Source organism: Amblyraja radiata, chromosome 9 (assembly GCF_010909765.2).
Source record: "Amblyraja radiata isolate CabotCenter1 chromosome 9, sAmbRad1.1.pri, whole genome shotgun sequence".
In the NCBI taxonomy this organism is placed as follows: domain Eukaryota; kingdom Metazoa; phylum Chordata; class Chondrichthyes; order Rajiformes; family Rajidae; genus Amblyraja; species Amblyraja radiata.
The window spans coordinates 58,265,533-58,336,623 of NC_045964.1; the positions used below are offsets into that span (position 1 = coordinate 58,265,533).

Genomic DNA, 71,091 nt, shown 5'->3' on the forward strand with positions numbered 1-71,091 from the left:
CATCTATGGAGCGAAGGAAATAGGCAACGTTTCTCTTAAAAATAGCGGAGTCAGGGGATATGGGGAGAAAGCAGGAACGGGGTACTGATTGGGGATGATCAGCCATGGGGGGTGCTGGCTCGAAGGGCCGAATGGCCTACTCCAGCACCTATTGTCTATTGTCTATTGTTTCGGGCCGAAACCCTGAGTCTGAAGAAGGGTTTTGGCCCGAAACGTTGCCTATTTCCTTCGCTCCATAGATGTTGCCGCACCCGCTGAGTTTCTCCAGCATTTTTGTCTACCCTCGATTTTCCAGCATCTGCAGTTCCTTCTTGAACAACTTCTAATCTTGTGTGTGGACTCGGCAAGAAGAAGAAGGTGCGGGCAGAGAAGAATAGTTTCATTTGGCATCGCGGACATGTTGGCCGAAAGGGCTACGCTTAGTTTTGAGATACAAGGTGGAAACAGGCGCGTCGGCCCACCGAGCCCAGGCCGACCAAATGGTCACCCCACACACTAGCAAGTTACACAAGCCAACTCACCTACAAAGCTGCACGTCTTTGGAGCGCGGGAAGAAAACCCAAGCAGGTCGTGGGGAGAACGTACAAACTCCGCACAGACAGCACCCGGCGTGAGGATCGAACCGTGTCTCCTAGAGCAAGTCTCTTCTGAAGAGAAAACCTGCTGGATCACGAGGTTGCTTCAAAGGATCTTCATCATCACAGGTACAGACATAAAGTGACATTTATTTTTGCATACAGTCCAGTAAAGTATTGCCATTCCCAGGCACAATCACCGATTAGTACAAAGAGCATAGACATAGTGCAGTGAGACAGATACAACATGCTGGAGTAACTCAGCGGGGCAGGCAGCATCTCTGGAGAGAAGGAATGGGCGACGTTTCGGGTCGAGACCGTTCTTCAGACAGGCGTCGAAACGTCACCCATTCCTTCTCTCCAGTGATGCTGCCTCATCCGCTGAGTTACTCCAGCATTTTGTGTCTACCAGGTGGGACTAGTGTAACTGGGGCATGTTGGTCGGTATGGGCAAGTTGGGCTGAAGGGCCTGTTTCTGTGCCATATTATTCTATGACATAGCTTTATTGTGAGGGTGCAAAGTTTAAAGGAGATGTGCGAGGCAAGTTTTTTTTACACAGAGGACGGTGGGTGCCTGGAACGCGCTGCCAGGGGTGGTGGTGGTGGAGGCAGATACGATCGTGGTGTTTAAGAAGCTTTTTAACTAGGCGCAGGGAATAGAGGGATATGGATCATATGCAGGCAGAGATGAGTTTATCTTGTCATCATGTTAGGCGCGGACATTGTGGGCCAAGGGGCCTGATCCTGTGCAGAACTGCTCTCTGTTCTAAACTATTCACCTGGAACAAACAAGTATTTAGCCAGCTCCCCCACAGAGCTCCTCACTAATCTTGAACATTAATCATCTTTCCAAAATCTGGAGCTAACCTCCATTAAAGAGCAACGGAAGCAGGCAGCACGGTGGCGCAGCGGTAGAGTCGCTGCCGCACAGCACCGCAGACCCTGGTTCGATCCTGACCATGGAGTTTGTACGTTCTCCCCGTGACCTGCGTGGGTTTTCTCCGAGATCTTCTGTATCCTCCCACACTCCAAAGACGTGCAGGATTGTAGGTTAATTGGCATAAATATAAATGTGCGTAGGATAGAGTTAATGTGCGGGGATCGCTGGTCGGCGCAGCCTCGGTGGGTCGCAGGGCCTGTTTCCGCGCTGCATCTCTAAACAAAACTAAACTAAGAAGTGGAACAGGAACAACTTCCAAAGATGGTGTGCAGGTATACGTGAATAGGGATTAAAATTCCTGGGGTGTGGATAAAGAACGAAGGGGTGATCGAGCAACTGGGATCTGGGATTCATTGGCCCAGCACGGTTAAGATGGGCTGAATGGCCCCACTCCCAATGTAGTATTGCAGTGCCCCACAGCGCCAGAGACCCGGGTTCGATCCTGACTACGGGTGCTGTCTGTGTGGAGTTTGCACGTGCTCCCTGTGGCCACGTGGATTTCCTCGAGGTGCTCCGGTTTCCTCCCACGTCCAAGATGACGTTTGCATTTGCAGGTTAATTGCAGGTTAATTGCAGGTCTCTGTATTTGCCTCGGGTGTGTAGGGAGTGGATGCAAAAGTGGGATCATCTAGGTTTCAGTTTAGTTTATTGCCACGTGTACCGAGCTACACTGAAGAGTTTATTTGTCACCTGCTAACCAGTCGGCAGCAAGACAATGCATGATTACAATTGAGCCATTTACAGTGTACAAATACAGGATCAAGTCAAGTCAAGTCAAGTTTATTTGTCACATACACATACGAGATGTGCAGTGAAATGAAAGTGGCAATGCTCGCGGACTTTTGTACAAAAGACAAACAACCAAACAACCAAACAACTATAAACACAATCATAACACACATATTCTTTTACATAATAAATAATGGAAGGAAAAACGTTCAGTAGAGTTAGTCCCTGGTGAGATAGGCGTTTACAGTCCGAATGGCCTCTGGGAAGAAACTCCTTCTCAACCTCTCCGTTCTCACCGCATGGCAACGGAGGCGTTTGCCTGACCGTAGCAGCTGGAACAGTTCGTTGCAGGGGTGGAAGGGGCCTCTCATGATATTGTTGGCTCTGGAGTTGCACCTCCTGATGTATAGTTCCTGCAGGGGGGCAAGTGACGTTCCCATAGTGCGTTCGGCCGAACGCACTACTCTCAGCAGAGCCTTCTTGTCCTTGGCAGAGCAATTCCCAAACCAGATGGTAATGTTCCCGGACAAGATGCTTTCCACCGCCGCTGCGTAGAAGCACTGGAGGATCCTCGGAGACACTCTGAATTTCCTCAATTGCCTGAGGTGGTAAAGGCGCTGCCTTGCCTTACTCACGAGTGCTGAGGCGTGTGATGCCCATGTCATATCCTCGGAGCTCGTTCCATACACCCACCACCCTTCGTGTGAAAAAGTTACCCCTCAGGTTCTTATTAAATCTTTTCCCCTTCACCTTGAACCTATGTCCTCTGGTCCTCGATTCCCCGACTCTGGGCAAGAGACTCTTTGCATCTGCCCAATCTATTCCTCTCATGCGCTCCAGGGAATAGAGTCCTAGCCTGCTCAACCTCTCCCTGTAGCTCAGATACTCCTGGCAACATCCTCGTAAGTGCTTATTTCCCGTGTTTATAATGACAGCTATCCTGGTTTTACCCGGGGAAATTCCTTTGGATTTTCCGGCAGTTCTTAAAGTGAAGCCAGAAGATTTCTGAGTTGGAGTTCATGTCTGTATTGAGCAGTTTAGGCTTCACTGGCATCGACGACACAGAAGGCCGTGGAGGCCAAGTCAGTGGATATTTTAAAGGCAGAGATAGATAGATAGATTCTTGATTAGTACGGGTGTCGGGGGTTATGGGGAGAAGGCAGGAGAATGGGGTTAAGAGTGAGAGATAGATCAGCCATGATTGAATGGCGGAGTAGACTTGATGGGCCGAATAGCCTAATTCTGCTCCTATCACTTATGACCTTATGATCGACGGCAATACTAAACCGGCACTGGAGGCCATTCGAGCGGGGGGGGTCGAGCAGGAATTTGTTAGCCAAAGTGTGGTGAATCTGTGGAATTCATTGCCACAGACGGCAGTGGAGGCCAAGTCAATGGGTATTTTTACAGCAGAGATTGTTAGGTTCTTGATTAGTATGGGCATCAAAGGATTCGGGGAGCAGGCAGGAGAATGGGGTCGAAAGGGGAAAATAGATCAGCCATGATTGAAACATAGAAACATGGAAAAATAGGTGCAGGAGGAGGCCATTTGGCCCTTTGAGCCAGCACCTCCATTCATTGTGATCATGGCTGATCATCCACAATCAGTAACCCGTTCCTGCCTTCTCCCCATATCCCTTGATCCCGCTAGCTCCAAGAGGTCTAACTAACTCTCTTTTAAATCCATCCAGTGAATTGGCCTCCACACTGACTACGGGTGCTGTCTGTGTGGAGTTTGCACGTGCTCCCTGTGGCCACGTGGATTTCCTCGAGGTGCTCCGGTTTCCTCCCACGTCCAAGATGACGTTTGCATTTGCAGGTTAATTGCAGGTTAATTGCAGGTCTCTGTATTTGCCTCGGGTGTGTAGGGAGTGGATGCAAAAGTGGGATCATCTAGGTTTCAGTTTAGTTTATTGCCACGTGTACCGAGCTACACTGAAGAGTTTATTTGTCACCTGCTAACCAGTCGGCAGCAAGACAATGCATGATTACAATTGAGCCATTTACAGTGTACAAATACAGGATCAAGTCAAGTCAAGTCAAGTTTATTTGTCACATACACATACGAGATGCGCAGTGAAATGAAAGTGGCAATGCTCGCGGACTTTTGTGTAAAAGACAAACAACCAAACAACCAAACAACTATAAACACAATCATAACACACATATTCTTTTACATAATAAATAATGGAAGGAAAAACGTTCAGTAGAGTTAGTCCCTGGTTTACAGTCCGAATGGCCTCTGGGAAGAAACTCCTTCTCAACCTCTCCGTTCTCACCGCATGGCAACGGAGGCGTTTGCCTGACCGTAGCAGCTGGAACAGTTCGTTGCAGGGGTGGAATGGGTCTCTCATGATATTGTTGGCTCTGGAGTTGCACCTCCTGATGTATAGTTCCTGCAGGGGGGCAAGTGACGTTCCCATAGTGCGTTCGGCTGAACGCACTACTCTCAGCAGAGCCTTCTTGTCCTTGGCAGAGCAATTCCCAAACCAGATGGTAATGTTCCCGGACAAGATGCTTTCCACCGCCGCTGCGTAGAAGCACTAGAGGATCCTCGGAGACACTCTGAATTCCCTCAATTGCCTGAGGTGGTAAAGGCGCTGCCTTGCCTTACTCACGAGTGCTGAGGCGTGTGATGCCCATGTCATATCCTCGGAGATGTAGACTCCCAGATATTTAAAACACTTCACCCTATCCACAGGATCCCCATTTATCCTCAATGGAGTATACGTCCTCGGATGATGTGCCCTCCTAAAGTCCATGATCAGCTCCTTCGTTTAGGGAATCGATAAAGGGAATCACATTTCGTGCAAGGAAAGCAGAGAGCAATGCTGAACTACTATCTACCTCTTTGGTGACCCTCGGACTATCCTTGATCGGATGTTGCTGGCTTTACCTTGCACTAAACATTATTCCCTTATCATGTATCTATACACTGTAAATGGGTCGATTTTAATCAATAGACAATAGGTGCAGGAGTAGGCCATTCGGCCCTTCGAGCCAGCACCGCCATTCAATGTGATCATGGCTGATCATCCCCAATCAGTACCATGTTCCTGCCTTCTCCCCATATCCCCTGACTCCGCTATCTTTCATGTATCATGTGTTGTCTTTCTGCCACAAAAGCTTTTCACTGCACCTCGATACACGTGACAATAAACTAAACTGAACCGAACTGAAGGTAACGTCCAGTAAAGTCCGATTAAAGTCAGTCCGAGGGTCTCCAATGAGGTAGGTGGGAGTTCAGGACCGTACGCGCGTTCGGTCGTGGTGGGATGGTTCACCAGCCAGTGTGAGCGGGGGATGGGTGGTCAGTACGGACTCGGTGGGCCGAAGGGCCTGTCGCCATGCCGTGCCTGACAATGATTTATTGACGAGCTACGCACTCAGTATCTTGCCTTGCAACAGAGCCGTCGGATAAATATCCGGGCTCAATGAACTCAAGGTTAGGTTTGAAGTTGCAAAGTTTCACTTCTGTAGAGAGCGGCGAATGATTCTGTCTGCGGGATCTGTCTGACTGCCAGGTCTTGAAGGACGATCGTCTTACAGCAAGGATTTCGATCTGTCCTGCGCTCTCTCATTCATTCCGAGCGTGTGGGTTCAGTTTAGTTCAATTGTCACGCGTGCCGAGGTACAGTGAAAAGCTTTTGGTCGCTTGCCATCCAGTCAGCGGAAAGACAACACGTGATTACAAGCATGAACCTTTCACAGTGTACAGATACATGACAAGGGAATAATGTTTAGTGCAAGGTAAAGCCAGCAAAGTCCCATCAAGGTTGACAAAAATGCTGGAGAAACTCAGCGGGTGAGGCAGCATCTATGGAGCGAAGAAATAGGTGACGTTCCGGGTCGAGACCCTTCTTCAGACTTTACTTTTTCCCTCCTACCCCTCCCCCTTCCCAGCCTACTGTCTCCGCCTCTTCCTTTCTTTTTCCCGCCCTCCCCCACCCCCCCCCCCCCCCGACATCAGTCTGAAGAAGGGTCTCGACCCGAAACGTCACCTATTCCTTCGCTCCATAGATGCTGCCTCACCCGCTGAGTTTCTCCAGCACTTTTGTCTACCTTCGATTTTTTTCAGCATCTGCGGTTGTTTCTTAAAGGATAGTCCGAGGGTCACCAACGAGGTAGATCGTAGTTCAGCACTGCCCACCACAGTTGTAAACAGGAGCAAGGAATCAGCCATCAAGCATGAAAACAGGCCCTTCGGCCCACCTTGTCCATGCCTGCCAACTAGGCATTCTTCAGCTAATCCCATTTGCCTGCATTTGGCCCCAAACCCAAAGATAGGCACAAAATGCTGGAGTAACTTAGCGGGTCAGGCAGCATCTCTGGTGATAAAGGATAGGCGATGTTTCAGGTCGAGACCCTTCTTCAAAGGCCAAGCCCTCCAAACCCTACCTATCCACATATCCGTCCAATTGTCTTTTGAAGGACTTAACCATATCTCCCTCCTACAGCTTCCTCCGGCAGCTCACTCCAGACACGGACTTCCCTCTGAGTGAAACAGTTGCCCTTCTTAAATCTCCCCCCTCTCACCCTAACCCTGTGCCCTCTAGTTTTAGAACCCTCTACCCTGGGAAAAAGACGGTGAGCATTCACTTCATCCATGCCGCTCATGATCCAGTACACCCCAGTAAGGTCACCCCTGCACTCTCATACACCCCGAAGAAAATCAGTCCCAGCCTGTCCAAACCCTCCCTGTAACACAAGCACACATGCCCAGGTAGCATCCTGACGAACTGGATATCAGAGACACCTGATAGACAATAGACAATAGGTGCGGGAGTAGGCCATTCAGCCCTTTGAGCCAGCACCGCCATTCAATGTGATCATGGCTGATCATCCCCAATCAGTACCCCGTTCCTGCCTTCTCCCCATATCCCCTGACTCCGCTATCTTTAAGTGCCCTATCTAGCTCTCTCTTGAAAGCATCCAGAGAACCTGCCTCCACTCTCTGTTCTAAATGGCTTACTCCTTATTCTTTAACTGTGGTCCCTGGTTCTGGACTCCCCCAACATCGGGAACATGTTTCTTGCCTCTAGTGTGCCCAAACTCTTAATAATCATATATGTTTCAATAAGATATCCTCTCATCCTTCTTAATTCCAGAGTATTCAAGCCCAGTGCTCCATTCTCTCAACATATGACAGTCTCGCCATCCCGGGAATTAACCTTGGGAACTTACGCTGCACTCCCTCAATGTCCTTCCTCAAATTAGGGGACCAAAACTGCACACAATACTCCAGGTGTGGTCTCACTAGGGCCCTGTACAACTGCAAAAGGACCTCTTTGCTTCTATACTCTTGTTATGAAGGCCAACATGCCATTCGCTTTCTTCACTGCCTGCTTACTTTCATTGACTGATGAACAGGGACCCCACAGATCCCGTTGTACTTCCCATTTTCCCAACTTGACACCATTCAGATAATAATCTGCCTTCCAGTTTTTACCACCAGAGTGGATAACCTCACATTTATCCACATTAAACTGCAACTGCCATGCATCTGCCCGCTCACCCAATAGAAGTGCGGTATATAGAATTATGAGCGGTATAAGGAGGTTAGTCAGTCAGAATCTTTCTCCCAGGATGGGAATATCAAATACCAGAGGGTGTAGCTTTAAGGTGAGAGGGGCAAGGTTTAAAGGAGATGTGCGGGGCAGGTTTTTTTACACTGAGGGTGGTGGAAGCAGATATGATAGTGGAGTTTAAGAGACTTTGGGATAGGCGCATGGATATGCAGGGAATGGAGGGATATGGATCACTTGCAGGCAGATAAGGATCGGTTTAGTTTAGTTTAGAGATACAGCGCAGAAACAGGCCCTTCGGCCCACCGACTCCGTTCCGACCAGTGATCCCCACATTCCAACACTCTCCTACACACACTAGGGACAATTTACACATACACCAAGCCAATTAACCTACAAACTTGGACGTCTATGGAGTGTGGAAGGAAATCCCGGAGAAAACCCACGCAGGTCACGGGGAGAAGGTACAAACTCCGTACAGACAGCGCCCGTAGTCAGTATCGAACCCGTGTCTCTGGCGCTGTGAGGCAGCAACTCGACCGCTGCGGCACGAGTTGGGCCTGGCATCATGCTCGGCACGGAAGCTGTGGGCCGAAGGGCCTATTGCCGTGCTGTGTTCCGTGTTCTGGCAGCCCCCACAGAGTGACACAGTGTGAAAACAGGCCCTTCGGCCCAACTTGCCCAACATGTCCCATCTACCCAGGTCAAGTGTTCTGGTTCACTAGACAATCCATTCTGGAACATTCCAGGCCATTCCCAAGGACTCAATGTTGTCACATCCTGCACACACACACGGGGTGCAAAGGATCAGCGGCATCACCTTTAAAACAGTTTGATTTTTTTAAATTCGCCATGGCAACAGTCTGCGATTTCAGCAAATTAAAAACAGCGCATTATTCTTGCAGCTCGACATTCAATTACATTATGCCAATCAGATTAAGCTATTGACCTGATGTTTGTGTTTATAGCTTTAGGTTTAAGTCGGTGAAGGTTAAAAACAAAACAAAGAAATTCAATCCCCATTTGAAAATAATACTCTGATACAGAAATTTGCCGCCAGGCCAAACCCATGCTGGTCCTTCAGTTTGTGAAAATACGTGCAATATTTACACATCAATTACACATAAACGCAGGCGGCACGGTGGCGCAGCGGTAGAGTTGCCGCCTCACAGCGCCAGAGACCCGGGTTCCATCCTGTCTGTACGGAGTTTGTACGCTCTCCCCGTGACCTGCGTGGGTTTTCTCCGAGATCTTCGGTTTCCTCCCACACTCCAAAAGACGTACAGGTTTTTAGGTTTGAGAAGGAACTGCAGATGCTGGAAAAATCGAAGGTGGACAAAAATGCTGGAGAAACTCAGTGGGTGAGGCAGCATCTATGGAAACGAAGGAATAGGTGACTGAAGAAGGGTCTCGAACCGAAAAGTCACCTATTTCCTTCGCTCCATAGATGCTGCCTCACCCACTGAGTTTCTCCAGCATTTTTGTCTACCTTCAGGTTTGTAGGTTAATTGGCTAGGTATAAAAATGTAAACTGTCCCTAGTGTGTGTAGGGCAGTGTTACTGTGCGGGGATCGCTGGCCGGTACAGACTCGGTGGGCTGAAGGGCCTGTTTCCGCGCTGTATCTCTAAAACAAGGAACTAAAACCAAATATGTTCTCCTAACCCCCCCCCCCTCTCCCCCTCTCTCCCTCTCTCCCCCCTCTCTCCCTCTCAATTCATCATGGAGCCTGCGAGAGACACAGCACAGAAACGGGCCCTTCGGCCCATCATGGTCCTGCCTTAAAGTGCTGAGGTCAGCAACATTGGGGTGCCACCGAATGTCCCCTTCCACAGCCCAACCAGGCTTTGGATATATAGAAACCTGAATCCAATTCCCTCGACAAAGGCCAAGTGCATTAGTTAAATAAGATCGCATGCAAAACAGATTAAACATTTAGAGCAGTGCCCAGGGCTTCTGGCAAAGAGATGGAGAGGGTTCATGATTTAATTAGCAAAGATGATGGAATCCCTTGTCCTTCTGCAGTAAGATTAGACTGAGCTCCAGATGGCTATCGACCATCTCCTCACTCCTAGCCTTGCTCTGAATTATTTAGCCCCAGATAAAACCCGGCCTCTTTGTTTAGAGCTGGCTTCTTGTACCTGACCTCTGCCTGTCTGCGTGTTATGCAATCCCTTCCGAGTTCTAGAAAGTTCTTTCTCTCTCCCCCAACCTCTCACCGGGTGCCTGCTTTGGTAACGCAACTCCCCGGCCATCTTAAGCTTCTTTCCGTCAGAGGTGAACCAATAATATCTTCACTCTAGACACAAGGAACTGCAGGTGCTGGTCAGCAAAAAAAGAGAAACAAATTGTGTTGGGAGGGACTGCAGATACTGGTTTACGCCAAAGATAGGCACAAAAAAGCTGGAGTGACTCAGCGGGACAGGCAGCATCTCTGGAGAGAAGGAATAGGTGATGTTTCGGGTTGAGACCCTTCTTCAGTCTGAAGAAGGGTCTCGATCCGTAACGTTACCTGTTCCTTTTCTCCTGAGATGCTGCTTGACCCGCTGAGTTACTCCAGCTTTTTGTCTCTATCTTAAGAGGCACAAAGTTGCGGGTCAGGCAGCATCTCTGGAGACCATGGAACGGTGACGTTTCGGGTTGAGATCTCTAATCCAAGCAGATTTCTGGTAGGTCAGCACCTCTGGAGAAGGGGACCCTTCTTCTGAACGACCCCTATCCAGGTTCTCCAGAGATGGAGTCAGAGTCACAGAGTGATACAGCGTGGAAACAGGCTCTTCGGCCCAACTTTCCCACACTGGCCAACAATGTCCCAGCTACACTAGTCCCACCTGTCTGCGCTTGGTCCATATCCCTCCAAACCTGCCCTATCCATGTACCTGTCCAACTGTTTCTTAAATATTAGGATAGTCCCAGCCTCAACTACCTCCTCTGGCAACTCGTTCCATACACCCACCACCCTTTGTGTGAAAAAGCTACCACTCAGATTCCTATTAAATCTTTTCCCCTTCACCTTAAACCTATGTCCTCTGGTCCTCGATTCCCCTACTCTGGGCAAGAGACTCTGTGCATCTACCTGATCTAACCTCTCATGACTTTATACACGCTGCCTTATGCAGCAGCTTATACAGATGCTGCCTGACTTGCTGAGTTACTCCAGCACTTGGTGTCATTACTGCATGGTACTATCGCAAGCTCATTTCCCTCCTTCCTTGGGACATTCAATGCTGAGTTGGCGGCTTCAAGTCGACACTCCGTCAATGTATCCTGGGTAGGGGAATCGAGAACCAGAGGACACAGGTTTAAGGTGAGTGGGGCACGATTTAGTAGGAACATGTGGGGTCACTTTTTCACACAGAGGGAGGTGGGTATATGGAATGAGCTGCCCGAGGAGGTAGTTGAGGCAGATACCATAACAACATTTGAAAGACACTTGGACAGGTAGACAATAGACAATAGACACCAGGTGCAGGAGTAGGCCATTCGGCCCTTCGATCACATTCAATGTGATCATGGCTGATCATCCCCAATCAGTACCCCGTTCCTGCCTTCTCCCCATATCCCCTGACTCCGCTATCTTTAAGAGCCCTATCTAGCTCTCTCTTGAAAGTATCCAGAGAACCCGCCTCCACCGCCCTCCGAGGCAGAGAATTCCACAGACTCACAACTCTCTGCGAGAAAAGGTGTTTCCTCATCTCCGTTCTAAATGGCTCACCCCTTATTCTTAAAATGTGGCCCCTGGTTCTGGACTCCCCCAATATCGGAAACATGTTTCCTGCCTCTAGCGTGTCCAAACCCTTAACAATCTTATATGTTTCAATGAGATATCCTCTCATCCTTCTGAACTCCAGAGTGTACAAGCCCAGCTGCTCCATTCTCTCAGCATATTGAAGTCCCGCCATCCCGGGAATTAACCTGGTGAACCTACGCTGCACTCCCTCAATAGCAAGAATGTCCTTCCTCAAATTAGGGGACCAAAACTGCACACAATACTCCAGATGTGGTCTCACTAGGTACATGGAGGGATATGGGCCAAACGCTGTCAAGTGGGACTAGCTTAAATGGGGCATCTTGTCCAGCATGGACGGGTTGGGCCGAAGGGCCTGTTTCTGTGCAGCATGACTCTGTGAGATGGACATTAAGGGACGATTTACAAGGGAATTCCAGAGGTTGGGACCAGGCATCTGAGGACAGATTATGGCGGCACGGTGAAGCAGCGGTAGAGTTTGATGCATCATAGCGCCAGAGACCCGAGTTTGATCCTGGCCAGGGGGCGCTGTCTGTACGGAGTTTGTATCTTCTCCCTGTGATCGCGTGGGTTTTCTCCGGGTGCTCCGGTTTCCTCCCGCACTCCAAAGACGTGCAGGAATGTAGGTTAATTGGCTTCGGTAAAATTGTCAATTGTCCCTTGTGTGTTAACGTGCGGCGATCGCTGGTCGGTGCGGACCAGGTGGGTCGAGGGGCCTGCTTCCGCGCTGAGTCTCCAAACTCAACTAAGCCAGGATTCCCAGTGGAGAGGAAGGAGTATGGAGCGAACGAAAGCCCTAGATTGGGCTCTTAAAGATCGTGGAGTCAGGGGGATATGGAGAGAAGGCAGGAACGGGGTACTGATTGGGGATGATGAGCCATGATCACATTGAATGGCAGTGCTGGCTCGAAGGGCCGAATGGCCTTACTCTTGTACCTATTGTCTATTGTCTATTGAAAGGCTAAAACTAGAGTAGTGCAGAGCTCAGAGTTCCGTGACAAGTTTGAAGCGGTTTTCTAAGTGGTACATGTGTAAAATATAGTTTCCATGAGGTTAATTATGTTGGGCACTTTCAATGGCAGCCCAACATTACACGGGAACAGTGATATCAGGTTTGCTTTCCTGATTTTGGGTGTCAAGCCCGTAATGAAAGGTTTAGTTGCAGTGAAGACTTTTGTGTGGGTTGTAATTAGCTGAGAGAGCAGAGGGATTGTACGCGTGCACTGAGAACCTTTTCAAAGCACACTGATGACGCCAGACTCTGGAAGAGTTTGTGGACAACAGGCGGTTGAGGGGATATTACGGGATGGAATCTCTCCCTGTTGACTGAGCACGTTGACAGTTGGAACTGGATGTGGTCAAGAAGGCTTTTGCTACCTCATCTACTGTCTCCGCTGTTCCAGGTGTGGAGACTCCCGATGTGCCGGCGAGACCAAGCGCAGGCTCGGCGATCGTTTTCGCTGATCACCTCCGCTCCCGTCCACCTCAACCTACCTGATCTCCCGGTTGCTCAGCACTTCAACTCCCTCTCCCATTCCCAATCTGACCTTTCTGTCCTGGGCCTCCTCCATGGTCAGAGTGAGGACCAGCGCAAATTGGAGGAACAGCATCTCATATTTTGCTTGGGCACCTTACACCCCAGCGGTATGAACATTGACTTCCCTAACTTCATGTAACCCTTGCTTTCCCTCTCTCTCCATCCTTCCCCATTCCCAGTTCTCCGAGCGGGCTTACTGCCTCTGACTACATTTTATCTCTGTTTGCTTTGTTGTCACCTTCTCCCAACTAACAACGATCTATTCCACATTTTCCTTGTTCAACATCCCCTTTGCCCTGTTTTCACACCTTACTCTTCCTTATCTATGTATCTCCCTCCCCCCTGACATCAGTCTCAAGGCTTTTAGTCCCTTGGCCTTCATCTGTCAGCGAACCGCAGACAAAATGTGCAGTAAAGAACTGCAGACGCTGGTTTAAACCAAAGACAGACACAAAATGCTGGAGGAACTCAGCGGGTCAGGCAGCATCTCTGGAGAGAAGGAATGGGTGACGTTTCGGGTTAAGACCCTTCTTCACCCAGAAGTCACCCGTTCCTTCTCTCCAGAGATGCTGCCTGACCCACTGATTTACTCCAGCTTTTCCTGTCTATCTTTAGTTTAAACCAGTTCGTTAGTGCACTGTAGATTTAACTGCTGGAGTTAGTGCAGGAATGATGGTTTGGGGATAAAATATTTCAAGGTTCAATGCAGAATTGCTCCGGATTCCACTTCAGCCCACCGAGTCCACACCGACCTACAAACCCGCATGTCTTTGGGAATTGGAAGGATACCGGAGCAGCCGGAGGAAACCCATGCGGCCACAGGGAGGACGTGCAAACTCCACACAGACAGTACCCGAGGACAGGATCGAACCCGGGTCTCTGGCGCCGTGGGGCAGCAGCTCTACCCGCTGCACCAAAGAGTGAGTTGCAAAGAGTCAATCACACTTGAGTCGGACTTTGTCCCACTCCCTCCGTTGACATTCGTCCGAAACGTCGCCAATTCCTTCTCTCCATAGACGCTGCCTTCACCCGCTGAGTTTCACCAGCATTTTGCGTCTACTCCCCATATTGTCTCTCTTGAGATCACACCAGCACGTGTCCCCAGTCTGAGGTCTGAACTAGGGACACTGGAGTTTAGAAGGATGAGAGGGTATCTCATTGGAACATATAAGATTGTTAAGGGTTTGGACACACTAGAGGCAGGAAACATGTTCCCGATGTTGGGGGAGTCTAGAACCAGGGGCCACAGTTTAAGAATAAGGAGTAAGCCATTTAGAACGGAGACGAGGAAACACTTTTTCTCACAGAGAGTGGCGAGTCTATGGAATTCTCTGCCTTAGAGGGCGGTGGAGGCAGGTTCTCTGGATGCTTTCAAGAGAGAGCTAGATAGGGCTCTTAAAGATAGCGGAGTCAGGGGATAAGGGGAGAAGGCAGGAGCGGGGTACTGATTGGGGATGATCAGCCATGATCATATTGAATGGCGGTGCTGGCTCGAAGGGCCGAATGGCCTGCTCCTGCACCTATTGTCTATTGTCTATTGACTCAACCGGCAACGTCACCCGTTCCTTCTCTCCAGAGATGCTGCCTGATCTGCTGAGCTACTCCTGCATTTTTGTGTCTGTCGCCAGTCATGGTTTGCTGCAGTTGAACGAGGGGAGACAGAGACTCCCGTGTGTTGTGAAATGGTTCTCACTCGACGCCTTCCTTCCCCCTCCTTCCCACGACAATTACAACCCACACAAGTGTCTAAGTTATAACGAAACCCTTCATTTGCGTGAGGGTTCACCCGTAAAACTCAAAGAATCCCATCGCTGTTACCCGATAATATCGGGCTGACATTTAAAATGGCCCAACATAGATGAGTCTCACAGGAACTAGACATTAAACGCAGTGCGTGACGCCTTCAGAACCATCTCCTCAGTTCAGGAGATCTCCTACAAGGTTTAAGAAGGCATATTTGTATATTGGGGCAGTGGGCAGGTGCTATAGACCTGCACGGGAAGATAGACGCTCCCACCCCCACGAGTCTCGGGCAGATGGGGCTCGTCAGTCTGGGCTTGTACACTCTGGAGTTTAGAAGGATGAGAGGATATCTCATTGAAACATATAAAATTGTTAAGGGCTTGGACACGCTAGAGGCAGGAAATGTTCCCGATGTTGGGGGAGTTCAGAACCAGGGGCCACAGTTTAAGAATAAGGGGTAAGCCATTTAGAACGGAGACGAGGAAACACTTTTTCTCACAGAGAGTGGTGAGTCTGTGGAATTCTCTGCCTCAGAGGGCGGTGGAGGCAGGTTCTCTGGATACTTTCAAGAGAGAGCTAGATAGGGCTCTTAAAAATAGCGGAGTCAGGGGATATGGGGAGAAGGCAGGAACGGGGTACTGATTGGGGATGATCAGCCATGATCACATTGAATGGCGATGCTGGCTCGAAGGGCCAAATGGCCTACTCCTGCACCTATTGTCTATTGTCTATTGGCAGCCCATCTAGGAGAGGGAAAACTCTGATTTAAAACCTCCACTGCCTTGTGGCCATATCCAGTCATGGAAAAGGCTCCAGGAGTAAACCTCAAGAAAATCCGGAGTCGGAGCCCGTAAGGCAGTTCGCCGTTGTCTACAACCTCGCTCTGGCAGCTCCTGCGACGGCGCTGGTGCCAAACTGTAACGGCCCTGCTGTTCCTTTGGATCGATCAGCGATGTGGAGAGGGGGGGACGTGCTGCATGGGCAACAGCCTGTCCTCCATATAATAATAATAATAATAATACATTTTATTTGTATAGCGCTTTTCAAGGACTCAAAGTCGCTTTACATGGTGAGTCAAGAACAAAACAAAATAGAGCAGTAAGACAGAGATGCAAAGGGGAGGGGGACATGGGACTAAGGGTATGCAGAGGTGAAGAGATGGGTCTTGAGGCGGGACTGGAAGATGGTGAGGGACTCAGAAGTTCGGATCAATTGTGGGAGGGAGTTCCAGAGCCTGGGAGCTGCCCTGGAGAAGGCTCTGTCTCCAAAAGTGCAGAGGTTGGATTTCAGAATGGAGAGGAGACCGGCTGAAATGGATCTGAGGGACCGTGAGGGTTGGTAAGGGGAGAGGAGTTTAGTGAGATAAGGGGGGGGGCCAAGTGGTTGAGGGCTTTGTAGGTGAGGACCAGGATTTTGTAGATGATCCGGTGGGAAATGGGAAGCCAGTGAAGTTCTTTGAGGACTGGGGTGATGTGGTGCCAGGATTTGGTGTGGGTAATGAGTCGGGCGGCTGCATTCTGGACCAGTTGGAGTCGGTTGATGTTGCTGGAATTGATGCCAAAGAGAAGAGAGTTACAGTAGTCCAGTCGGGAGGAGATGAAGGCATGGATGAGTCTTTCAGCAGCGGGGGTGTGAGAGAGGGTCTGATTTTGGCAATGTTGCGGAGGTGAAAAAATGATGTTTTGACAACATGACATATGACATCGCCCAGGCTTGCATCCGACCAGAATGCATCACCCATGGTCAGTCATGACCGAGAGGAGCCTACTATACTTGTACATTTCTGTCGTACATATTCCATGCATTTTCTGGTCACCCCGTTGCATGAAGGAAGTGGAGGGGTTTATAGAAGCTTAGCTAAATAATAGACAACAAATGCCGGAGTAACTCAGCGTTTCAGGCAGCATCTCTGATGGAAAAGATTAGGTGACATTTCGGGTCGGAACCCCTCTTCAGACTTTAGCAGAATGATGTCTGGACTGGGGCATGTCAGCCACCAGGAGAGGTCGGACAGACTGGGATTGTTTTCTCTGGAACGCCAGTGTCCAGTGGGAGAGTCTAGGACTGGAGGCCACAGCCTCAGGAGAAAAGGACGTACCTTTATAAAGGAGATGAGGAGGAATTTCTTTAGCCAGAGGGTGGTGAATTTGTGGAATTCATTGCCACAGAAGGCTGTGGTGGAGTAGACTTGATGGGCCGAATGGCCTAATTCTCCTCCTATGAATTATGAGCATATGAAAGGGCAGCTCCCCAATCCCCCCTCCCCCACCACACAGGACAGCTCCCCCAGCTGTCCCTGGCAGGGTAGACTGGATGGGCCGAATGGCCTAATTCTGCTCCTCTGATTTGCGAGCAGTTTGTCCCCAGTCAGGCGAGGAGCAGGTACAGCAGGGCAGTGACCAGCTCCCACCTTGTTAGTTAACAAGATCAAGTACTTTATCAATTGCTGTCAAGTTAAATAGAGTCCACTTTCTAATGAGGATCGGATTAGGGATCACCGTTTCTATGCTGGGCTGTGGGTCTGTAGTCTGTGGGTCTGTGGATCTGTGGGTCTGTGTGGGTCTGTAGTCTGTGGGTCGGACTATGGTTTGGCCTGGTGTAAAAGGGAAGCAAGGCTCTCTAATACCTCACAAGAGCAGCATCAGAAAGCCTTGAGGAGTGTTTTGAAACTGAATGTATTAAAGAAATTAACTCTGCCGAAGATAGACACAAAATGCTGGAGTAACTCAGCGGGTCAGGCACCATCTCTGGAGAGAAGGAATGGGTGACATTTTGGGCCAGATCGCTATTCTGCCAATCTGCTCTGAATGTTTGAATATCTTAAGAATAAGGAGTAAGCCATTTAGAACAGAGGCGAGGAAACACTTTTTCTCACAGCGAGTGGTGAGTCTGTGGAATTCTCTGCCTCAGAGGGCGGTGGAGGCCGGTTCTCTGGATGCTTTCAAGAGAGAGCTGGAAAGGGCTCTTAAAAATAGCGGAGTCAGGGGATATGGGGAGAAGGCAGGAACGGGGTACTGATTGGGGATGATTAGCCATGATCATATTGAATGGCGGTGCTGGCTCGAAGGGCCGAATGGCCTACTCCTGCACCTATTGTCTGTTGTTTATTGTCAAAGATGTGCAGTTTTGTAGGTTTATTGGTCTGTAAATTGATCCCCTAGTGCGTAGGGAGTGGATGAGAAAGTGGGATAACATAGAACTGGTGTGACTCAAAATGCTGGGGTTTCGGGTTGGGACCTATCTTCAGATTGATGGCATTAAACAGCATCTGCAGTTCCTTACCCCTGTCCCACTTAGGAAACCTGAACGGAAACCTCTGGAGACTTTGCGCCCCACCCAAGGTTTCCGTGCGGTTCCCGGAGGTTGCAGGTGGTTGCAGGTGGTTGCAGGTGGTTGCCGGAGGTTGCAGGTAGTGGAAGCAGGTAGGGAGACTGACAAAAACCTCCGGGAACCGCACGGAAACCTTGGGTGGGGCGCAAAGTCTCCAGAGGTTTCCGTTCAGGTTTCCTAAGTGGGACAGGGGCATAATGATCACACAACACTAACATGAATGGGTGATCGATGGTCGGCATAGACTCGGTGGGCCGAAGGGCCTGTTTGCATGCTGCATCTCTAAACTAAACCAAAGCACCCGACTTCCCAAAAATCTATACATCGGCCAGACCAAGCGCAGGCTCGGCGATCGTTTCGCTGAACACCTCCGCTCAGTTCGCCTTAACTGACCTGATCTCCCGGTGGCTCAGCATTTCAACTCCCCCTCCCATTCCCAATCCGACCTTTCTGTCCTGGGCCTCCTCCACTGTCAGAATGAGGCCCAGCGCACGTTGAAGGAGCAGCACCTCATATTTCACTTGGGCAGCTCACACCCCAGCGGTATGAACATTGACTTCAAGTAACCCTTGCTTTCCCTCTCTCTCCGTCCCCTCCCCCCCCCACCCTAGTTCTCCGACTAGTTTGGCTGTCCTCCTTTGATTAAATGTTACTGATTGTACGCCCTCAGGTAACAATGAACCGTTTTCCTTCGTTCCCTTTGATCCTCTCCAGAGATGCCGCCCGTCCCGCTGAGAGACTCCAGCATTTTGTGTCCGCTGCCAGGATTGTCCATTGGGGACAACATGCTGATCTTTAACACTGTAGACCAACGACCAGTGATGGGATGAGTGAGACAGAGACATACTGCAGGAGAACGATCAAATGCAAAAGAAAAACATGGGGAAAAAAACCCAATATATTTTTAAATTAGTCATCTGATCTCTGAGAAAAAAAACCCATTGCCTGAATTGGGAAATGGCAGGCATGACAAATGTGATTTCCTTTTCCTGAATAAATTACATGTTAATAATAACAGTACGGGGACATTTTTCACAGCATCTGTGAGAGTTTTATCTGTTAGCTTCAGTGTGAATGCGAGCAGAGCTTTGAATACATTACATGCTGTGTGTGCTGCCAGCATTGCATGTTGCCTGCCTTAGACTCCAGAGACACAGCACGGAAACAGGCCCTTCGGCCCACCGAGTCCGCACCGACCAGCGATCCCCCCCCCTGTACACTAACGCTATCCTGCACACACTGGGGGGGGGGGACAGTTTACAATTAAACCAAAGTCAATTAGCCTACAAACCTGTACGTCTTTGGAGTGTGGGAGGAAAGCGGAGCACCCGGAGAAAACCCACGGGAAGAATGTACAAACTCTGTACAGATACAGCACCCGTAGTCAGGATTGAACCTGGGTCTCTGGCGCTGTGAGGCAGCAACTCTGCCACTGCGCCACCAAACTGTGTCGCCACTTTACTGGGCCTGAAGGAGCTTCCTCTGAACACACATTGTCATAGAACATAGAACAGCACCGGAACAGGCCCTTCGGCCCACAATGTCAGTGCTGGATATGATGCCAAGACCAACTCTTATCTGCTGCACATAATGAATATGGTTTATGTAATCACTAAGTTATTTTTCCTGCAGGATTTTCAAAATGACAGGTCTTTTTAATAGTTCAGTTTAGTTTATTGCCACGTGTACCGAGCTTTTTCACCGTGGAAACTGATAAGTGTATTTTAGTTACTGCAAGCTGAAGCCCCTGTCCCACGATACGAGTTTACCCAAGAGCTCTCACGAGTTTAAAAAAAAAATCAAACTCGTGGTAAGTACGTAGAATGTACGTAGCGGGTACGTCGGAGCTCGTGGATATCTCGTAGCGGCTCGTAATGCTAACGGTAGGTACTCGGGAAACGCGGAAACTCTTGAAGTTTTTTCAACAGTGAAAAATTTCCAAGAGTTAAAAAATACTTGTGATGAAGCACCACGAGTTTGATTTTTGTTTTTTAACTAGGGAGAGCACTTAGGTGAACTCGCATCCTGGGACAGGGGCTTAACAATACTATAGGTTGTATGTTCCCTTGTTCAATAAAGTATTGTTGCACTATTGCCAATAGAAGTGATTGCTTAGCAATTTCAATGGTCACTTGCAGTATAACTGACCGACTTTCTGAAGAAACAATGGAGACTTATTACTGCAGGGAGGTTACATGGAAAGAGTTTCCCCCCCAGACTGTTTATTTCCAAGACAGCTTTTTTTCTACTTGTCAATTTCCAAATTAACTTTTAAGTAGTTTTGTAGTTCCCAATCAAAATCACAAATTCAGCCCGCGTGGGAGGATGAGGGGAGATCTTATAGAGGTGTACAAAATCATGAGAGGAATAGATTGGGTAGATGCACAGTGTCTTTTGCCCAGAGTAGGGGAATCGAGGACCAGAGGGCATAGGTTCAAGATGATGGGGAAAAGATTTAATAGGAATCCGAGGGGTAACTTTTCACACAGAGGGTGGTGGGTGTATGGAACAAGCTGCCAGAGGTTGGGACTATCCCATCGTTTAAGAAACAGTTGGACAGGAACATGGATAGGACAGGTTTGGAGGGTTATGGACCAATCGCAGGCAAGTGGGACTAGAGTAGATGGGACATGTTGGCCGGTGTGGGCGAGTTGGGCCGAAGGGCCTGTTTCCACGCTGTATCACTCCATGACTCTATCATGTCTCGTTCTCACACCTTAGAGAATTCCACAGATTCACAACTCTCTGGGTGAAAAAGTTTTTCTTCATCTCGGCCCTAAATGGCCTAACCCTTATTCTTAAACTGTGTGACCCCTGGTTCTGGACTCCCCCCAACATCGGGAACATTTTTCCTGCATCCAGCCTGTCCAATCCCTTAAGAATGTTATATGTTTCTATAAGATCACCCTCATCCTTCTTAATACCAATAAAAACAAGCCCGGCCGACCCATTCTTTCGTAAAATATTCTCTTCATAAAAAATGGATCACCAATTACTGAGGAAGCATCTGGTGTTCAGTAAAGTTCTTCAATCGTTCAGTAACTTGGCTGAATAGTGTCTGTAATGCATGAGATGTGGTGGGTGGATGGATTATGAGAGAATGATATACTAATGAATCTTTAATGTGGAATGTATAAAGAGAATGGAACCGTGACACTAAGTGCCGCACACAGGGACCGCTTTGATTGTGTGCGGAGTTCCCGTCAGGGTCCAAGTGCAGTGGTTAACATGACCTGCCCGGTCACCGTACCGCCATTGCCTACACGCACGGCTGAACATGTACGGTATCCCCCAACACGCATGAACACGCCGGTCCACACGCAAACAGATAGACACGCGCATCAGCTGGAGACACAGACACACACACATATAACTTCTCCAATTTCAGGTAGTCCTTGCTTTCTCCCTCTTTCCCCTCCCCTTCTCAGCTCTCCCACAGCCCACTGTCTCCGCCTCTTCCTTTCTTCTTCCCGCCCCCACCCCACATCAGTCTGAAGAAGGGTCTCGACCCGAAACGTCACCCATTCCTTCGCTCCATAGATGCTGCCTCACCCGCTGAGTTTCTCCAGCATTTTTGTCTGCCTTCGATTTTTCCAGCATCTGCAGTTCCTTCTTAAACATGTAAATATAATGCATAATCATGTGTCGGAAGGAACTGCAGACGCTGGTTTAAACCGAATATAGACACAAAATGCTGGGGTAGCTCGGCGGGACTGGCAGCATCTCTGGAGAGAACGAATGGGTGACGTGTATTGTCTTCCCGCTGACTGGTTAGCATGCTACAAAAGCTTTTCACTGTACCTCGGTACACGTGACAATAAACTGAACTGAATAAAGACACAAAGGGCAGGAGTAACTCAGCGGGTCAGGCATCATCCCTGTAAAACATGTTTCCTGCCTTTAGCATGTCCAATCCCGTAATAATTTGATATGAAGAGTGCTGGCTATGTGTTTGACAAGAAACAACTTACAGGACCCTCATGACTTCAGTGACCTTCGTCTCGCGCCATCGACAAGGGTCTGTGAACACGTCGCCTCCCCAAGATGCTCCGGTTTCATCCCAACTCACAAAGACAGGGCAGGCAGGGTGGCGCAGCGGTAGAGTTGCTGCCTTGCAGCGAACACACAGCCGGAGATCCAGGTTCATAGACACATAGAAAATAGGTGCAGGAGTAGGCCATTCGGCCCTTCGAGCCTGCATTCAATATGATCATGGCTGATCATCCAACTCAGTATCCTGTACCTGCCTTCTCTCCATACCCCCTGATCCCTTTAGCCACAAGGGCCACATCTAACTCCCTCATAAATATAGCCAATGAACTGGCCTCAACTACCTTCTGAGGCAGAGAATTCCACAGATTCACCACAAATGTTTTTCTCATCTCGGTCCTAAAACACTTCCCCCTTATCCTTAAACTGTGACCCCTTGTTCTGGACTTCCCCAACATCTGGAACAATCTTCCTGCATCTAGCCTGTCCAACCCCTTATCGATCCCGATTGCGGGCGCTGACTGTCCGGAGATTTACGTTCCCCCCTTGACCTGCATGGGTTTTCTCCGAGATCTTCGGTTTCCTCCCACACTCCAAAGGCCTCCAGGCATGTAGGTTAATTGGCTTGGTAAATGTAAAAAATTGTCCCTAGTGTGTGTAGGATGGTGTTAATGTGCGGGGATCGCTGGTCGGCGCGGACCTGGTGGGCCGAAGGGCCAGTTTCCGTGCAGTATCTCTAAACTTAACTAAACATGCCATTTATAGTCAATAGACTGTTGTGAATCTCTCCTGCCATGATGGCCCAGAGTGCCGGAGTAACTCAGCCGGTCAGGCAGCATCTCCGAAGAACGGATATAGGTGACGTTTCGAGTTTCATGCAGGCAACATTCTGAGTTCCATGGATTCCCCTGCTCCTTTAGCAAAAATGTGAGATCCTGATACAATCTGGAAAGACTAGTTATCGCTTTGTTCAATGTTAAGCCCCCAGGCTCCGGTTGTACACAGAAGAAAGAGATCTCGTTCTTTAACCTGACGTTTCGCTTCTTGGAACTGAATAGGAGATCAACAACTCCATTTAGCCCCACCTACATTCCTCAAAACATACTAGCAGTGATGGCCAACCCATGTGTCTCTGCACTTCTTTGGGAGAAGGAGAACAGCACAAATGTAGAAACAAGGAACTGCATGACAAAATGGGTAGGAAGGAACTGCAGATGCTGGTTTACACCGAGCTTAGACACAAAGTGCTGGAGTAACTCAGCGGCTCAGGCAGCATCTCCGGAGAAAAGGAATAGGTGACATGTGGGTACCTTCGCATGCCTCCAGTATCCCCATCCCCATCCCCGACTCAGTCTGATGAAGGGTCTCGACCAAAAACGTCACCTATTCCTTTCCTCCAGAGACGCTGCCTGTCCCGCTGACTTACTCCAGCTTTTTGTGTCTATCTTTGGTTTAAACCAGCATCTGTAGTTCCTTCCTACATTCCCAGTACCCCGGGATCAGTTTCCCACATATTGCCCTTAGATTAACCAGAACTGGTGAGATCTTGTTCAGCCCCTTTGAGGTCAGTCGCTAGTTTCTCATTCACCAGTGGCCACCACCACACACAAACAGTGTGCACCTCACAGCACCAGTTACCGGGTTCGATCCTGACATTGGGTGCTTGTCCGTGTGGAGTTTGTACGTTCTCCCCGTGACCTGCGTGGGGTTTTCTCCGAGATCTTCGGTTTTCCCACGCATTCCAAAGACGTACAGATTTGTAGGTTAATTGGCTTGGTATAAATGTCTAGTGCGTGTAGGATAGTATTAGCACGCGGGGGATTGCTGGGCCGAAGAGCCTGTTTATGCACTGTATCACTGAACTAAACTAAAAATAAATAGACAATACTAGTCCCAAACCAGGAGTTTTCTCCAGAACCTGAAGTAAGAATAAGGGGTAGGCCATTTAGGACTGAGATGAGGGACAAACTTTTCCACTCAGAGAGTTATGAATCTGCGGAATTCTTTGCCACAGAAGGCAGTGGAGGCCAATTCACTGGATGAGAGAGTTAGATATAACTCTTAGGGCTAAAGGAATCAAGGGATATGGGGGAGAAAGCAGGAACGGGGTACTGATTTTGGATGATCAGCCATGATCATATTGAATGGCAGTGCTGGCTCGAAGGGCCAAATGGCCTACTGCTGCACCTCTTTTCTATGCTTCTAAAAGACAAAAATAATGTCCCCAAGTCTATGTGTGCCGAAGGGCCTGTTTCCACGCTATATCTCTAAACTAAACAAACCCGTGTGCGATATTCACCCTGTGCATTTGTCAGTCCTACTTCGCTCGAAGTGACCTCTGAGCCACCAATCCCATATTATCAGGGCTTTATCACTTCAATTAATCTCTCCCCCTCTGCCAGTGTTCATGCGCTCAGTGTGATTAGATTTTGGGCAAGAGGATTAGGCAATCAAATCGATTAAATCTGCTCCTGAAATTGTAGCTCTCTTTAAATAAGCAAAAAAATGCCAGAGCTGAGAGCCACAACCTGCTCGTTACAGAGTCGAGAGTGTTTTATTGTCATATGTCCCGAAAGGGAACAATGACATTCTTATTTGCTAGCAGCACAACAGGTAACTAATCATAGTACTCTGTAAAACCCATAACAAAACAATAAAAATTAAAAAACTGTACCGTATACAGAGCCCTCCATAATGTTTGGGACAAAGACCCATCATTTATTTATTTGCCTCTGTACTCCACAATTTGAGATTTGGAATAGAAAAAATCACATGTGGTTAAAGTGTTTTAAAGGTCAATTTTATACATTTTGTTTTTTCCATGTAGAAATCACAGCTGTGTTTATACATAGTCCCCCCATTTCAATAGACAATAGGTGCAGGAGTAGGCCATTCGGCCCTTCGAGCCAGCACCGCCATTTAATGTGATCATGGCTGATCATCCCTAATCAGTACCCCGTTCCCCATATCCCCTGACCCCGCTATTCAGGGCACCATAATGTTTGAGACACATGGCTTCACAGGCGTTTGTAATTGCTCAGGTGTGTTTAAATGCCGCCTTAATGCAGGTAGAGAGCTCTCAGCACCTAGTCTTTCCTCCAGTCTTTCCATCACCTTTGGAAGCTTTTATTGCTGTTTATCAACATGGGGACCAAAGTTGTGCCAATGAAAGTCAAAGAAGCCATTATGAGACTGAGAAACATGAATAAAACTGTTCGAGACATCAACCAAACCTTAGGCTTAGCAAAATCGACTGTTTGGAACATCATTAAGAAAGGGAGCACTGGTGAGCTTACTAATCACAAAGGGACTGACAGACCAAGGAAGACCTCCACAGCTGATGACAGAAGAATTATCTCTATAATAAAGAAAAATCCCCAAACACCTGTCCGTCAGATCAGAAACACTCTTCAGGAGCCAGGTGTGGATTTGTCAATGACCACTGTCCGCAGAAGACTTCATGAACAGAAATACAAAGGCTGCACTGCAAGATGCAAACCGCTGGTTAGCCTCAAAAATAGGATGGCCAGGTTACAGTTTGCCAAGAAGTACTTAAAAGAGCAACCACAGTTCTGGACAGATGAGACGAAGATTAACTTTTATCAGAGTATGGAGGAGAGAAGGAACTGCCCAAGATCCAAAGCAGACCACCTCATCTGTGAAACACGGTGGTGGGGGTGTTATGGCCTGGGCATGAATGGCTGCTGAAGGTACTGGCTGACTTATCTTCATTGATGATACAACTGCTGAATTCTGAAGTGTATAGACACATCCTACATGCTCAAGTTCAAACAAATGCCTCAAAACAAGCGTAAGCTAAAGATGGCTGAAATACAGGCCTGGCAGAGCATCACCAGAGAAGACACCCAGCAACTGGTGATGTCCATGAATCGCAGACGTCAAGCAGTCATATATGCAACAAAATACTGAACATGACTACTTTCATTTACATGACATTGCTGTGTCCCAAAACATTATGGTGCTCTGAAATATGGGGACTATGCATAAACACTGCTGTAATTTCTACATGGTGAAACCAAAATGTATAAAAATGGCCTTTAATAAAATCTGACAATGTGCACTTTAACCACATGTGATTTTGTTCTATTACAAATCACAAATTGTGGAGTAGAGGCAAATAAATAAATGATGGGTCTTTGTCCCAAACATTATGGAGGGTAGAGATGCTGCCTTACAGCACCAGGGACCCAGGTTAGATCCTGTCTGTGTGGAGTTTGTACGTTCTCCCCTTGACCGAGGTAGCGTGAAGCGTAGAGGTCCAAACAGGTGTGCTGCAAGCATCGACAAGCTGTGTTGTCAAGCTGGAAAGGGTACAGAGAGGATTTACGAGGATGTTGCCAGGACGCGAGGATGTGAGCTATAGGGAGAGGTTGAGAAGGCTGCAACACTATGCCCTGGAGCACAGGAGGATGAGGTGAGATCTTATCAAGGTGTATAAGATGATGAGAATAGATCGGGTAGATGCAGTCTCTTGCCCAGAGTAGGTGAGTCGAGGACCAGACATAGGTTCAAGATGAAGGGGAAAAGATTTAATAGGAATCTGAGGGGTAACTTTTTCCACACAAATGGTGGTGGGTGCATGGAACAAGCTGCCAGAGGTAGTTGAGGCTGGGACTATCCCAATGTTATGCAGGTACATGGATAGGACAGATTTCGAAGGATATGGAGCAAATGCAGGCAGGAGGAACTAGTGTAGCTGGGACATGTTGGCCAGTAAGGGCGAGATGGGCCAAAGAGCCTGTTTCCACACTATGATGCTACTAGCAACCTGGGCCTTTTCTCTCTGGATGTGAGAATGATCACAATGACCCTTGCGGAAGTCTCGAGATTTGACAAAGCAAACACAGGGATGTAGAAACAAGGAACTGCAGATGTTGCTTTTAGTGCTGAGGTAACTCAGCAGGTCAGCACCTCTGAAATGCAGGGATGTTTCCTATCTGCACTCAGGCTTCTCACTGGTATCGCTGGGCAGGAGATACAGAAGCCTGAGGTCACACACCAGCAGCTCCAGGGATAGCTACTTTCCTGCAACCATCAGCTTCATGGAATGACCTAACCAACTTTGTTTTAGAGTGGAGATTGATAAGATTCTTGATTAGCACGTCTGTCAGGGGTTATGGGGAGAAGGCAGGAAAATGGGACTGAGATCAGCCATGGCAGAATAGACTTGATGGGCCGAATGCTCTAATTCTGCTTCTATCACCTATAAGCTGATGAACAAATCTCATCCTACCTCAGCTGATGATCTCTTGCACTACCATGGACTTGGTGTTTTTCTCCAGTTGTGATTTGCACTAATATCTTGGGGTTTTTTTTTTTGCAGTTTGTTTTCCTTTCTACTCTCTTGGGGAATTAACATGCAATTCATGTCTAATTTATGCTTTTTGTGTCGTCCGAGTCTAGGTGCCTGCGCTACTCCAAAGTTTGTAGGTTAAATGGCATGGTATAAATGGAAAATTGTCCCAAGTGTGTAGGATAGTGTTAGTGTGCAGGGAATGCTAATGGGAACAGACTCAGTGGGCTGAAGGGCCTGTTTCTGCACTGTATCTCTAAACTGAGGGATATTGAGTATATGCAAACAGATGTGGTGGTTTTGGCATCTTGTTCAGCAGACATTGTGGGCTTTAACACAGTCCCTATGCTGGTAGATAAAAATGCTGGAGAAACTCAGTGGGTGAGGCAGCATCTATGGAGCGAAGGAATAGGTGAAGTTGTGGGTCCTTCTGCACTTTTTTGTTCTCTGGCTTGGTGTTTTATATAAATCTCTTTCTGACACCTTAGGACAGTCTACTATGTGTACAAGCTGTTTTATCAATGTGCAAAGTCAACACTGCAGGTGGAATGTGAAATTAAGAGGGTAAATAGTACACAAGAGGATTTGAATGGAAGCCTTCCTGGGGTGGGAAATTGCAACCTTCACGTGGCCCGCCCTGTTTCGACGAATGCAATCAACCTGGCTTGCACAATCAAGTAAAATCAAATAGAACAAGTTGTCCTACAACTTTAGGCTGTGCACGCCCTACGCAAGAAGAAGCCTTCCTAACTATACTGTGTTCCTCTATCGCCACAACAGATCAACAGCAGATGCTATCTCACTGCTTCTGTTCTGGACCATCTGCATTACAGGAAAACATAGGACTTAATGGGGAAAAAAGTTGAAATTAATGGGCAGCTCAAAAATCTGAAATTTTAGCCTAGAAACCCGACATTGAGGGGCAACTACAAAACCAAGATGGAATTAGAGGGTATAACATTTCAATCTTGGCAAGCATTGCTGGCAAGGTACCAAATTAAGAAAGAACTGCAGATGCTGGTAAAATCGACAGTAGACACAAAATGCTGGTGAAGCAGCATCTCAGGAGAGAAGGAATGGGCAACGTTTCAGGTCAAGACCCTTCTTCAGACAGATGTCGGGGAGGGGGTGGGACAAAGATAGAAAGTAGGCGGAGACAGTTGGACTAGTAGGGGAACTGGGAAGGGGAGGATGAGAGAAAGTAAGGGCTATCTGAAGTTAGTGAAGTCCTTTCTTCAGACCCAAAACGTCACTTTGGCCCACCAGCCAATGATCCCTGCACACTAGGGAAAATGTTAGCAAGGCAAATATATTAACCTATAAAATTCCATGGAGTGGGGAGCACACGGGTCACGGTGAGAAGGGTACAAACTCCGTACAGACAAGCTCCCAAAGTCAGGATTGAACCCAGGTCTCTGGCACTGCAAGGCAGCAACTCTACTGCTGCACCACCGTACAAATGTTCGGTGAATGTACGTTTTTACTGGGTCGTATGCAAAACAATAAAAGGGGCCAGAACCACAGTTTAAGAATAAGGGGTAAGCCATTTGGAATGGAGACGAGGAAACACTTTTTCTCAGAGTTGTGAGTCTGGAATTCTGCCTCAGAGGGCAGTGGAGGCCGGTTCTCTGGATACTTTCAAGAGAGCTAGATAGGGCTCTTAAAGATAGCAGAGTCAGGGGATATGGGGTGAAGGCAGGAACGGGGTACTGATTGGGGAAGCTCAGCCATGATCACAGTGAATGGCGGTGTTGGCTCGAAGGGCCGAATGGCCTACTCCTGCACCTATTGCCTATCATTGAATTGAGTGATCAGAATGGTTGCTTGAGGAAACTACCATTTCACCTAATCTGACCATACACCACCAGACAACGGTTCAGTTGAAATTCAAGAGATATGGGGCAATCAGTCCTGGAAAATGTATATCGGCAAGCTGTGCACAAACTGTGACCGAGCACTCAAGCCGGGAGGTTCATTGAACCGTGGGATTAAAAATTTAAAGAGTAAATATGTAATTTAATTATAATGGAACCAAAGTACACAAGAACTGAACTTCAGTCTGCTATTTGTGCTGGCCATGAATTAAAATTAAACAAATCCGATTTGTCTGCGAATTGTTCATATGCCATCAGTTCCTGTCTGTTGTATTTTCCACGGGAGGGGAGGCGTGTTAGCCAGCCTATAGGCTGCCTACAATAGCAACACAACACAAGCTTCTGCTGTTGAAACTGATCAATTACCACCCCCAATTGTAATCACCTCTGGAAACATTTGTTTGCCACCATGTCCATTCTATCTTAGGGAGGTAAAGAGCTCCAAACTATGGATCTACCTTGGGTCACGTGCTCACTATTTCTTGGAACTGTTTGTACTCGGATGAGGTGAGACGCATAGCATACAATCTCTTGTTCAACCAAAAATGTAATCTTATTACAAAGTAAAAAGAATCAATGAATAACTAGTCTGGTGAGTGAGATGTAGCTGCCTCAGGGTACTAATCACAGACAAGTTGGGAAAAATTTGACAAATTCACAATGCTATTCACAAATAGCACTACTGGCTCAGTTTATTGGTGTAGCTTTTGCTAAAACTTTAATACAGAAAGCATTAAGTTTGGTCTGCATATTTACAACATAGCAATATTAAGTTTCATCTGATACACGTTTGAGAAACCAGCATCTCCCACATCTAACAGCATCAAGAAAGATGCACTATCAGCATACAACCTGCCAATATTATAGACCCTACAATATTTCAGATGCATCATATCAATCCCAAAAACAATTACACCTGTAGATTAACAGTTCGGTGTCAGCTTATCATGGCCTTAGCTGTGGTTCAAATTCAAGAATGCTAACCAGTAAGACTGGAACGGTACATCTGCAATCAGTATACATGAAGCTGCCTTCAGGAAATCTCAGGCCAGTTCACTGTCCAAGTTGGGGAATGGAGGAAGGATCTATGATCCAACCCTGTGCATACCAGCAAGGAACCTGGGTCTTGGGTTGTACAAGTGGGACTGGAGGCATGGAGGGGGAGAAAGAAAGGCCTTGTATTATCTGGAGACTCCTTGGAGAAGCAGCTTGCTTCCATCTCTATTCCACGAACATTAAGACATTTCAGGCCAAGGGAAGAAAAATCAGCCTTGGCAGCAGTGTGCAAATATAGGCCAAATAAAATGTTGCAGTTACCTGCAAGGATGACATAATTGAACAGCCAGCACAGTTAAGCATTATTACTCAAGCTTTCAAACCCTTGAATTTTCCATAAGGCAGGAAGACTTGAACCTTTTTGATAAAAGTTAATTGGAAATTGCTCGGTTTGGTACGAATTTATAATTTGCAGCAATTACACCAGTGACCATCTAACTTAAGAAATTTAAATTGGGACAAACCACCGTTAAATTACATACCACAGCAATGCGGTTTGATTTGCTGCGCGTCTTTTGCAAATAAAACTACTCAAAAGTTATCAATAAAGTCATGTATTGCAAATATCCACTTACTGGTTTTGAGTCGAGTCAGTGGCCATAATGAAAATCCAACAAAGGAAATAATTTGAAGTCACATACAGATTGTGCAAATAATTAATAGCAAATAATTTTGGCACCCAAGAGACTTAAGTTAATGGTCTTTTATTGGAAAAAAGACTAGCATTTACAACTTGGAATGAACATAATTGTAATTTGCTGAACAGCCATGTCGTCATTGTGCTGAAGTCCTATGTAGATATACTCTGACGGCTCCAAGTTATGGTATAGAACAGAAGATAAACGAGAGTTCAAGACACCCCCTTTTCATAGGTAATTTTAAAAATTCAGTGAACGGTAAATTGCCTGACATCCGTTTCACTATAGTGCAATGCAGACACGTTAACCAAGTTTTATACAGACATGCCATCCTTTTTTTTAAATATTTAAAATAAGATCTTCAGTCCTGGTAATTGTTTGAGCACACTGTTTAAGTATGAGAACGATTCCACCCCAGGGACCGTCACACAATTACAACCTTCTATTGTAGTTTGCCGTAGCACACAAAATTAACCAACTTTCAGGAACTAATCATCCTGGTACAATATACAACTGGAAAAAACTAAGCTATTCCCACAAAGAACATAAAGTGGAATTAACAGAGCCAGGCTGTGCTCAACTGTCAAGCTGCATGCATGAAAAACTGGCCAGCCCAAACAGTGTATTTTAGCATGGAACTTCATAGAGTCCAATTGCTTCGTTTTTAAGGTAGTACAAGTTTTACTGATGCATGGCTTGAAGATCTTTGGGGACAGGACCACTGATCATTTTACATGCAGTTTGTGGACAGGTTTTATTTTTTGACATTCAGTAACTTTTGCTATACAGAAACAGAATGAATAAATGAACATTTTGCAAGAGGTAAGTAAAAGATTTCAACTTTTCTAGGAAGGGGGAAGGTAAAAGTCTTCATTTTGCAGTCATCATCTGTACGAATTCTGTGGGGAGGGAAAAACAAAGATGAAGCGGTTTGATTTAATAAAATATCGATCAGTAATAGTTCAGCCTCTCGAAGAGTATCCAAACAGACCAGATATGCACAATCCTGTGGTGATATGCATCTAGAGTCTCATTGCCACAGACCATTACTTCTGAACTGAAGCTAGCATGCAGTAATGGACAGGGATGAACATAACCACTCATGCAAGATAGAATGAGAATCAGTCCCACTACGTCTCCAAAGTAGTACAGGTATGTAGGTAAATTGGCTGGGTAAATATAAAAAATTGTCCCTCGTGCATGTAGGATAGTGTTAATATATGCAGGGATCGCTGGTCAGCATAGACTTGGTGGGCCAAAGATAAAAAAACATTCCAACATCTAAACACTGGGCTTCAGCTTTGATTATGTGTTTTCCAAGAAACAAACCAGTAAAGTCACAGTTGCCTAGGACGATCCTCCAGTGTTGCCATTTATAAATGTATGATCCCACTAGCTCATCTGGTCTTCCCTAAAAGGTTATATTGCAGTAAATTTGGGACATATCCTGCTACTTTGAAATTAGAAAGAAAAAAAAACAACAAATTTTCAGCTCCACTGCCATTAAAACCCAATAAAAGCTTACTAACCACTTTAATGGCAATGTCTTTAAGTATAGAAAAAAACCTGAATAAATTAAGTCATTCACCCCTCTAGTTTCATTCACCCTCAACTGAACCATTCACCAGATTAAGCAGCACTGTCCGAGACCACTAAATTTAGCATTTTAACATCTAACTAATCTCGAAGCTTAAGCCTATGATCTGCAGTCCAGCTGAGATAATTAAACCTGGAATAAAAAAAGATCAACATTTAAACTCCATCTACCTAACTGCCATCTTTCTGAGGTGACCCCTGGACCTGCTAAAATGATGACCCCAACTGCACAAGCTGTTAGCAAACAAGATAAATTCAAAAACCAAGGTGTCGCTTATCGAAAGCTCCAGGGTAATCTTTTAAGTTGCCAACATCCTGACTCTACACCACTGATCAAAGTCCTGGCTTTCAGTTTACAGTACTGATGAATACAGGATCAATTCTATAATAACCTGACCATTTGCAATGTCAGGCAAGTTACCCACAGCCAACACCCTGGTACCAGGAGTTCTGGACAATGAAAATGCCCACAAGATGCAACACTTTGAATAAGTTAATTTTAAAAAAAGGCACGGCGAAGGGGAAAGAAAGGCAAACAGCAGGCAGTGGAGTCTCAAAAGAAGCAACTAATCCAGAAAAGGGACCAAACATGACTTCCAATCTAGCGTTAGACCAAATGCAACCATACCCAATCTCCATTGGGTAGAGGTTTGACAGTCTTGTACAGGTCTTAAAAAGTCTTAAGCATTGGTCACAGATAAGGGTTTGCATTGGTCACAAATAAGGGAGAAAATAACAGCTGGGCAAAAAAAAAGCGCAGAAACAGCATGCATGAACTTCACTGAGCCAACAACTTGATATGCATGGATAAGTTTGGAATGATTACATTCAGATTTCACATACAAACCAGTAAGGCAAGGGTATCAAAACCACAATTGGTTAAATCAAGGACTAGGCTTTATGACCTGTTAAATTGGGGTCTCAATGTTTTAAGTGTGGAAAATGGAGGACAGGAAAATTATATCCTGCAGCAGTCGACGGTCTGACAGCTTGTAAAATACTTTAGGCATCAAACCTTTTCCTACTTTTCTGGGGAAAAAGGTGCACATTTATACAGAGAAGGAAGCCTAAAGAGGTTACCATAAGCTAGCAAGGTCTATACAGGCCGACAGGTGGGCCATAAGGTAGACAGACTAGATCACGGGCTCCCAATCTGGGGTAAATTTCACCTACCGGGGGGGTAAATTTGTTGATTCTGGAATTGTACATATTTCTCTTAGACTGACTATGCTTGGTTCTGGTATACTGGTTCATCATTAGCTGTTTATAAATAAGTGAAATAACATTGTTATGTGCTGTTTAAGTTGCCTGGGGTAAACGGGACGAAAAAGGTTGGGAACCCTTGGACTAGATGACCCTACCTGGCTGGACACCCGGACAACAATCTCGAGTGACACTTGGAACAATTCCCACTTTGTGTCTGCACCAATGTTTTGCAAAATAATATGCAAACTTCAATTTTACAACAGCAAGTTCTTTGATTCGGAATCAGGCAAATTAACACATTAACTCCGACCATGGGGGGAAATGGAGGAGGTCTGGCCAAGTTCTGTGCCTTCCACCACAGTGATGAATGCTGTGGTGGATGTTTGTGTTACATTTTTATTGTGGTTGTGTGTTCTTTATTATTGTACCGCTGCTGACAACCCAAAATTCCACCGACCCTGGTTGTGTGGCAATAAATTCTATCAAAATCAAAATAGTAGCCATGTTTTTGCATTCACAAGTCAGACACCCAAGACTAGCTGCAATGTAAACCCCACAACACAAATCAACACAAGTGATCCATGCTGTAAATGGAAAACAACAACTAGTGGCTTCTGTTATAATGATCCAGGGCAATAGACAATAGGTGCAGGAGTAGTCCATTTGGCCCTTCGAGCAAATATAGAGCCTTATCTGGAGAGCCCATAGTAGACAACAGCCTACCAGGAACACAAAATACAAAGAAATACATCGATTCCTCCAATTGCCCCTCAATCACCTCTGCTGCTTCACAATCCACACCACAAACCTCACTCATGCGTAGAATATTGTGCATTACTACAGGCCATAAAGTCCAACCTACAACTAGGTACTTTGATTCAGCCCATGTTAAACTTACTGCAAGCAAACTGGCGGATAGACTTGTAGATTTGGCTATATGTGCTCAATATTCTATGCACAAGGGAGGCATTTGGTGTGGTTCGTAAAGCAGCAGAGGTGGCTAAGGTACAATTGGAGGCATTAATGTAATCTTACTGGTATTAAAACAAGAGTCAACTTTCCAACTGAAGCTCTCCAAAACCCCAGTGCCAGATAAGTCCAGAATAATCAAAAACTGTTCCAATATTAATGAAAGATGATTGGCCTACAATTATTGAATAGCAAATTCATTTACTTGAGCTTATTGACACGTGTACCAAAGTACAGTGAAGAGCTTTTTTTGTTGCATACATCAGGAAAAAGACTTAACAGGCAAGGCATTCCAAAGTCATTAAACCACAACTTCTGTTTTATATTATTTGGCGATATCTGCTCTAGCTTCACAGTGGGTAACAAGTATTGAAGCCTACCAATATTATACCAAGCTTCTTGGTTGTATTTTGTTTTGCTTTGTTTCTATTCCAGATAAAAGCAGGAGATAGAATACTTGCCTTCATAGTTGACTTGGCCATCACCGTCAATATCTGCTTCTCTAATCATTTCATCTACTTCTTCGTCTGTCAATTTCTCCCCTAGGTTTGTCATAACATGACGCAGCTCTGCCGCACTGATATAGCCATTACCATCCTGAGAACAAAAGTAAAGTCACAATCAACCAAGTCTTGGAGCACACTTCCTAAAGAGTCTTGCCGTCCGATAGTACCTTCTCCCTCTTGACCACAACACCCCACATATTCGCTCATCAACACAATGGCCCCTGCAGTACCGAGAACTTTCATGCGGACTGTAATGTCACAAGGCGCTTACCACCATCTTCAACTGGGTTGCCTTCAGTGACGCACAATGTATATTTCAAAAAAGGTTTTGTCCCAAAAGGCACACAAGCAGTATTTAAAAAAGGCACAAGCTACAACTGGGAATGTGGGCGATAACACTGCACTATGAAATAGTGTGCAGTTAGAGTTGCTATCTTACAGCACCAGTCTCCTCCCACACTCCAAAGACTCACAGGTTTGTAGGTTAATTGGCTTGGCAAAATTGTAAATTGACCATAGTGTGTAGGATTGCGTTAGTGTACGGGGATCGCTGGTCAGCGTGGATTCGGTGGGCTGAAGAGCCCGTTTCCATGCCTCATCTCTAAACTAATAGATTCAAAATAAAGCAGAACATGCTGGAAGACAGAGCAAGTGGTACTTAGAAGAGAACAAGAACAGGCTCTTCAGCCCACAATGTCTGTGCCGTGCATCTGAAAGAAATCACTTATCAACGTGCCCATTACACATACCCCTCCATATCCATGTGCCCATACTAATCACTGTGCAAGATACTTCCACAAAAGAGCATGCACATTTCCATGACTTCTACCAGGACAGGTCAAAGCAAAGTGACCAGTAATTGGATCATGGATAGTTTATAGACTATCATTTTGTGGTAATTCTACCTTTGAGCAGCAAAATTAGGCATTCCATGTAGGGACACCACTTTCTCTTGCTCTAAAGTGCAATTAACTTTCAGAGAGGAAAGGCTTTGTTCCAAATTTGCATAACAGTATTAGTTCCTTCAGAGATCATAATCAGTCATAATAATACTTTATTAGCCAAGTATGTTTTGCAACATACGAGGAAAGATCCTCCACCACACCCGTCCACCCAACACAATAAGAGACAAAGTGCTGGAGTAACTCAGCCAGTAAGACAGCATCCAAAGAACGTGGAAGGAGGAAATGCAGATGGTGGTTTAAACTGAAGATAGGCACAAAATGCTGAACTCAGCAGGACAGGCAGCATCTCTGGGTAGAAGGAATGGGTGACATTTTGGCTCGAGACCCTTCTTCAGACTCAACATCAACATGGATAGATGGTGTTTTCTGATGGGTCGCAACCTGAAATGTCCCCATGTTCTCCAGAAATGCTCTTGGCCCTCTGACCTGCACTTTGTCTTTCTGTAAACCAGCGCCTGCAGTTCCCCGTTTTTACTTCCAACACATTACCTTGTCAAATACACGGAATGCTTCACGAATTTCCTCTTCACTATCTGTATCCTTCATTTTCCTCGCCATCATGGTCAAGAACTCAGGAAAGTCAATAGTTCCATTCCCTAGTAAAAGCAATATTACAATTAAGAAATTACAGATCTGGTAAATTTGATGTAGTTAAACGGGGGAACAATTTTTTTCCCAGGGTTATCTATTGTTTATCAGCAGTAGCTGAACTATTAGCCAGGTACAATAAAACATCGCTCATAGCTACCAACGTAAATATTCTAAAATCAGGATGTGACCCCCATATAGTATCTGCTGACCCAATTAAAGCTGTGAGCCAATCTCATTAAACTATTAATAGATCCCTCCAAAATTATACAGCTAGACAGGTTCACGATGGCAAAGTTAATGAGGAAGAATGCCGACAGTTAATTAAGCTCTATTATAATTTTCATTGTTCTCATTTCAAGTGTACCTTACAGCAAAATTTCACCTTATTAACTGAAGGATAGTGCAGTTAAAAGGATCTGAACTAATTTTGCCTAGTCAATTGAGATAAGACTTAAAAGGCTGGATTGACTGTAAAAATCCAATAGTTCACCAAAAGGATATTTTAAAACCTTGTGCTGCATGGTGGGAGAGACTAGGCTTTCCGAGGTCATGCAGCTGCTTTGCAGAATACCTCCATTCTGTATTGGTCTTCCCCTGAAGATCTGATCAAACACCGTATACTGGAAGTCAGCCGTTGCTTGCAAGAACCCGTGAGAAGGGAGTGGGTGGAGACAAGAACCACAGGATCCCAAAGGAAAGTCTCTCTAATCTTGAAAGGAGCACTTGACTTGGTATCATAGACTGATGCACAAGATTCATCACTGCAGCCAATGAAGGACTGCAGCAATCTTTTGATGGGAGATAGATCCGATTTGAACACCATTTTGGGCTTGAGTGCACCCACGCACTATGAAAATCTCAACACTGATTTTCCTTAGGTACACATCTTTGAACCATGCGATTGCAACCGCTCAATTGTGAAGCAGCGGATGGACAGGGAAAAATACACTGCATAGAAAAAATGAAATTCGCCCTTTAATTTCCAAACATTGCCATACCAACTTAAAACATTGCGACCCCATAGTAGGGCTAATTTGATATTGACACTTTTCAATCAATCTCAGTGCATCAGCTAGATACAAAACATGAGTCTGCATTTAGTTCACCAGGAGTTCATTGACAGTAAACAGCAGTGTTACATCTGATAGAACTGCTGCCGCCACTCCAGCAACCTGGTTTCATTCCTGACCTTGGGTGCATGCCTTCTCCCTTAACCATGTGAGTTTCTGTTGAGAGTTGGGTAGTTTCCTCCCACAACTGGAATCAAAGATTAGGGAGAGAAGGCAGGCACGGGCTATTGATTGGGGACGATCAGCCGTGATCACAATAAATGGCGGTGCTGGCTCGAAGAGCCGAATGGCGGCCTCCTCCTCCTAGATTTTTTCTTCTATGTAACTGGTCACATTAAATTATCATTAGAGTAAATGGGTGGTAGAATTGATGGCAACATGGAATTAATAGGTTTAGGGGAAATTAGCGCTGGTTGGGATTGTTGAGCCAGCGGACTTGAATGACGCAAAAGATACCCAGCTGCAATGTCTTAACAGGAGTTTCCACAGCATCATTCATGGCTTTCAATGACCCAGAGTCAATGAGTGCATCTTTGATGTGTACACATGAGAAACAACTTGGCACACAAGTTCCACAGACAAATTTGCCAGGTAATACCACTGGGTAAATAAAACTAGTGTCCCTGTTCTACACCCAATGAGCATGATATAGCATTTAAACAGGCCCTTTACAGCCCAATTGTCGATGCCAACCTAATACTCTCAGGTTATTATTGGATCTTCCCTCTCACACCTTTAAACCCAGGCCCTCTCGTTCGATTCCCTAACTCTGGGGGGAATACATTCACATTATGCCGCTCGTGATATAGTCACCACTACAAGATCACCCCAGATCCCTGTGGGACATCATGTCTACTTATAAATCTGTCGACCAAGAAAGGTCAGTTTAACCTCTTAAAGACAGCATAATTTTCAAAATGGGACAGGGACAGTAGTTCTAGCCTGTCTTGTGCTTTCAAAGGGCAGGATTTAACAGAGCCTTGTGACTCAGTAACAATATCTACTGGGGCATCTGTTTTTTATCAATAGAGCGATGTTTTATTGTACCTGGCTAATAGTTCAGCTACTGCTGATAAACAATAGATAACCCTGGGAAGTACACCACTTGATGGAAACAAAGTGCCCATTGCTGGTTTTAGAAGTGCACTGGAAAAAGCAGACCCAAGTCTGTTCTTCTCCTGATGCCTGACAGCACATTGTATACTGGTTTACCCAGGCATACTGTCAAGAGTGACAAATCCAAATTCAAATGTTGATTAAAACTGAACATCAGGAATTACTTGGTAGACAGAAATGCTGGTGAAACTCAGCGGGTGAGGCAGCATCTATGGAGCTTTTTGGTGGGCAAGTTAGAAAGTAACCCTTGGTCTCGACCTGAAACGCCACCTTTTTCCTTCGCTCCATAGATGCAGCCTCACCTGCTGAGTTTCTCCAGCATCTTTGTCTACCTTTGATATTCCAGCATCTGTAGTTCCTTCTTAAATATCAGGAATTACTTTCTAACTTGCCCACCAAAAAGCCATGTATTATTGAACTGGATCGATTCTCACCCATCGCAGACCCATTATACTGGACAGCCATTCAGAATAAAATTAGAAGTACTCCAGCCAACCTGCCAAATTTTTAATTTCTGTAATGTAAGTAGCTGCCACTCAGCTGAAACCACAAATTCTCAACACTAAATTGGCCTGTTCCTGTAAAATGCACTAAGTTTAGAAACCAATATTTAATCAAAAAGATTAATGAAATGACCTAATTTAATTGCGCATCCACTCAATATAGCCTAAACCAGTTTTTAAAAGACCAAGTTAATTAAAAACAAAATGTTGGTCAGGCAGCATCTATGGAGAGGAATTTTTTTTTTACAAATCAATGATCTTTTGGTTTGCTAATTAAATCCTGTCCTTGAACTGCCATACATCCACTGAAGGTTAATATAGATGTTCTGCATTTACTCCAATTCAATTCCTTCATTTATCAATAGTTGCTGTACACCAACAATGATGCTCCAATGCTTTAACAAGTTTACCTTGGGCTACAGCAATTTCTGGCAACTCGACAGCAATTTAATGGCCGACCCAATCAAACTAAACCATCTTTAACACACTCCCATAGAGAATTGACATAAAATCTAGATCAAATGACTAAAGATTGCACTTACTGAATTTTGACCAATATAGCTGGTGAAAGATTACGTGGCTGCATTTCGTTCAATTACCAATAGTAGCGAGAAAGTTTCAATATTGCATCTTCCAACTCAAGCAACCAAATATCATGTCCACTGCTTATTGCTCTGCCTTTGGCATCAGGGGTAAACTTAAGCTCTAACTGAATCTTTATCCCCATTTCCAAACGAAGATTCAGACCAACAGTCAATAGAAATAGCCACATCCTTAGCATGTCAAACTAATCCCTGGCCATTAATCCCACCCATCCTGCCATCACATCTGACAAGACAAATTATACAGATGACACAGTCCAGGAAAAAACATGGTCGTGCTATAAACACTGGTCAAGCAGGACCTGGGCAGGAAATCCTTCTAAATAATTGATCCAATGTTCCAATATTGATCCAATGGATGGTTTATCTGCAACTTCCACACCGTTGCAAGTCAGTTATCTGTATTGTCAATATCACAGATGCTGAGATAAGCATTACCTCAACAAAATGCAAAACATGTTTGAATAGCACAAAGAACTCCTGCTTTGCTCTATATGTTAAAGTCTGACGAGTTCCTTCCCCAAAACAGAGTGCACATGGGAATCTTTGGCAACTATTTGGCAAAGCTGTAAACCTAGGCACCTCCATCTGAAACTTGGAACAAGCAAGGAACAAAAAAAAATCAAAAAATCAGATGGGAACACCTAGAAAATACCAAGTGTTTTCTGTGGGAAAGTAAAGTCCCCACAGTCAGAATCCCACAAGGCTAAACATTGCTGTGCTCAGCTGCGTGTCAGGTAAATAACAAAAACAAGGTTCAAATCCTGATCTTTCAGATAACTGTTGCTGTTGGGAGCAGGGCATTTTTATTCCACATGTGCCCTAGCAAACAAAAGCACTGTTTTACAAGTTAAGTATTTGCTTTGATACGACTCAAACTGGCCTAATGTACTAAGATTTCCATTAACCTTTATTGTGAAATGTACACTAAAAATAGATAATGGTTAAAAGGAACAGATACATGCTTATCAACTGCACTAGTGCATGTAAAATTGGGATAACATGCAATGCTATAGGTACATATAACAGAAGGACTGCAGCCTTAAATCTGGCCATCTGCAGATACACATCAATATTAAACTCACCATCAGCATCAACTTCATTAATCATATCCTGCAATTCTGCTTCAGTGGGATTCTGGCCCAAAGACCTCATTACAGTCCCCAACTCCTTCGTTGTGATGGTACCATCACCATCTTTATCGAAGAGGGAAAATGCCTCTTTGAACTCTGAAAAGAGTAAATAAACACTTTAAGCAATTGGCTACAGTTCAAAGTACTTAATCCAAAACTCAATATATACATTCATTGTTGCCATCACTGAAAACAGCAATTAATACGCATGAACACTTCAAAGTTTAAAGATGCTCACTACAGCATTTAATACTACGTAAACTGCATGAGGAACTCTGCGGGTCAGGCGTATTTTGGGTCAGGAGCTTGCTTTAGCTTGGCCCATTCCCTCCACAGATTCTGCCTGACCAGCCGAGTTCCTTACGATTGCAGTATCTGCAATTCCATGCGTCTCCATGATGCTACTCAAATCTGATGGACCAACACATTCAGGCTTGCAACCAAAGTCACATATAACCAAATACAACCGTAAAAATTATGCTTCTCAGTTATGGGCAGAAGTTCATGAAAATTTAAGGGGAAAAAGTTGTTCGGCACGGACTTGTAGGGCCGAGATGGCCTTTTTCCGTGCTGTAATTGTTATATGGTTAAAATTGGTGGTCTGGGTGAATTTTACACTGCCTATTAATTTAGGCTATCAGGATAGCAGATATTTTAGAACAAATTGAAAAATTGGAACCCATAGTTCTTTGTAACCACTTGACAATATGGATCACCTTTCCTTTTAGACAACGAGTTGTCCTTTGCCATAAAAAATATTTTCGTTGTTAGAGCTATTCATGTTGAAGCAATAGGAATAAAATCATTTACGGTCAAAAAATTAAGATATGACCATTCACAAGGCAAAAGCACATTAATGTGGATCGTAGGTAGACACAAAATGCTGGAGCAACTCAGTGGGACAGGCTGAAGGCTCTGGACCCGAAACGTCACCCATTCCTTTTCTCCAGAGATGCTGCCTGTTCCGCTGAGTTACTCCAGCATTTTGTGTCTACCTACAATTTAAAACAGCATCTGCAGTTATTTCCTACACTTAAATGTTGATCATGCTATCTATAAGTGTCAGAGGTATAGAAAGATATTTAGGCAGCATATCCAGAAATTAGTTACTCCACATGCCGTGTCCATCTTTGGTGCAAACCAGCATCTGCAGTTCCTTCCTACACGTATGGGAAGATACTGTTTGGAAACAGGCCTTTCAGCTAAGTATGCAGATGAATATCTGTGTACACTTTACCCTACATTTTCCATTCTCACCCTAGATTCTAATACTCACTTGCATTAACAACAAATTTAGTTAATCTGTTTACCAGCACCAGAACAAGCAAACTCCGTATAGACACCACTCAAGGTCAAATTGAGTCCCAGTCTCCAGCTCTGCAATGCAGAAGCTTTAATGGCTGCAGCAGTGTATTATGAAACTGATTTCGGCCCAGCTGCAACACTTTTCTACAAAATGATTAAAAAAACGCTTTGCATTTCAACAGTGATAAATGCAAGCCCATTCTCACTTTGCACCTCCATTGGCATCAACACCAAAGATTTAACTTGCTGGCACTATCTTTCATAGTATAAACCAATAATTAATTTGCAAACTAGCTTGGTTACACAATGCAGCATGGAAACAAGCCCTTTGGCCCACTGGTCCATGCTGACCTAAATGTACCAATGAGCCTGGAGAATGTATATTTTTAAGACACTGGCTAGACCATACTCTAGCCTAGTTTACCACATCACAATTTAAAGCTAGAATGTTTACAGCAACCCAAAAAGCTGCTTCAATTAGCTTCTCATGCAAAATCTATGACCCTAGAGCAAGCTTCGATCTTTCTGGATGTGATCTGGCCAAAACCATCCATGTTATAGTTCTGCCACAATTTCTACCCAAATGTATTCCAATCAATGTATTCATGGGCGTGCACCAGGGCAAAATGATTACTGGACTAGATTTAGGATATCATTGAGAACACTTCCCATGCATCTACAGCTTCAATAAAATCACAACTCCTTTGGTGAAGAGAGCACACATTCTAACTAACAGTCTGTAATACATACTCATGCCAAATCAAATGGCATATTTGGAGATTGGCTACCACACCCAGTGATGCCTAAAGCTCAATGGAGACATATAATTGTAAATTAAGTATTTAACAAACTTCCTGCGTGATAGATGGCAGTATTGACACTATAGTTTCCTAAACACTGGAATATTTACTTTCCATGGGTTTGATCAGAAAGCATTTAAATCCTAAAAAAGGTAGCTTGTGCCAACTAACAGATTGTTTTGTCAAAAAAAATTGCTGTAGTCATCCTCAATTGAAAGCTTAAAGAAATCCATATATTTGATGTAAACCATTTGAATAATTACTTTCTATTCTGAGTTTACTATGATGCATACAAACATGCTTTTATTCCTGTTAGCAGTTTTTAAAGAGTTCTAATAATATCAGTGTACCAGCAAATGGCCATGCGGGTATACAGAAATAGACTGCTTATAAGATTGCACAGCTTTTCTGCCTGACCATGTGTCATCTTGGTGGAGAGTGCAGATGGACAATCTTAAGTTTAAATTTCAGCCCCAGTACACTTTCTTTGTTAGATTATTAACTCCACACAGTTAATTGATATTAGCATAAATTTGTAATATTTCATTCTTGCCTGTGTACAATCCCTGCCAAACTCCAGGATTAAAAACTCACCAGCAATCTGTTCCTCAGTCAGTTGGTCAGCCTGAAAGGAGGGGGAAAAAAAATCAGCTTAATGGCGTTATGTGCCAGTCTGAAATACCACCCCACCCAAGAAGAATTAAGAGCCCTACGAACAAGCAGCACTTCAGCATCAAGATAAACTACCTGTAATTCACTCGAAATCGAATGTTCACATCATGTTACCCCATAACTGAAACATGGTTTAACGTGAAAACAAATACCAATACAAGATCATATAATAGAAACAGATGAACGCCCAAATTTCTATCCAAGTACAATGGCCACACAGAAGTTTTAAATATCATTTTTTTTCCAGAAGGCAAAGGAGAAAGCAGCACATTTTAGAAAATGGACATACCAAACTAAATTCCAAACAGTTTAAAAGACTAAAGCTATAGTAATCTCAAATTTCAAAACCATGAATTGCTAGTTTGTAAAATAGCCTTCATCTCAAAGCACACTTGAAGCCAATCACCTTTTGTTAATCTTCAGACAGAAGATCAGCAAGAATCACATGCAAGATCAATTTGCTTTTTCCATAAATGGGAATGCAATGGATGACATAGCAGACATAGCAATTTGGATCTTTTCAGATCTGATATCACAAATGTAGCTAGTTTTAATTCCTTAATACCTGTACTTAATTTTAGTTTTCAGGTTGAATGCAGACAATCCCAAACAAACAACCCGTTAGCAAGACAGATTAGGAATGCTAACAATGGCACTAAAATAGTTGGAAGACCTAGGGTCACCTCAACGTCAAGTTCAAACCTTTCAGCTCTATACTTAATTAAGAGATGCAGGTCTTGATCCACTTCGCAAACTATCAGATAAATTAAATTCAATCAAAATTACTTCAGGTCAGATCATACCCTCTAGTATCATGATCTTAAACCCATATTCTAATCCATAAGTAAATTATGAAAACCGGTGTAAAAATTAGACATGTACTAAGGGAATTGACGCTTCCCAGGAATATATGCTCCTGGGAAAGCAGCCTTGCAAATTTGTTGAAATCAGCAAGTGCAACGTTTATACCACGGTGAAGAATGTAAGCTCATTTCCCCTGTAAAGCAACTTGCACCACTGTTCCAACCAGTTAAAATGGAGTTAATAGCTTCCAAGTCCTGTTATAAAAACAGGAGAGCTATTAACATTGCCATTGCAGTAGTAACTTCCAAAAACTCTGCCCCCTCATGGGAGAAAAGAACTAAAAAACTGTACTTCCCAAGATCCGATATTAAAAGCAATTCTTCTACTTGATAACACGGGCAAGATAACTGCTGCCCTTTGTCCAACAATTCATCTTCAAGACAGTTGCACAATAAACTTCAATTAAACCTGTTAGCAATGCACAAGACATTTTAATTGAATGGTCTTTGCTTATAGTTGTGCATGTATTTAACTTCAAAACAAGTGACACATTAATAAACTGAGTAAATTAACAATACAAATTACATCTGAAGTATAATTTAAAACATTTAACATGGACAATGTCCAATTCCTAACCAACTCACATTTGCTGGTAAGTTTAAAATAATCCTGACATCCCAATAAATTGAGCTAGCTATAACATACTACACTGTTTGCCATAATTCTTAGTCAACTTAACGAAATCCCAGCCATTGAATTCAGGACAGCAAACAGGTAAAATAAATGAAATTCACTGGAAAGACTTCAAAATGTTTTATATCAATGTTGACAGCAAAGGAAATGTCTCACATTTTCCAATGGTAACTTGAAGTAGGAAAGGACTGGAATAATTAAAAATCCATACTCCAATGAGAAAACAATGATTCAATTGAAGCAATATAATCTGCAATTGCACCACTTTTCCATAACTTCAACATACGTGATGGACAAAGTGGCTTCCTCCTCAGCCATTATACATTTATGATCTTAGACGTGCACATTTGAGGTCACAATTTTGTGCAGCACATTAGAGGCATCGACATTATCCTTAATTTGCAAGCTCAAGTATCAAGTCAATTCAAAAGCACGTTCAAAAAGACGGGGCCCTCCAGGTTAAGACTTTACAAAATACTCAACCAGAGTACGCGTTAGCAACCATGTGTATTTCGCCATTACCTTCAAATTGCAAGAGATTGGTGGGGGAAAAAAAGACGAAACATCGCATTGTTTGCAAAGTAAATGACACCATGCCCCTTTCTGACCAGTGATAGCAATCGAGCAAACTAGTTTACAGCGATAATTTTCCAGAAAGCCGCGTTTCGCTGCATGCAGCCGCCATCTGGAGCAGGAAACCGCAGGGCTTTCGCCCCCCTTTTTACAAACTAAAACCGGCATTGCATGAAGATATAGAGGAACACACCCTCTCCATCAATCCATCGAGGTGAATGCAGATGCGTCGGTGTTTTTTTTTTGTATTGGAGCGTTTCTGGACAGAAGGGAGAGCGGGATAGAGAGACTGCACCAGCCCGCAGCCCTGCGGAACAGGAAGGACTGGCGCCCTGTTCGCCGCAATGTACTTTACCATACTTAATCAAGGCAAGGAAGTGGCTCGCTCCTCTCCTCTGTCCCTCTCTCGCCGCGCAGACCGAACAAAAAAAAACCGGCACCCACCCACCATAAAGAGGGAGAGGGTTAAACAGCATCCCTGCCGCCGCCCGTTCGAGCCACTATCCCGCCAAGAGCGGGGTAAAGGCGCGCTACCGCCTGACAGCCGGCCGCCATTTTAGCTGCCGCTGCCCCGCAAACACACCGGGTCCGGCAGCGCTTCTCACACCACCACCGCCGCCCTCGTCTTCCCGCCGCGCGTTTCCAAAAGCCCGCCAACTAACAACGAGGAGCGAATGAAGAGAGGAGATTGTTTTGAGATACCCACCATGTCGAGCTATTCGGGAGGGAGTGCGTGGCTGGCTGGAGACGGACGGGCAGACGACAGCTACTGCTCCTCACGTCGCGGTCCCACTGGCGCCGACTGCCGCGCTCTTCCCCTGCTCGCCCTCTTTATATACCGCGTATTCCTCCGCCGCCCGCGGCTCTGAGGGGAAGGAGGGGGGTGGGCGCTGCGGCGACAGCAAGTTTTAACCTCCCCCGCCTCCTTGCAATCCAACGCACCCGCCGCCGCTCCCAAAAATGTGCAATCAATCGGCTGCCGTGCCCCGGATCGGTGGAGCGCTGGCGCTTTCCGTCAACGGCGGAGCGGGACTATTTCCCGGGGGCGGAGGGGGGTTTCGGGTGGTGCGGCTGGAGATGTCGGTTGGCGCGGAAAGGGGTTGGTTGGGGGAGGGGCCGAGCGGCCGTTGTCTCGCGGGCTGCGATTGGTCGAGGCGTACCTGCAATGGGCGAGCGGATGTGCCGCGCTCTGCCATTGGTCGCCGCGCACCTGCAATGCGTCAAGGCGATGGTGCCCGTGATGGGGGAGCGGGCGCCGGGCAGTCGCTGCTTCCGCCGGCCAGGTAGCAACACCTCACTCACACCGCCACCGAGCAGAGAATAACCACAGCAGCACAGAGGCTGCTGCACTGCAAAGGCAGGAGCAATAATAATAATAATAATAATGCTTAACAGGGTGTAAATACTAATGAGAGAGTACACGAGGGGCTCTGTCAAAAGAGCTAGCAGAGGTACAATGGGCCGAATGGTCGAGCAGAGATTAACTACAAGCAGCCCGGAGGCTGCTGTGCTGTAAAGGCAGGAGCAATAATAATAATAATAATAATTCATAACTGGGTGTAAATACTAATGGAGAATACACGTGGCTCTGTCAATAGAGCTAGCAGAGGTACAATGGGCCGAATGGTCGAGCAGAGATTAACTACAAGCAGCCCGGAGGCTGCTGTGCTGCAAAGTCAGGAGCAGTATTAATAATAATACTAATAATAATTTAGTATATACATCCTTGACAGGGTGTATATACTAAAGGGAGAGTACACGAGTGGTTCTGTGAAAGAGCTAGTAGAGTTTAAATGGGCCGAATGGTCTGTGCCATTTTATCCATGATTCAATGATAAATGATTCAATAAAACATTACTCGGAATTCTAACAGGCTATAAATATGAAAGGGAAAAAAATATGAGGATGGTGTTAACGAGTTAGAGCCAGTGGGTGGCTCTGTCAAAGATACAATGGGTCGAATGGTCTGTTTGCGCCATACAGGTACAACGGGCCGAATGGTCTCTTTGTACCATGTTATCTATTTTTCCTTTTTTTTTAAATGAGACACATTTGTGTGACATGCTCCATCCATAACTTTCGATGCTGCAATGTTGCAGCCAACTTGTGCACCCATTAAATCTTCCATTAACAGGGTATGAAAATGTTACATGGAGAAGACAGGGGTTGAGATGGGCCGAATGGCCTAATTCTATTGATAGTTTAGGGTCCAAACAGTGATACTGGCCAGTTGATGGCTTAGTAATATTGTTTGGGAATAGTTGATACTCCATGAGATCTTTTATGTTTACACAGCAGACTAGGCCTCAGGTTAAGAGTCTGAAGAGTCTCAGAGTCTGAAGAAGGGCCTCGATCCGAAACGTCACCCATTCTTTCTCCAGAGATGCTGCCTGTCCCGCTGAGTTACTCCAGCTTTTTTGTGTTATCTTCGGTTTAAACCAGCATCTGCAGTTCCTTCTAGTCTAACATCGGTAGTGGGGAAAATGCTAGAGTCAGTTATTAAAGATGGAATAGCAGCACATTTGGAAAGTGGTGAAATCATTGGACAAAGTCAGCATGGATTTATGAAAGGTAAATCATGTCTGACGAATCTTATAGAATTTGTCGAGGATGTAACTAGTAGAGTGGATAAGGGAGAACCAGTGGATGTGTTATATCTGGATTTTCAGAAGGCTTCCGACAAGGTCCCACATAAGAGATTAGTATGCAAACATAAAGCATACGGTATTGGGGATTCAGTATTGATCTGGATAGAGAACTGGCTGGCAGAGAGGAAGCAAAGAGTAGGAGTAAACGGGTTCATTTTCAGAATGGCTAGTGGGGCACCGCAAGGCTCGGTGCTAGGACCCCAGGTATTTACAATATATATTAATGATTTGGACGAGGGAATTGAATGCAAGATATCCAAGTTTGCGGATGACACGAAGCTGGGGGGCAGTCTTAGCTGTGAGGAGGATGCTAGGTGTCTGCAAGGTGTCGGATAGGTTGGGGGAGTGGGCAAATGCATGGCAGATGCAGTATAATGTGGATAAATGTGAGGTTATCCACTTTGGTGGCAAAAACAGGAAAGTAGACTATTATCTGAATGGTGGCCAATTAGGAAAAGGGGAGATGCAACGAGACCTGGGTGTCATGGTACACCAGTCATTGAAAGTAGGCATGCAGGTGCAGCAGGCAGTGAAGAAAGCGAATGGTATGTTAGCATTCACAGCAAAAGGATTTGAGTATAGGAGCAGGGAGGTTCTACTGCAGTTGTACAGGGTCTTGGTGAGACCACACCTGGAGTATTGCGTACAGTTTTGGTCTCCTAATCTGAGAAAAGACATTCTTGCCAAAGAGGGAGTACAGAGAAGGTTCACCAGACTGATTCCTGGGATGTCAGGACTTTCATATGAAGAAAGACTGGATAGACTCGGCTTGTACTCGCTAGAATTTAGAAGATTAAGGGGGGATCTTATAGAAACTTACAAAATTCTTAAGGGGTTGGACAGGCTAGATGCAGGAAGATTGTTCCCGATGTTGGGGAAGTCCAGAACAAGGGGTCACAGTTTAAGGATAAGGGGGAAATCTTATAGGACTGAGATGAGAAAAACATTTTTCACACAGAGAGTGGTGAATCTCTGGAATTCTCTGCCACAGAAGGTAGATGAGGCCAGTTCATTGGCTATATTTAAGAGGGAGTTAGATGTGGCCCTTGTGGCTAAAGGGATCAGGGGGTATGGAGAGAAGGCAGGTACAGGATACTGAGTTGGATGATCAGCCATGATCATATTGAATGGCGGTGCAGGCTCGAAGGGCCGAATGGCCTACTCCTGCACCTATTTTCTATGTTTCTATGGAGTGACTGTCCTATTCTTTATGCTCACATTTCTGGAACCTACGAAAGGAGTTTGTTTCTCCACCCACCCCATATCCTGCTAACGTTTAACTATATGTACCAAGGGAAGAGATGTGACAGCATGTTCTTTTTGAAATAAATATTTATTTCTGGAGGGGCAAAGGAACTTACGAACCTTGAACATTTAGTCCTGAAACTCCCTAAAAACAATACATGGGAATACAGTGTCCTCCATAATGTTTAGGGACAAAGACCCATCATTTATTTATTTGCCTCGGTACTCCACAATTTGAGATTTGTAATACCCCATGTGGTTAAAGTGCACATTATCGGATTTTAATAAAGGCCATTTTTATACATTTTGGTTTCACCATGTAGAAATTACAGCAATGTTTATACATAGTCCCCCCATTTCAGGGCACCATAATGTTTGGGACACAGGTATATCATGTAACCGAAAGTAGTCATGTTTAGTATTTTGTTGCATATCCTTTGCATGCAATGACTGCTTGAAGTCTGCGATTCATGGACATCATCAGTTGCTGGGTGTCTTCTCTGGTGATGCTCTGCCAGGCCTGTATTGCAGCCATCTTTAGCTTATGCTTGTTTTGGGGGCTAGTCCCCTTCAGTTTTCTCTTCAGCATATAAAAGGCATGCTCAATTGGGTTCAGATCGGGTGATTGACTTGGCCACTAAGAATTGACCATTTTTTAGCTTTGAAAAACTCCTTTGTTGCTTTAGCAGTATGTTTGGGATCATTGTCTTGCTGTAGAATGAACCACCGGCCAACGAGTTTTGAGGCATTTGTTCAAACTTGAGCAGATAGGATGTGTCTATACACTTCAGAATTCATTATGCTACTACCATCAGCAGTTGTATCATCAGCGAAGATAAGTGAGCGAGTACCTTCAGCAGACATACATGACCAGGGTATAACACCCTCACCACCGTGTTTCACAGATGAGGTGGTATGCTTTGGATCTTGGGCAGTTCCTTCTCTCCTCCATACTTTGCTCTTGCCATCATTCTGATATAAGTTCATCTTTGTCTCATCTGTCCACAAGACCTTTTTCCAGAACTGTGGTTGCTCTTTTAAGTACTTCTTGGCAAACTGTAACCTGGCCATCTTATTTTTGCGGCTTGCATCTTGCAGTGTAGCCTCTGTATTTCTGTTCATGAAGTCTTCTGCGGAAAGTGGTCATTGACAAATCCACACCTGACTCCTGAAGAGTGTTTCTGATCTGTCGGACAAATCTGTTGGGGATTTTTCTTTATTATAGAGAGAATTCTTCTGTCATCAGCTGTGGAGGTCTTCCTTGGCCTGCCAGTCCATTTGCGTTTAGTAAGCTCTTTCTTCTTAATGATGTTCCAAACAGTTCATTTTGGTAAGTCTAAGATTTGGCTGATGTCTCTAACAGTTTTATTCTTGTTTATCAGTCTCATAATGACTTATTTCACTTTCATTTGCACAACTTTGGTCTCCATGTTGATAAACAGCAATAAAAGTTTCCAAAGGTGATGGAAAGACTGGAGGAAAGATCATGTGCTGAGAGCTCTCTTCTACCTGCATTAAGGAGTTATTGAAACACCCCTGAGCAATTACAAACACCTGTGAAGCCATGTGTCCCAAACATTATGGTGCTCTGAAATGGGGGGACTACGTTTAAACACAGCTGTAATTTCTACATGGAAAAACCAACATGTATAAATATGACCTTTAATAAAATCTGACAATGTGCACTTTGACCACATGTGATTTTTTTCTATTGCAAATCTCGAATTGTGGAGTACAGAGGCAAATAAATAAATGATGGGTTTTTGTCCCAAACATTATGGAGGGTACTACCTTCAACAGAAGGACTGCATTGGATAAAACAGGTCAACTCACTGACTACCTCCTTCTCAAGGATAATTAAAGATGGGCCTTAAATGTTGGCTTTCGCAGATCCTGCCAATTGAATAAGTAAATTAAATGGTTGCACATCATTGTTAAAACACACACTGATTTAGAAAGTTTATGTTAATAGCCACATTTAAAAGGCAATGTAAATTATGTTATTCATACTGCAGCTTGCTTGATTACAGGGTTTTTTTCTGCCCTGTTCTTTGCTGAGGCAGAGAACCGAGACTTGGCAGAGCGTGAGAGAGATCACACAACATGTGGTGGATGTGAATGATCAGCCTTGTGTATTGTCACAGATTGCAGTAGAAGTTGGGAGACTGAAGGCAGGGTGGAGTTTGATGGAACTGAGGGGTTACAGGCTGCTCAATTGATTGTTATGGTGGACAGTTAGGAATAAAACCATAAATAACCCTATAAAGCAGAGGCTGCTTTGCAGTGAATCAGTGAAAATCAAGCCAACAATGGCATTTCTCCAAATCATGTACAGTAAATGCAGAATACAGATATCACAAAGTCTTTTCATCTGGTTTCTACATTGATTTTATTTTCGCTAATTTAAGCTGTTTAGTTGTACAACATATTAACTTTATTCCAGTAAGGTACATGATTGCAGAATACAGCTTAATGTCCATGCATGGGGAATCATCACTATCATTTGATTATGTGACAGCAAGCCCTTTGTTAAGGTGGGTTGATTGGTTTAGGCACAGTGACGTGATAGAATCAGCAGTCCTCGAGAGGCAGGTGAAGCAAAAAATTAAACTTTGGCTTGTTTGGAAAAGGTTAATTTTCACAGTGTGCACCATGTATGAATTATCCGTTTTATTTAGTGCATCCGTCACAAGCCGCAAACGCAAAAATGAAAGTAATACTATAATTTGACCATGGTTTCTGTTGACATGGATCTGATCATTTACAATTGCTTGCAAGTATGCTTCCCACTGCAAAGTCAGAAAACCTATAATTAATATCAAGGTACTTACAGTAATGAGGCTGCGCTATTAAAGAGGGAAATCACATTAGGTACAGTTCCACCTCAGCAGAAGAGCAGTACATTTGGCGTCACATGCCAAAGATCTTTCATATTGCCTGATTTAGTAGCAGCCAAACTAGTAAATCTACCAGTGAATGTGACGTATGGGTCCAAAGGTATTATAAAGATAAATTTAATTTTTGCAGCTTGATTTGGACACTGATTCCAAAGGATTACTTTCATATCAATTGTCGAATCAATCCATTAGATTTAAACAGAAAAGAGACACAAGAGACTGCAGAAGCTGGGATCTTGAACGAAACACAAAGTGCTGGAGTAGCTCAGCAGGTCAAGCAGCATCTGTGAAGGCAATGAAGGGGGGTCCCCGCCTGGAACATCACCTGTCCATGTCCTCCGCAGATGCTGCCTGACCCGCTGAGTTCCTCCAGCACTTGTTGTTCTGCTCGATATTCCAGCATCTGCGGTTCCCTGTGTCGGCCAATTAAACTTCCAACTTGAGCTTTTTGGCTGTGGGAGGAAACTCAAGCAGTCGCGGGGAAAACCTGCAAACTCCCCACAGGCAGCACCCGAGGTTAGGAACGAACCTGGTGCTGAGAAGCAGCGGCTCTCTTTTATCAGTGATTCCACGAACCGTCAGTGCCTCTGCGGTTCAGTCATTGTGATTGCACAAGATCGGCAAACAATCCTCAATCTTTGATAAAGTAACTAATCTCAAGTAGGGTGACAGGGAAAATATTGCAATCAGCATCCCTATTTAGGGAGTGGGAGACTCTAAATACTTGAGCATGCAATCCAGGCCAACACCCCAGAGCCTGGGGGAGTTGCTCTCCTGCTCTCCTACATCTCTCGCATCGTTTACCACCTTTTCTCAGAAAACTGATGTGCACAATTATATTTTTGTACATTTCTATAATCCTTCTCGGAGTTTCCACTCAATGTTTTCGCCCATCTCCGACCTGCACAGAGCCTTGAGGCATATTCCTCTGTTTAAAGAAACCTGTTGTTGATAAGGACTCGCGGCAAATAATGACATCACAGTTTTTCCGTAAGCACATACAAAGCTATTTTCTATTTGTTCTAGGGTTATGAACTGCACAGTGAGTCCTCATTCATTGCCAAGCCCTAGTTGCCCTGAGAACATGGTAACAGAAACTGTTTAACTGCTTGGCTTGCAATGAGAAGGGTTCATTATTGTAGCCAGTGGGGGCCGGGGTCATTTAGAGTGCAGACTAGGGAGTGCACCCAAGAGCATTTGGATCGGTCTGAGGAAGGGTCCCAACTCGAAACGCCGTCTGTGTTCCTTCCACAGATGTTGCCTGACCCGCTGAGTTCCTCCAGCACTGTGTTTAAGAAGGAACTGCAGATGCTGGAAAATTGAAGGTAGACAAAAGTGCCGGAGAAACTCAGCGGGTGCAGCAGCATCTATGGAGCGAAAGAAATAGGCAATGTTTCGGGCCGAAACCCTTCTTCAGATAGAAGTCTGCCTATTTCCTTCGCTCCATAGATGCTGCTGCACCCGCTGAGTTTCTCCAGCACTTTTGTCTACCTTCGAGTTCCTCCAGCACTTTGTGTTCTGCTTAATATGCCAGCATCTGCAGTTCCTTGTATCAGCATTTCGTGAACCTCTCTTCTCTGTATCCCGGGTCCATCATGGGCACAGACCACCCCACCATTGAAGTGATCTACAGGAGGCGCTGCCTCAGTATCATCAGGCAATATCATCAGAGACCCACATCACCCTGGCCATGCTCTCATTTCACTCCTACCATCAGGAAGAATGTATAGGAGTCCGAAAACTGTGACCAATGGCTTCAAGAACTGCTCCTCCTCCCCCCCCCCCCCCCCCCCCCCCCCCCCCCCCCCAGCCATCAGGTTTGTGAACACTTCACAACCCTAACCTCATCTAGACACAAGGAACTGCGAATGCTGGTTTACAAAAAAAAACACATAGCGCTGTTGTAACTCAGTGGGTCAAGCAGCATCTCTGGAGAACATGGATAGGTGATGTTTTGGGTCGGGACCCTTCTTCAGACTCAATTTAACTATGATCTTCTGTGAACTGTCTGGTTGCACAAAAAAAACAAGGTTTTCTTTGCACAAGAATTATGGTTATTCATTTTTTTGTTTTCTTTATAGTATATTATCTGAGTGGATTGTGTTAACAGGCCTGTTATGTTGCTGGAAGTAAGAATTTCAGTGATGGTACATATGTCAATGAAACATTCTTGACTCTCTGGACCTATCCTGAGTTGTTGTGTGTATCCAAGACAACTTTGAGGTCCACCCCAGACTTGAGGTAGATACTGATTGATGCCTTACATCAATTTAACTGTGACGGTTGTCCGTGATAAACCAGCAAATGCCTCCATTTGTTTGTCTTTCTGCTCAGTGTCAGTTTGCAAATGGCATAAGCATAGGCAGCACAGTGGCGCAGTGGTGGAGTTGCTGCCTTGCAGCGTCAGAGGACTGGGTTTGATCCTGACCACGAGTGCTGTCCGTACGGAGTTTGTATGTTCCCCCTGTGATTTTGTGGGTTTTCTCCGGGTGGTCCGGTTTTCTCCCACACTCCAAAGATGTACACGTTTGTAGGTTAATTGGCTTCAGTAAAATTGTAAATTGCCCCAAGTGTAGTAGCATAGTGTTAGTGTATGGATTTTGCTGGTCGGTATTGACCCAGTGGGCCGAAGGGCCAGTTTCCGCGCGGTATCTCAAAAACTAAAGCTAAAAAACATAGTTTGGCAACAAAACGTCATGATGCAGCTCTGTAAGACTTTGCTTAGGCCGCATCTAGAGTTTTGTGTGGAGTTGTGGTCACCCCGTTACAGGAAGGGTGTGGAGGCTAGAGAGGGTGTGGAAGAGGTTTACAAAATTGCTATCTGGATTAGAGGGGTGTAGAAATAAGGAACCGCTGATGCTGGCTTACAAAAAAAGACACAAAGTGCTGGTTCAACAACGGGTAAGGCAGCATCTCTGGAGAACATGACTAGCTGACATTTCAGATCGGGACCCGTCTTCAGACTGAGTCACTTTGTATCTTTTTCTGGATTCTGGATGTTAGCGACAAGGGAAGGTTGGACGAACGTGGATTGTTAAGAGATTGAGGGGAGACCTAATAGAAGTGTGTAAAATTACAAGGGGCGTAGATAAGGTGGACAGCAGAAGCTTTTTTCCCCAAGGTGGAAATGTCAAAGACTAGAGGCTTTGCAAGCCAAGCAGTCAAACAGTTTCTGTTACCATGTTCTCAAGGCAACCAGGGCTTGGCAATAAATGAGAGAGTCAAAGTTTGAAGGAGATATGTGGGACAAGTTCTTTTTACAGAGAGAATGGTGGGGGGTGCCTGGAACATGCTGCCAGGTGTGGAAGTGGAGGCGGATAGCGATGTTTAAGAGGCTTTTGTATTTGGATGCACATGGACATGGACTGCGTGCAGGCAGTGAAAATTAATTTATCTAGGCTTCAAGTTCGGCACACAATGTTGTGTTCCCGTGCTGTACCTTGCTTGCTATGTTCTATGTTTTCATATCTGAGATGCCTCTATCTTTCTTTTCCGACTGTTCCTGTGGCTTCTCCCCTGTTGCAACCTCCCACTACTGCCACCTCCCACAACTTTCGAATGTCTAGACTTCATCGTGGCCATAATCACAGCTGACTAATGATTCCATAACAAGTAGGCAGCTCAGCAGGAATTGGCTTTTCCTTCAAACCCCCTGAGATACAACAGCCAGATCCAACAGAAGGATTTGCAGCCAGGAGTGAGTAATTTAAATAAAGGTAGACAAAAATGCTGGAGAGACTCAGCGGATGAGGCAGCATCTATGGAGCGAAGGAAATAGGCGACGTTTCGGGTCGAGACCCCAGGGTCCATAGATGCTGCCTCACCTGCTGAGTTTCTCCAGCATTTTTGTTTACCTTCGATTTTCCAGCATCTGCAGTTCCTTCTTAAAAAATTAAATAAAGGCATCTGCTTTTTTTCTCCCTATACTGCAGTTGATCTTTCAGACTTGCCTCCCATCTTCAGGACGAAAGGTGGAAGAGGCACGTTTGCCGAAAGCTTAAACAACACTTCAAAATGCTGCCACAATAATCATAGAATCATACAGCACTGATACAAGCCATTCGGCCCATCTCGTAGCTGCAGACCAAGATGCTCCACCTAAGCTAGTCTCATTTTCCCCAATAGTGATACTACCTGCCTCAACTACCTCCTCCAGCAGCTCGTTCCATACACCCACCACCATTTGTGTAAAAATAGTTACCCCTCAGGTTGCTATTAAATCTTTTCCCCCCCTCATGCTTTCAAGAGAGAGCTAGATAGGGCTCTTAAAGATAGCGGAGTCAGGGGATATGGGGTGAAGGCAGGAACGGGGTACTGATTGGGGAAGCTCAGCCATGATCACAGTGAATGGCGGTGTTGGCTCGAAGGGCCGAATGGCCTACTCCTGCACCTATTGTCTATTGTCTCATCTTAAACCTATGTCCTCTGGTTCTCGATTATATTCTGTTGTGCTGCAGCAAGCAAGAATTTCATTGTCCTATCTGGGCACATGACAATAAAACTCTCTTGACTTGACTTCTTCTCTACCATCCCTTCCATCAACCTGTCCAAATGTCTGAAGATCATCCGCCTGCAGGTTTCCCTCTCAATCCGACACGATCCTGCCATGAAAATATTCTGTTCTTTTCTCATTGCTGGAGTTACATCAGGCCAGATCAGTTAAAGGTAGCAGATTCCTTCCCTGAAGATCATCCCTGAAGCAGATGGGCGTTTAGACAATCCAGCAGTTTATTGGCATTAAAAATCAAAAAAAAAAATTGTAGATGCTAGAAATCTGAAATAATAAGACACAGCAGTATAGGCGCATCTGGATAAAGGGAAACATTTCAGGTTGAAGACCCTCATAGAGCTTTACAGCATGGAAACAGGCCCTTCTGCCCACCTTGTCCTAGGGGGCTAGTATATCTAGCCTGAGTTTGGCCTAGGTCCCTCCACACCCTATCCACACAATGATCCAAATGTCTTTTAAAAGCCACAAATTGTACCCAATTCTATTGCTTTCTCTGGCAGCTCATTGGAATAGAGAGAGAGAGAGAGAGAGAGAGAGATCTTTCCTTATTCACATGAAGGATATTTAACCTGAAATGTCAGTTCTGTTTTCCTTTTCGCGCAGATGCTGCCTGACCCGCTGAGTGCCTCCTGTATTTTCTGCTTTCAGTATCATAGTCATTGTTGCTATGCATAGTAATTATTAATAATCATGACATTATTGTAACACTGACATGTTTTGAGTAATGCATCAATCTTGAACAGTCTGCTGATAATGGTAAGTTATGGCAAATAAGAATTGGCAGAAGTTGCTCATCAAAGATTATGAGTGAAGGGGAAAACTTAAATAGCCTGGATTATGTGTATGTTTGTTATTGTCACGTGTACCGAGGTACAGTGAAGCGTCTTGTTTGCGTGATCAAATCAGATAATACTATACATAATGGGTGGCGCTGTACGATGGCAGCCTCGCCAACGGTCTGTCTCGCCTTTTTTTCCTTTTGTTGTTTTTAGTCTGTTGTTAGATGTATGTTTTAGTGTATCTTTAGTGTTGCATTATGTGTGTGGAGGGGGGGAAACTTTTTTTATCTCTTTCCTCGACAGAGATGCGACTTTTTCCATATCGTATCTCCGTCCGCACTGCGGCCTCAAAAAGGCTGGCAGCATCATCAAAGACCCACATTATCCTGGCCACACACACTCATCTCCCCGCTACCTTCAGGTAGAAGGTACAGGAGCCTGAAGACTGCAACGTCAGGTTCAGAAACAGCTTCTTCGGGGGCTCCAACCGCGGGAACCTGTGGGAGTTTCGATCGCCCCGACTGCGGATGGTTCGACTGCCCTGACCGCAGGAGAAAAAGAGGAAAGAAGATAATACGTTATTGCCTTCCATCACAGTGCGCTGTGGTGGATGTTTATGTTAATTTTTATGTAGTAGTGTGTCTTGCTGCTTTTTTGGTATGACTGTATGGCAAATCAAATTCTTTGTATGTTTTCGCATACTTGGCTAATAAATTAATTACAATTACAATTACAATTAAATACAATCAAGCCAAACTCAAGTACAATAGGTAGAGCAAAGCTTAGTTTAGAGATACAACGAGGAAACTGGCCCTTCGGTCCACCAAGTCCATGCCAACCACCGATCCCGTACACTATCTACACTAGGGACTTCATCTTGCATATGGCGTGCACAGCCTAAAGTTGTAGGACAACTTGTTCTATTTGATCTTATTTGATTGTGCACGCCAGGTTGATTGCATCCGTCGAAACAGGGTGAAGGTTGCAATTTCCCACCCCACACTAGGGACAAATTACAATCATACCAAAGTCAATTAATCTACAAACCTGTACGTCTTTGGAATGTGGGAGGAAACCGGAGCACCCGGAGACAACCCACGCTGCCGCGCCACCGGGCCGTCCCTTTTTTTTTCCAAACAATTTTCTTTTGTTCTACAAAAACGAACAATTCATAGACGTTGAATAACCAATAGAAAGGAGAAAAGAGATTTAAAAGAGTGGGGCAGTTGTATCAGATGATACTATAATCCTTCTCTGGGACCAGCATGTAAAGTATCACCACATTCCAGCGCCATCTTCATGGGGCGTTCACTACAAGGAGAGGTTGGACAAACTTGGATTGTTTGTCTGGAGCACCGGAGGTTGAGGGAAGACCTCGTAGAAGTATATAAAATAATGAGAGACCTAGATAGGGAAGACAGTCAGAACTTTTTTTCCCAGGAGTGAAGGGGGGAAAGTTTCGGGGAGAAGTGCAGGGCATGTATTTTTACACAGAGGGTGGTGGGTGCCTGGAACACATTGCCATGGGGTGGGGGGGGGGGGGGGGGGGGGGGGTGGTGTGGGGTGGTGGTGGTGGAGGCAGATTCATTAGTGGAACTTGAGACTTTTAGATATGTGCATAGCTATGCAGATAATTGAAGGATTGGGAGCATGTGCAAACAGATGAGATTAGCATCATGTTCCACACAGACAATATGGCTGAAGGACACAAAATGGCGGGTCAGGCATCATCTCTAGAGAACTTGAATAGGTGACGTTTTGGGTCGACCTGAAATGTCACCTATCCACGTTCTCCAGAGATGCTGTCTGACCTGCTGAGTTACTCCAGCACTTTGTGTCCTTTAGTTGCTGAATCTGCAGTTCCTGGCTTCTATTCGTGTTATTCACATTTCATGTATCTGTGGACGGCTCGATTTGTAATCATGTATTGTCTTTCCGCTGACTGGTTAGCACGTGACAAAAGCTTTTCACTGTACCCCAGTACAAGTGATAATAAACTAAACTAAGTTAAACTAAACTACAGATCAGATGCAAAATGCTGGAGTAACTCAGCGGGACAGGCAGCATCTCTGGAGGGAAGGAATGGGTGTTGTTTCGGGTCGACACCCTTGAATGAATGAATGAATGAATGAATGAATGTTTATTGGCTAAGTATTCACATACAAGGAATTTGCCTTGGTGCTCCGCCCGCAAGTGACAACATGACCTACAGTGACAGTTAGGAATGACACATAAAACATTAAACATTAATAATAAAACATTATTGATTAAACATGTGAATTAAATAAAATACCAGAGCAAAAGGAGGCTACAGATTTTTGGTTATTGAGTAGAGCTACTACTCGTGGAAAAAAGCTGTTTTTTGTCTGGCTGTGACAACTTTGACAGTCTGGAGTCGCCTTCCAGAGTAGTTCTTCAAACTAAACTATGTGGCTGAAGGGCCTTGTTCATTCCTTAAAAAATATTGGTTTCCATCTTTACATTTTTATGACGTCATCGAAACATCTCAAACTCTGTGCACTTGTTCTGAAGGCAGACAGAGAGAGGAGCAGTGAGATGAATGATGTATCTGGTTCAGTGGTGCAGGGTGACAGAGGAATGTTGGCGCCACACACCAGGGGAACTTAGCAGAGTGCCATGAAAGGATTTCAGTATTAACAGCTCAAGCCAACGGATTGGCACAGTTCAAAGATATGCTTTCAAAAACAGTGGACCCGAAGAAAGAAGCCTTTATCAGGACTACACAAAGCTCTTGTGTAAACACCCATTGAGTAACCGTTGACCAATTTTATCTCCAACCCTTCACTAAGCTAACAGTGAACGAGATGACAGTAACCAGTTCCGCAGAATGACTTCATTATTGGGCATTTACGTCATTTATCATATTTGCTATTAAAACATCTCTGGCAGCAGGTTCGACAAGCAGATGTGATGCTGTTAGTAACTAGAAATGGTGTCGGATTCTACAATATGTTACATGCCTAAAATGGCTAATAAGGCACCACAAAGCTTAATGTGTTAAAGAGGTACTGTATGAATAACTGATGCACAGCTCTCTTGAAATAAATAATATTTTGTTAACACGGCAATCATTAAATTGTTACTTTTAAAGAGCTTACTAAATTAGGGCACAAAGTGCTGGAGTAACTCAGTGGGGCAGGCAGTATCTCTGGAGGACATGGATAGGAGATGTTTCGGGTCGGGACCCGCCTTCAGGCTGATTGTGGTGAAATATTTTAATCTGTATAATCTCTTTGCATGGTTCACAAGGTACAACCTTTGTTTTGTTTTGTTTACTGTCACTTGTATCAAGGTACAGTGAAAAACCTTTGTTGCGTGCTAACCAGTCGGCAGAAAGATTAATCGAGCCCAAAGTCCACAGTGTACAGATGATACAGGATAAAGGGCTGTTGGAGTAGAGGCGTAAAAGAGTGAAGCAGTTGTAATGTGTGACTGCACTTCTGTGACCAGCACACAAGGAGTTACTTGGCTTGGCCACCCTCTTGGAATCCAATATCAAGTATATGTATCATGTATTGGGAAAAGGGGAAGTACAACGGGATCTGGGGGTCCTTGTACATCAGTAAGCATGCAGGTACAGCAGTCAGTGAAGAAAGCGAATGGCATGTTGGCCTTTATAACAAGAGGAATCGAATATAGGAGCAAAGAGGTCCTTCTGCAGTTGTACGGAGCCCTAGTGAGACCACACCTGGAGTATTGTGTGCAGTTTTGATCCCCTAATTTGAGGAAGGATATTCTTGCTATTGAGAGAGTGCAGCGTAGGTTTACAAGGTTAATTCCCGGGATGGCGGGACTGTCATATGCTGAGAGAATGGAGCGGCTGGGCTTGTACACTCTGGAGTTTAGAAGGATGAGAGGGCATCTCATTGAAACATATAAGATTGCTAAGGGCTTGGACACGCTAGAGGCAGGAAACATGTTCCCGATGTTGGGGGAGTCTAGAACCAGGGGCCACAGTTTAAGAATAAGGAGTAAGCCATTTAGAACGGAGACGAGGAAACACATTTTCTTGCAGAGAGTGGCGAGTCTGTGTAATTCTCTGCCTCAGAGGGCAGTGGAGGCAGGTTCTCTGGATGCTTTCAAGAGAGAGCCAGATAGGGCTCTTAAAGATAGCGGAGTCGGGGGATATGGGGAGAAGGCAGGAACGGGGTACTGATTGGGGATGATCAGCCATGATCACATTGAATGGCGGTGCTGGCTCGAAGGGCCGAATGGCCTACTCCTGCACCTATTGTCTATTGTCTATTGTATTTATACACTGGAAATGGCTCGATTGTAATCATGTATCGTCTTTTCGCTGACCAGTTAGCCGACTGGTTAGCACGCAACTGGGCGTCACGGTGGCGCAGCGGTAGAGTTGCTGCCTTACAGCGATTGCAACGCCGGAGACCCGGGTTCGATCCCAACTACGGGTGCCGCCTGTACGGAGTTTGTACATTCTTCCCGTGACCTGCGTGGGTTTTCTCCGAGATCTTCGATTTCTCCCCCACATTCCAGATGCAGGTTCATTGGCTTCTTGGTATGAATGTAAATTGTCCCTCGTGTGTGTAGGATAGCATTAATGTGTTGGGATCGCTGGTCGGTGTGGACTCGGTGGGCCGAAAAGCCTGATTCCGCGCTAAACTAAACTAAAAAGTTTCTCACTGGTGCACGTGACACTAAACTAAACTGAAATGTATCCATTCATCCATTGTAGTCCTTTCATCCAGAAAAAATCCACACTTTCACCTCTGAGTTTATTGCATTACAGTATTGTAATCCACTTTAGGAGGTGGGAAGAAGGTTTGGGCTGTGCCATCATCTTTCTATATTCTGCAAGAGAAAGGTCATAAGTGATAACAGCAGAATTAAGCCATTCAGCCCATCAAGTCTACTCCATCGTTCAATCATGGCTAATCTATCTCTCCCTCCTAACCCCACTATCTTGCCTTCTCCCCTTAACACCTCACACTCGTACTAATCAAGAATCTATCTATCTCTGCCTTTAAATTATCCATTGACGGCCTCCACAGCCTTCTGTGGCAAAGAATTCCACAGATTCACCATACTCTGATGAAATAAATTCCTCCTCATCTTCCTAAAGGAATGTCCTTTAATTCTGTGGCTTTGACCTCTAGTCCTAGACTCTCCCACTAGTGGAAACATCCTCTCCACATCCATTTTATCCACGCCTTTCACTATTTCCAGTACGGAAGCGGCCGTTCCAGGTGTCCCATGCCGCTGTGAGGATTCTCCCGATGCCGGGGCACCATCACCCGGCGAGAACGGCCTGGAACATCGGGCCTCCGTGGAGGCAACTGTGGCGGCCTCAATATGCCCGACTATGGGTGAACTGGGGATGGGGACTGGACATTGTGCCTTCCCTCATAATGGGAACCATTGTGGGGGGATGTTTTTATGTTTAAATGTCTTTATTACTGTTATGTCTGTTTTCTTTCTTTATGTGCTGCATGGGCAAGAAGCATTTCACTACACCTAGGTGTATGTGACCAATAAAATAACCTTTGAACCTTTGAACCTATTCTGTACGTTTCAATGAGGTCCCCCTCATTCTTCTAAACTCCAGCAAGTACAGGCCCAGTGCCGTCAAACGCTCATCGTTTGTTAACCCAATCATTCCTGGGATCATTCTTGTAAGTCTTGTCCTCCTCTGGACCCTCTCCAGAGCCAGCACATCCTTCCTCAGATATGGTGCCCAAAGTTTGCTCACAATACTCCAAATGCTGCCTGAGCAGCGTCTTAGAGAGCTTCAGCATTACATCTTTGTTTTGGTATTCTAGTCCTCTTGAAATAAATGCTAGCATTGCGTTTACTTTCTTTACTACCGATTCGACTTGCAGATTAACATTTTTGGGAATCCTGCACCAGCACTCCCAAGTCCCTTTGCACCTCCAATTTCTGGATTCTCTCCCCATTCAGAAAATAGTCTACGCCTTTATTCCGACTACCAAAATGCATGCCACCACACATTGCTACACTATATTCCATCTGCCACCTCTCTGCCCTCTCTCCCAGCCCGTCCAAGTTCTTCTGCGGAGTCCCTGCTTTCTCTACACTACCTGCGCCTCCACCTATTTTCATATAATTCGCAAACTTGGCCACTAAGCCTTCAATCCCCTCGTCCAAATCATTAATATACAACGTGAAGAGTAGCGGCACCAGCGCTGACCCCAGCGCAACACCACTAGTCACTGGCAGCCAACCAGAAAAAGCCCTCTTTATTGCCACTCTTTGCCTTCTGCCATCCAGCCAACCACATTCTCTCTGATAATTCCCTCAGTCATTGGGACTTTCCCTGCAAACTACCCCTGCCAATAAAGAGAGAGGCAGCATCTCTGTAACAGTTTGAAGAAGGGTCTCGATCTGAAACATCACCCATTCCATCTCTCCAGAGATGCTGCCTGTCCCGCTGAGTTACTCCAGCTATTTTTGTTTCTACAGTTTAAACCAACATCTGCAGTTCCTTCCTACACAATAAAGAGAGAGGCTCCAGGTTTGGAAGATAATTTGATAGGCAAACTGGGGAAACATAAAGGATTATTGTTGACAGATCCAAAGAGGGATTTCTCCCAGTGGGCTATATGTACCAAGCTCCGTCTCAATCAAAACACATGGCAGCTTGTTTATCCACAGACAGGGCGGTTCTGTTGCTCAGAATGCAGAATCGTAGTACAACAAAGGAGACCATTCAGCCCATCATGTCTGGGTAGGTTCTTTAGACTTTAGAGATACAGCGTGGAAACAAGGCCCTCCAGCCCACCGAGTCTGCGCCGACCAGCGAACCCCATGCACTAGCACAATCCCACACACTAGGAACAATTTACAATTTACAGAAGCCAATTACCCTACAAACCTGTATGTTTTAGGAGTGTGGTAGGAAACCCACGTGGTCACGGGGAGAACGTACAAACTCTGTACAGACAGCACCCGTAGTCAGGATGGAACCCGAGTCTGTAACTACTGCTGCACCACCCGTGACGCCACAAGGACTCCATCAAATAATTCCTACGTCTCCCACTGCTTTCCCCATTTTCTCTTTCCAGAGTCTAATTCCCCATTGAGTCTAGATTCATCACCCCGTCCGGTAGTTTTCCAATTTCTAATGACATGTACAAGAAGGGGGGAGCACAGTAGTGCAGCTGGTAGAGATGCTGCCTCACAGCACCAGAGACCCGGGTTCGATACGATCCTCGAGTGCTGTCAGTGTGGAGTTTGCACGTTCTGCGTGAGTTTCCTCCGGGTGCTCCGGTTTCATCCCACATCCCTAAGACGTGCGGGTTTGTAGGTTAATTGGCCCTCTGTAAATTGCCCCTGGTGTGCAGGGAGTGGGTGCAAAAGTGGGATAACGTAGAACTCCCCGCTACCTTCAGGTAGAAGGTACAGGAGCCTGAAGACGGCAACGTCCAGGTTCAGAAACAGCTACTTCCCCACAGCCATCAGGGTATTAAACTCAACTCAAACAAAACTCTGAACATTAATAGTCCATTATCTGTTTATTTGCACTTTATCTGTTTTATTTATTCATGTGTGTACATATTTATACAATTGTATATGGACACACTGATCTGTTCTGTATTCATGCCTTCTACATTCTGTTGTGCTGAAGCAAAGCAAGAATTTCATTGTCCTATCTGGGACACATGACAATAAACTCTTTTGAATCTTGAATCTTGAACTACTATGAACGGGCAATCAATGGTTAGTATGGACAGTTTCCATGGCACATCTCTAAGCTAAACTTGCTAAGTAAGAAACTTCTTCAAATTTTTCTTTGATATTCATGTTTTTGCCCTCTGCTTATCAATATTCCATTTATTACAAACAATGACTTTCTCTCTTTAAACCCATAGGATGTTGCTTCATAAACATTTTCATTACTTTGACTTTCATCTCATGTACATCTTACAACATAACGAGGCTCATTGAGATTTAATGCAAATCTGCAGATGCTGGAAGTCTGAAATAAAAACAGGAATGGCTGACAACACTCAAACAGTAGAGTGTTACTGGAACTTGCACTAAAATATTCTGTATCTGTCCACTGTGGGCAGCTCGATTGTAGTCACATATAGTCTTTCCACTGATCTGGGGGTCCTTGTTCATCAGTCAATGAAAGTAAGCATGCAGGTACAGCAGGCAGTGAAGAAAGCGAATGGCATGTTGGCCTTTATAACAAGAGGAGTTGAGTATGGGAGCAAAGAGGTCCTTCTGCAGTTGTATAGGGCTCTAGTGAGACCACACCTGGAGTATTGTGTGCAGTTTTGGTCCCCTAATTTGAGGAAGGACATTCTTGCTGTTGAGGGAGTGCAGCGTAGGTTTACAAGGTTAATTCCCGGGATGGCGGGACTGTCATATACTGAGAGAATGGAGCGGCTGGACTTTAGAAGGATGAGAGGGTATCTTATTGAAACATATAAGATTATTAAGGGTTTGGACACGCTAGAGGCAGGAAATATGTTCCCGATGTTGGAGGAGTCCAGAACCAGGGGCCACTGTTTAAGAATAAGGAGTAAGCCATTTAGAACGGAGATGAGGAAACACTTTTTCTCACACAGAGTTGTGAGTCTGTGGAATTCTCTGCCTCAGAGGGCGGTGGAGGCCGGTTCTCTGGATGCTTTCAAGAGAGAGCTAGACAGGGCTCTTAAAGATAGCGGAGTCAGGGGATATGGGGAGAAGGCAGGAACGGGGTACTGATTGTGGGTGATCAGCCATGATCACATTGAATGGCGGTGCTGGCTCGAAGGGCCGAATGGCCTACTCCTGCACCTATTGTCTATTGTCTATTCCCCTCATGATTTTATGCACCGCTATAAGATCACCCCTCAGCCTCCTGAGCTCCATGGAATGGCCCCTAGTCTGCTCAATCCACTTTATCTTCTTCTGAGGCAGTCTCTTGGTATCGAGGGCTTGCCTTCCGCCCGATGTGGGTGACAAGGCCAGTGTTGCCTCCTCCATAGATGGGGCAGGGGACCACTGATGGAGCAAGCATGTAGATCACTCGTAAGGCGGTATCTTCCTTCCACCAATTCCATCGGGCTTCCGTGCGGCCCTCTGCGAAATCCCAGCAAATCTTTGCAAGATTCATTCATTCCAGTGATTGTCCTCACGATGTCTCCTCACAAAATCCATAGTCGGCTATTTGACCACAGAAGCCACCACTATAATAGCACCAGTCAAGAGTGAATGGCAGAGTAGACTTGATCTGGAGGATCCCAGAACCAGAGACAAGAGGATTTTGCTCTTGCAGGCTGCTCTTGTGACTTGGGGTCCTCAATGTCATCCAATATTTTAAAATAAATTGTGTTTGCTGCTAGTGTGATACTTTGCAAGCTCTGCCCTCTAATGGTATTAGCAGAACTACAGCTCAGACTTCAAGTTTTTAAGAAGGAACTGCAGATGCTGGAAAATCGAAGGTAGACAAAATTGCTGGAGAAACTCAGCGGGTGCAGCAGCATCTATGGAGCGAAGGAAATAGGCAACCCTTGGGTTTGGCCCGAAACATTGCATATTTCCTTCGCTCCATAGATGCTGCTACACCCGCTGAGTTTCTCCAGCATTTTGTCTAGCTCAGACTTCAAGATGTTTTCTCAAAAGGAGCAACTTATTGTGCTGCTCAAATGTCACTCAGTCTCAGCGCTCAGTTACATGAACCTGTGAGGCAACCTTTTCACTCAGTAGGTGGTGGATATATAGAACAAGCTGCCAGAGGAGGTAGTTGAGGCAGGAACCATAACAACATTCAGAAGACAGTTGGAGGTGCATGGATAGAGAAGGCTTAGAAGGATATGGGCACAATGGGGCTAGCTTAGTCAACATGCCTCTTGGTCAACATGGATGAGTTGGGCCGACAATTAACAATAGACAATAGACAATAGGTGCAGGAGTAGGCCATTCGGCCCTGCGAGCCAGCACCCCCATTCAATGCGATCATGGCTGATCATCCCCAATCAGTACCCCGTTCCTGTCTTCTCCCCATATCCCCTGACTCCGCTATCTTTAAGAGCCCTATCTAGCTTCCTCTTGAAAGCATCCAGAGAACTGGCCTCCACCGCCCTCTGAGGCAGAGAATTCCACAGACTCACAACTCTCTGTGAGAAAAAGCGTTTCCCATTGTCTCCGTTCTAAATGGCTTACTCCTCATTCTTAAACTGTGGCCCCTGGTTCTGGACTCCCCCAACACTGGGAACATGTTTCCTGCCTTTAGCTTATCCAAGCCCTTAACAATCTTATATGCTTCAATGAGATATCCCCTCATCCTTCTAACATGCACTTCTTTGGAATGTCGGAGAAAGCAAAGCACCTGGAAAAAAACCCACGCGTTCACAGGGAGAACGTACAAACTCCGTACAGACAGCACCCATAGTTAGGATTGAACCCGGGCCTCTGGCGCTGTCAAGCAGCAAATCTACCGCTGCACCACGGTGCTACCCTAAGGGCTTCTTTATATATATTTTTTTACAGTCCTAAGATATCCTAAACTAATCCAAAGTCCAGTCCTAGTTGCCCAATTACAGGAAGGTTGATTGGAGAGTCTAGAACAGGTTAGAACCAAATTTCCTTTATCATCTATGACTATTTTTTGCATATCTTTCATTAATTTGTTCTATATCTCTTCATATTGCCGTCTGTATCTCTCGTTTCCCCATCCCCGGACTCTCAGTCTGAAGACTGAATGAATGAATAAGTTGTTTAAGAAGGAACTGCAGATGCTGGAAAATCGAAGGTAGACAAAAGAAGAAGGGTTTCGGCCCGAAACGTAGCCTATTTCCTTCGCTCCTTCGATGCAGCTGCACCCGCTGAGTTTCTCCAGCACTTTTGTCTACCTTTGAATGAATAACTTTGTTGGCCAAGTATTCACATACAAGGAATTTGGCTTGGTGCTCCGCCCGCAAGTGACAACTACATACAATGACTGTTAGGAATGACACATAAAACATTAAACATTAATAATAAAATATTATTGAAGAAGTGTCTGGACACGAAACGTCTTATATATTCCTTTTCTTCACAGATGCTGCCTGGCCTGCTGAGATACTCCAGCATTGTGTGTGTCCATCTGCAGAGATGGGAGTCTGTGTCCAGGAGTGCGCACCGATAGAGACTACAACACCCACAATGCCCCGCGGCCCGGCGACAGTGACGGCATCGGAAAGCGACGCGGCCTAGGGAGGATGGAGCCGCCGTCGGCCTCGCTCTTTCCTGCCTTCACCGGCACCGCAGCGACCAGCGCCGGCTCCGCCGCAGGTAAACACCGAGCATTGCAGGCCTTGGGCCGGCCTCTGCCCCACACGGGAGCTCCGGGTCTCACCTTTCCCCTCTCCCCCTCTCTCTCTTCCCCCCTCTCTCTTCCCCCCTATTTCTCTCCCCTCTCTCTCTCCCCTTATTTCTCTATCCCCTCTCTCTTTTCCCCTCTCTCTTTCCCCTTATTTCTCTCTCCCCTTATTTCTCTCCCACTCTCTCTTTTCCCCTCTCTCTTTCCCCCTCTCTCTCCCCTTATTTCTCCCCCCCCTCTCTCTCTTTCCCCCTCTCTCTCCCCCCCTCTCTCCCCTCTCTCTTTCCCCCTCTCTCTCTCCCCTTATTTCTCTCCCCCTCTCTCTCCCCCCCTCTCTCTCCCCCCCTCTCTCTCCCCCCCTCTCTCTCCCCCCTCTCTCTCTCCCCTTATTTCTCTCTCTCTCCCCCTCTCTCTCTTTCCCCCTTTCTCTCTCCCCTTATTTATCTCCCCCTCTCTCTCTTTCCCCCTCTCTCTCCCCTTATTTCTCTCCCCCTCTCTCTTTCCCCCTCTCTCTTTCCCCCTCTCTCTTTTCCCCCTCTCTCTTTCCCCCTCTCTCTCTCCCCTTATTTATCTCCCCCCTCTCTCTCTTCCCCTCTCTCTTTCCCTCTCTCTCTCCCCTTATTTCTCTCCCCCTCTCTCTCTTTCCCCCTCTCTCTTTCCCCCTCTCTCTCTTTCTCTCCCCCCTCTCTCTCTCCCCTCTCTCTTTCCCCCTCTCTCTCTCTCCCATTAGTTCTCTCCCCCTCTCTCTCTCCCCCTCTCTCTCTCCCCTTATTTCTCTCCCCCCTCTCTCTCTCTCCCCCTCTCTCTCTCCCACTTATTTCTCTCCCCTTATTTCTCTCCCCCCCTCTCTCTTCCCCCCTCTCTTTCCCCTCTCTCCCCCCCCCTCTCTCTTCCCCGCCCCCCCTCTCTCTCCCCCCTGCTCAGTGTCAGCAAACATTGAATGGGGTTACATGAGCATTCAGTGCTGTCCAATGTCAGAGTTTGCGGTAAACACAGCCGACTGAGTAAGTGGAGGTGTGGACTCGGTGAGCCGAAGGGCCTGTGTCCATGCTGTAGCTCTAGATTACACCAAGGTACATGTGACAATAAAGTACCATTGAGGAACAACATTAATTGCTGGGGTAACTCAGCAGGACAGGCAGCATCTCTGGAGAACATAGATGGGTGACATTTCAGGACCCTATCATCAGTCTGAAGAAAGGTCTCGACTCAAAACGTCACCTAATGATTCAATGATACTTTATTGATCATTGAATCGTTAGGTGATGTTTCAATTACCTCTCCATGTTCTCCAGAGATGCTACCTGACTTGTAGAGTTACCCCAGCACTTTATGTCTGTATCTGTGTATATGCGTGTTTGCCTGACCTGCTGAGTTAATGCAGAACTTTGTCATAGAGTCACAGTGTGGAAACAGGTCCTTTGGCCCAACTTGCCCACAACGGCCAACATGTCCCAGCTACATTAGTCGTACCTGCCTGTGTTCTCCACACATCCCTATAAACCTGTCCCATCCATGTACCTGTCTAATTGTTTCATAAACGTTGCGATAGTCCCTGTCTCAACTACCTCCTCTGGCAGCTGACTCCATACACCCACCACCCTTTGTGTGGAAAAAG

General features: G+C 45.4%; 2 protein-coding genes across 2 annotated transcripts in view; one reads left to right on the forward strand and one right to left on the reverse strand.

Annotated features, from left to right (window-relative positions):
• Positions 1 to 31,047: 31,047 nt before the first annotated feature.
• Positions 31,048 to 47,175, reverse strand: calm1 (calmodulin 1). Its single transcript, XM_033027546.1, has 6 exons — positions 46,808 to 47,175; positions 43,954 to 43,984; positions 41,207 to 41,350; positions 36,729 to 36,835; positions 35,230 to 35,365; positions 31,048 to 31,896 (listed from the first exon to the last, which is right to left on the reverse strand). Exons 1-6 carry the CDS (start codon positions 46,808 to 46,810, stop codon positions 31,868 to 31,870), a joined length of 450 nt encoding a protein of 149 aa, XP_032883437.1. The 5' UTR covers positions 46,811 to 47,175; the 3' UTR covers positions 31,048 to 31,867.
• A 22,148-nt stretch (positions 47,176 to 69,323) lies between these two features.
• Positions 69,324 to 71,091, forward strand: part of nrde2 (NRDE-2, necessary for RNA interference, domain containing) — a 51,448-nt gene continuing 49,680 nt past the window's right edge. Inside the window, exon 1 of the mRNA XM_033027547.1 lies at positions 69,324 to 69,445. Coding sequence (XP_032883438.1) covers positions 69,373 to 69,445 — 73 coding nt within the window. The 5' untranslated portion in view covers positions 69,324 to 69,372. The remainder of the gene's footprint in view (positions 69,446 to 71,091) is intronic.

Excerpts from the sequence above, each read along its gene's own strand:
- calm1 (XM_033027546.1), bottom strand. Across the intron at positions 41,351-43,953 it reads GACTGAGGAACAGATTGCTG|AGTTCAAAGAGGCATTTTCC; the intron begins GTGAGTTTTTAA and ends TACTCTTTTCAG. Across the intron at positions 36,836-41,206 it reads TAATGAAGTTGATGCTGATG|GGAATGGAACTATTGACTTT; the intron begins GTGAGTTTAATA and ends TGCTTTTACTAG.